Consider the following 72089-nt stretch of genomic DNA (forward strand, 5'->3'; position numbering starts at 1 on the left):
TTGTTTTTTATTTCCTCCTTGTAGAATATTCTGCCAAGAATTTTCTATAGTGCAGGCTTTCTTGGTGTAAATTCTTTTAGCTTTTGTTTATCATGGAAAGTTTCTATTTTGTCATCAAATATGAAGCTTAATTTTGCTGGCTATAAGATTCTTGATTGGCATCCATTATCTTTTAGAACTTGGTATGTGTGTTGTTCCAGGATCTCCGCCCACTCCAGCGCTCTGTGGCCCAGCAACCTGGAGAGAGAGAGGCACCCCATGCTAGGTTTCTTTTTTACCAAAGTGTGGCTCCACAGCCCTACATCAGGGTACATATAGGCTTGAGGGTGCCATCACCATGAAACTGGAATATCACTGCTTCTATCAAGGGACAACAATAAGGACCTGGTAAGATATCACCAAGGTCCCTGTGGTCCTGGTTGCACCAGAGTTATCTCTACTAGGGTTGGTAGCAGTTATCCTGTTGCTGAGGTGACAGGGAGTCTTGCATGGGTTTACCTATCTCTTGTTTCTCCTTCTAACAACAAACTTCTTATGATTACCCTCTCATTAGTCATATAATCTAATACCTCCATACTCTCACATCCTACCTCATAAACATCTCAGCCAAACCCCCAGGCCCCCCTTCTACAATTAGAAACTGCAAACCATTACATAAACCTATTGACTCTATGGTATAAGATAACCAAACTCATTTATGATTATAGTGACAAAAGTGTAAATGTAAAAATGGAAGCTAACTGATCTATGGCTGCATGTTGGGTACAGTGAATGCTGTGATATTGATCTCCCCCTCAAAGGTGAGGTATTGGTAACCTATAGAGACATTATAAGACAATAGGGCAGAAACTGTAATACATCGGATCTACGCTGCAAGAGAGGAAGTCACATAGACATCATGAAAACACAAGGGAGGAAAGTGCCCCAACAAACCAAGATACTACAATAATAGAATCCATAGATAGCACCATAGATGATGTATCAGAGAAGGAGTTTGGAATATACATAACTAAAATGATCTGGGAATTAAAGAACAACTTAAGTGAGCAGTTACAGGCAAAAATTGATCACTCCAACAAAGAGATAAGAGAGAAAATACATGCAACCATCAATCACACCAACAAAGAGATAAGAGAGCAAATACAGGTAGCAAGAGATTACTTCAAGAAAGAGATAGAGATTCTGAAAAACAAACAAACAAACAGAAAGTTTTGAAATGAAAGCAACAATAAGCCAAATAAAAAACACAATAGAGAGCATCAACAACAGACTAGATCACTTGGAAGACAGAACCTCAGAAAATAAAGAAAAAATATACAATCTTGAAAATTGGCCTCACAGTGAAGATGGTAAAAAAAAACCATGAACAGAATACTCAAGAATTATGAGATACCATCAAAAGACCAAATTTAAGATTTATTGAGAGAGAGGAAGGTTCAGAGATTCAAATCAAAGGAATGCACAATCTCTTCAAAGAAATAATAGCAGAAAATTTCCCAAGCATAAAAATGAATTAGAAAATCAAATACAAGAGGCCAAATGTACAAAAATTACAATATATCTACACCAAGAAACATTACAATGAAAATGCCCAGCCTACAGAACAAGGATAGAATTTTAGAGGCCACAAGAGAAAAAAAATGAAATTACATATAAGGAAGACCAATTCAGATCACAGCAGATTTTTCAACCCAGATCCTCAAAGGCAGGATATCCTGGAACAACATATTATCAGTTTTTAACTTGATTTAGTTTCTCCTTTGATTGGCATTTTCTTTAGTGTATTTCTGCCCTATGCTGGTTTTCACTTTTTTTTATTTCATCCTCATGGTATATTTTGCTGAGAATATTCTGTAGTGCAGGCTTTCTAGTTGTGTATTATTTTAACTTTTGTTTATCATGGGCAGTTTTTATTTTATCTTCACATCTGAAGCTTAATTGTTTTGGATATAAGATTCTTGCTGGCATCCATTTTCTTTTGGAGTTGGTATATGTTGTTCCAGGAGCTCCTAGCATTGAGGGTGTGGGTTGAGAAATTAAATGAGATCCAAAATAGTTTCCCCATAGGTAATCTCATAATTTTCTCTTGCGGCTATTAAAATTTTATCCTAATTCTCTGTGTTAGGCATTTGTGCATTCATGTAGGTCTGTTGTAATTTTGTTCGTTTGGGGATCCTGAAAGACTCTTGTATTTTACTTTCCATTTCATTTCTCAGTTTGAGGAAATTTTCTGTATTATTTCACTGAAAAGATCATGCATTCCTTTGACTTGTATATCTGTGCCTTCTTCTATACTGATAAATCTTACATTTTGTTTTTTCATATTGTCCCATAATTCTTGGAATTTTGGTTTGTGGTTTCTTACCATCATCTCTTTGTGGTCAACTTTATTTTCAAGTGCCGCAGTCTGGCTGGGCACAAAATAACCGAGCCGCCATGAGGCACTTGTAGGTTCAAAACAGGAACTCCTTTATTGCCCAAACGCCCATGAATGCCACCCACAGGGCCCTTCCAGGAACACCACCAACCAGAAATCCCTCCTAAGGAACTTCTCCAACCAATGTGAACTCCCCAGACATCCCTGCAAGAACTCCAAAGTAGCGGGTGCCAGAGGCAAACATCAGGGGTCTAATATACAATTGAATACACAGCTTAACATAACCATCATCATCTCAATGGCTCGCTGGCATCACCTCTCAACCACTCCCTTCTGGCAAAAATGCCATGCATCCTTCCAACTCGGCTGTGGCTCTCAGCATTCAAGATTATAGAATTTTCTTTTTTTTTTTTTTTTGAATTTTTTAACATATTTTTTTTAGTTTTCGGCAGACACAACATCTTTGTTTGTATGTGGTGCTGAGGATCGAACCCGGGCCACATGCATGCCAGGCGAGCACGCTACCACTTGAGCCACATCCCCAGCCCAAGAGATTATAGAATTTCTGTTTGATTTCATTTCATAATCTGTCTTTATTGAAGTTATATTTTACCTCCTAAAATTTGCCTCTGATTTCACTCTTTCCATCATACTTTATGTGACAGATCAGCTTAACTACACACATTCTGAACTTCTCTGATATTTCTTCCACTGTTTCGTCAGTGGATTCTATTGTTCTAGCATCTTTCTTTCTCTGGGGCACTTTGTTCCCTTGTTTTTTCATGTTGTTCATGTGGCTTCTCATACTGTGGATCTGAGGCAGCACAGTTTCTACCCTATAGACTTATATTGTCCCCTAAAGTCTTCAATATCTCACCTTTAAGAAGAAGATCAATATTAACAGCACCCAATGCAAACAATATATAGCCTTAAACTTAATAGCTCTTACTAAACATCCACAGTTTTGTCACAATAAACAGAAATGGTGTGATCAATTGTAGTTTAACATATAAATAGTATGTTTGCAAAAGGGTTTACACCTCTTTTGCAGAGAGATTCTGTTTAGGAGACTGTGTGCATGTCATTAATAAGCTTCCTTTTTGATTCAAATCCTCCACTATTTGCTTTTCCTTGGGCTCACCCACTTTCCCAGCTGTCTCAGCCAAGCGTCCTGTACCTCTTGGTTCCTCAGGGTGTAGATGAGAGGGTTCAACAAGGGTGTGACCACAGTGTAGAAGAAGGTGAAAAACTTGCCATTCTTTGAAGCAAAGTTGCTCTTAGGGTCAGTGTACACCATGGCCACTGTCCCATAAAACATGAAGACCATGAGGAGGTGAGAGGAGCAGGTGGAAATGGCTTTCTTCCTTCCTTCCTCTGACTTTATGCTTCTCACAGCCTGAGCTATGCAGCCATAGGAAGCCAGGATCAACCCCACAGGGACCATGGTGAAGATGACAGCTGTGATGATCATCTGCCACTCATTGGCAGTGGTGTCTCCACAGGCAAGGCGCATGAGGACAGGCACCTCACACAGAAAGCCATCCAGGAGGTGATGGGGGCAGAAGGGCAACTGGAAGGTGGTGAAAGATTGGAACAGAGACACTATCAGACCAGACAGCCAGGCTAGGAAAACCAGCTTCCAACAGAGTGGACGGTGCATGAGGACAGTGTAGCGCAGGGGCTGGCAGACAGCAATGTAGCGGTCAAAGGCCATCTCCACCAGCAGCACGCCTTCTGTCGCTCCAACACAGAGGAACACACTCAGCTGGATGACACACCCTGTGTAGGTGATGCTCTTGTCTGCCCCCCACAGGTGGGACAACATCTGGGGCACAGAGGCTGTGGTTAAGCAGAGATCCAAGAAGGAAAGATTGCCAAGAAAGAAGTACATGGGGGTGTGGAGATGGGGGTCCATGCAGGACAGCAGGACGATGCTGGAGTTGCCGAGGATGGTCATGGAGAACAAGAGGATCACAACCCAGAAGAGCATCCTTTCCAGCTGGGGCCACTCAGAGATCCCGAGCAGGACGAAGCCCACAGGGAAGCTCTGGTTGATCCTCCCTGTGGTTTTTGGCATCGGGGCTCGAACATAATGGTAAGCAAAATTTTGTGTATGAAATTTGGAGAAAGACTCTACTGCCATTTATTTGGAGAGGATAATTGGATGCAATGACTTTCTTATAAATGTCTGTTTAAAGGTGGTTTTGCAACACTTCTTGTAACTGTTCTGTAAAATCTGCAGGCCCTGCATTCCCAGATGAAAACCTTACATGGTTACCTTAGAATACTTACACACTCCTTCCAGATTATACACTCAGCCATGCTTATACATGGAATTAAAAGTGGAAAAAGCTTAACTTTCATTTATCTATGTTTTCCTCCAAAAGAAGCAGATATTATTTAGCATTATTTGGTGATATTAATAGAAATGCATGGGCTATAGATTATCCCAGAACCAATAGTCCTGTGCCCCCAGTGTAATCTTCAATACCGTTCTCTGAGTGATTGAAGCAGTACCTGGGCATAGAAGAGATACCAATGTTTAAGGAGTGTAAAGTGGGTTGGGCACCACTTCCTTGGCCTTAAGCAACTTAAATTAAAGAACCAAGCATAGCAACCCCATTACTGTTCTTACCTGATGAATGGCTACAACAACCATTGCCATAGAGGATTCTGTTCCAGAAGAAAGGGGGCGACAGGTTCCTTCCAGAAACAAGTGCTGACATTCCCAGAACTGGTGAAACTGAAATCACTATAACTGCTGTTTGATTCTACCCTATACATGTCCATCATTGTAATCCTCAAAAACCAACTAGGAATAACGTATAAATATCAAGAAATTACCATTCCTGAAAAATAGAGATAGACCGGGTGCAGGGAGCTCAGGTGACTTCAAATCCAGCCTTGGCTATTTCTTGAGGGTTAAGCAACTCAGTGAGTCCCTGTCTCCAAACAAAAAATAAAAAAGAGCTGGGTATGTGGTTCAGTGGTTAAGTGCTCTTGGGTCCAATCCCCAGTACCAAAACAGAGAGAGAGAGAGAGAGAGAGAGAGAGAGAGAGAGAGAGAGAGAGAGAAATTTTTCTACTTGGCAAGGTGGAAAAGGTTTGGCAGAGGCATTGGTTAAATAAACTAACTAGGTCACAGAACTTAGCACCAGAATACTGATTTTTTTTTTTGTCTTCCCAGAAATGTAGAAATCTTCCAAAGAAATCAGGAACGTGAGAGGCAGAGGACATAAAACTTGTGTTAGGTGAAAGGGAATTGTAGTTGTTCATTTGGAATTTAGCCTTTGAATGTGGCCAAATAGTGTAAAATCTTATGGAACATTCTAGAAACCTATCACTGTTCTTCAGTAATTGATTTTCATGAGCCAGGTGCTTTGCTCTGATCGGTGGACATACTGCGAACAAGAGATGAAATTCTTGCTTTGGTGCAGCTCAGAAGTCCATGGAGAAAGTAAGTACATTGATGAACAAATCCCATTTTTTGAAACAATGTGTTCTACAAAAGCAAACAAGGCAGGCTGTCATAACTGCAGATGGTGGTGAAGGGGGCTAGAAGTGGAGATGGCTGCGCCATAAGGACTGGAAGCCAAGCACTGAACAGGGCACAGCCTGAGATCCCAGCAGGGAGGGCAAGGGGGCAGGAGCAGAGGCCGCAGGCCCGCAGCTGAACTTGCCCCTCTCCTGGGGCGCCCACCATGTCTCAGAACTGACCTGCACTGTGTTGTGTTAGGAATTCCCCCTCCTCTGGGTGCCCTATCCCCCGAGTCTCACGTGACCACTTACTTATGCTGACTCTGGCACTCGACTCTGGCACTGGACTAGAGCTTGCAGGTTATGCGCTGGGATTTGACTTTTGAAACGACTCCAACAGGTTCTGGTTCTTCATACAAAAGGAAAAAGTAAGTTGAGGTCAGTGATATTATGTGTTTACTTTTAAAAAAATTGTATTGAATTATATTTGTAAAAGATTATATGCTTTCTTTATAAATGAATTTTGTGAATACTACAAATAAAGATACATTAAAAAGAAGCAATAAAATCAACTGTAATCCCACTGTAACTTCAATAAAATATTTACTATAGAGGTTTGATTTCTTATTTTCATAATACATTTTATTAGGTGTGATGTGTAAATATACATCACTGTTTTTCATAAAGGATGCCAGATATGGATTAGAATCCCAAGTCCAGGAGCATTACAGTTGTACATGCAGCCTCACGTCTTTAAACTCCTTCATATGTGTCAATCCTTGAGTGTGATTCAGAGCTTCATACTACTTGATCTTAGTGCCAGACTTTGTGTAATGATTTTAATCATATTTTGGATGTATTTTCTATTCATGTTTTTCTTATCTAAACACTGAGAAAAATGTTGGTGTAAATAATTCCTCCATTCTTGCCATGAGTGCATTTTTTGTGAGAGCAACCCATCTCTTTCCAAAATCTATAATGACAGAGCTTCCAAGCAGGGATGGGAGATGCCCTCCCCCTGCCCCACGTGCAGGGCTGATTTTTACCTAACTCATCACACCACCAATAAATAACCTCTGTATCTCCTCTCTGTAATTCAGAACTAAGATGGTAAGGCCCTAGTGGGCATGTGATTTACATTTTCATTACAAATCTATTTTGTATTCAGGATCATCTGGGAATTCTTCCTCACTAAAATAAAATATTTATGATTCTATTTAAATTTATGTAGTTTATTTTTCTAAAGTTAATAGTGCTCATTCCCTGATAATAGGAATTAACCTTTGAGCTTATACCTATATTTAAATATGTTTTAGCTTATTTGATATTTTAGCCTTCATGCTTAGCCTTGGATTATTATATAAACAACACAAATCCCCAATTAAAAGCATTTAATATTGTTTACCATCCTTTCTTCTTCTATGTGATTTTTTTTCTTTCTTCATTTTTATTGGTATTTCATTCATTGCCTTTTTTATAGTTTAGGTAAATTTTTACCAAGGCATTTGTGTCCTTGTTTTCTAATATCACTTTCTGCACCTAAAGTTTAAATCAATTGGATTTTGAAATGTTGAAAATGAAATGCAAATGCAATTCCTAACTTATTAAATATTCAGAGTACTTCACTGAGACCCCTCTTTCATCTCACTGAAACAATGGCCATTTTGCACTGGTATTTTCCAAAAGCCACCATTGTCCAGGTTAAGGCCCCAAACTACCTCATCTGCTGAGGGAGAATCTGCCCTGCTCCTGCCTCCCTCTGGAATTGTCAGATTTGGGCTCAAGAACACCTCAGCTGTTACATCAAGTTATCTTTCATAAAGAAACGTGTGCATTTCAATTCTAACTAGGTATAGTTTTACTATGACTGATTGTGATTCTTACAAGCACGTGTAAAGTGAAGAAATGTGTGATAATTAATCACTAGGCTTGCTTGACAGTGATGCTTCACTTAATAATCCTCCACCTCGCTTCACACCTCTCAATATGAGGTGTTTTAAGTTCATTGCTGTGGTGTGGAAATGAAAATGTGCTAAGAGATTTCTGCAACAGTAGTGAAAACAGGTGTGTGTGAGAGTGTGTGTGTGTGTGTGTGTGCGCCTGTGTGTGGGTGTGTGTGTGTGCTGTAGCATGAAAAATCTACAACACAAACATGATATTCTTGAGGTTGATAATTTGTGTGTTTTTAATATATTCTGCTCCACAGTTGCACATAGCTTCAATCCCCTTCAAGTCTGAGACCTGTTATGACTTCTGAGCCTTTTCTAGTTTTATTTATTCTATTGTCATATCTACTTTCTATCTCACAAAATCAGCAGCTTACCAGTGAGGAAGCCAGTCAGCAACAGAGCTGGGCAAAGCAGGGTCCAGACCAGGCATCACCTGCAGACCTACCTGTCTTGAGACTTCTCTCAGCACTGAATATCTCTGTGTTTAAATACAAGGAGGGCACAGACAGTAGCAGTTGGGAAGTAAAAGGGCAACAACTTTTTTTTTCCATAAAGAAAGAAAGTGATTAGAAGAAACTGTCTCTAGGGCATTGTTCCTCACAGTAATTAGTGGCCAGTCCCAAGATGTGGCAAGTTGAAAGAATGAAAATAAAATAAAATGAATTAAATGTTTCCCTTGTCTTCAGTGAATAAATTCCCTACTTCTTCAACTGTTATCACTTGACTGTTTAAATTCATTGCCATGAACACTGATCAATTGGTTTAGTGATTATATCTTCTAAAGGTTGCAAGAGGGCATGGTTTATTACTAATGACATCAGGTTCACTGAGTGCCTGCTGCAACCCATCCTGCAACAGCTGTGAAGACAGAACAGAGACAGGAGAAAGCCAAAAAAGGCCAAACAGCTCTGTTGCCTGTCTGACCTTAATTGCAAGTATTATTCCAAAACTAAAAACAGAGATATTGGACAATTCAAAGAAAAGTTACATCAGACAGAATCACATTTTAATATGAGGGTTGGGATGCTTAATGACAAAGTAGAAGATGAAGACAAAGAGGTTCATCCCAGACAACCTAAGCAGACAATTAAATTTATTTTTAGATATCTTTTGAAACCATTAAAATATATTGACTTCTTGATTTGTTTTGTAGCAATTTTGCTATTACTCTGTAGAGATGATACTTGTTTTGTGTATTTATTTTGTATCCTTATTTCTTCTTGAATTTGTTTATTATTTCTAACAGTTTTTGGTGGAGTTCATCAATTATCCTGGGAATCATCCATAACATAGCAGGTGTAGGAGGTACAAACTCATCTCAAAAAAATATTCTGAATATAGACCTTGATGGCTTGGAATAAAAATATTCTTCTTTTAAGTTTAAGATACTTCAGTGTAGGAAACATCATAATCAAATGTAAAAAAGTTGAAGGAAATGTGAGAAGAAAGTCAACAACAGCATGATTGTGGGAGACCAACCTTGTATGTGACTGAGTCACTTTCTGGCTGAGTGATTGAGGCGTTTGGCAGCAGCCATGCCAGACTGCCCTGCCCTTTGTGGGTTCCAGGGACATTGTCTTGCTACAGCCCCATGGGTGGAGCTATGCTCACCTGTTCCTTTGTAATATAACCCCTTGCCCTGTTTAGGATAGAGTGTTCCATGGAAATGCCTTTGTGTGTCCTCTTATCTTACTGTGCCCTTGGGTGTGGCCTACCAGGTGTCAGTCAACCTGCTGACAGTGGGCATCATGAAGCTAGACTCAGCCCTCTGAAACCTGACCCCTTGCCTCATTTGAATAGCTTCTTCTCAATAAAAGTGCTCAGAGCATTCTCTCTCTCTCTCTCTCTCTCTCTCTCTCTCTCTCTCTCTCTCTCTCTCTCCTTCTAAGGACCCTTAAAGTCAGAGGAGCTGTCACAGTGACCCCAATGAAAAAGGTATTTGTATCTCTTGTGTGGTTATTTTGAACAGCCCAGTTAGCCCAGTTCCCCTGGAGTGACCCATGAGTGTTTTGGTCATGAACAAAACCCAGCAATTGGAGTCCCTGGGTGGACAAAAAGATCTAAGTGCTTAAGCACCTGGGGAAAAAGCCTCACATGATAGAAAATTAGAATCAGAATTGATGATAAAAGTAATTTTCTTTAAAGAAAAATGTAATATTTGGTGATGCTATTGTGAAAGAGAACTCAAATATTATGTATGAGGTATCCAAGGAGAAATATAAAACAAAAATTGAAGCTAACATTGTAAGTCAGCAAACTTGGAGTTTCAAATAAAAGAGAAAAAATAAAATTATGTCAAGAATAACTTAAAATGTAGAAACTGCTGCAGATGTTTAATAATTTGAAAAAGACTACTTAAAATCTTGAGTTAAATAAGACAAAATTCAAAATATTAAAAGAGAAATAATTAATTTGGAAGACAAAAAAATTAAGATAAAATATAATTAATAAATTTGAAAATATAAATGAATAGAAAGAGAAATTCAAACAAAAGTATAATTCAAAATTCTAAACCATATTGCTTGCCTCAGGATACACCAACAGGCCACAGTTTGTGTGCTCACATTAGAATTCTTTGTAGTAAACCATGCCAAACTGAATGAAATTCTTACTGAATCTTGGTTTGGATTTCATTGAGATTTGGGACATTTAGAAGATGTCTATCACTCTTTGGCTTTGGATCCTGCCAGAGGTCCTGGGGCACAAGAACAGCTCCCCTAGGTGCTATGGACATACTGCCACTGGTATTCTTGAGACAGGGTCTTGCTAAGTTGCTCAGGTCCATGCTTAGTTACCCAGGTTTTCCATGAACTTGTGATCCTCCTGCCTCAGCCTCACACTGAAATTACAGGTACGTGCCAACCTGCCCAGCCTTTCCCCCATTTTCAAGTGGAACAGTCTCAGGAACAAGCAGGTAAAGGAAGCTGTGGAAACACAAATGCAAAGAGAGTAGTTCTCAGGGAAATTATAAAGCTGCCTGTCAGCATTTGCCTAACTTTACTGTTAAGATATATGATTAGATGAAGGTCTTCAAATCTGGGCTTTACAAGTTACACTGCCTACCCTGGTATCACTTAATTAAGACCCATGAAAGTTTTAATATAATAATTTTGTGATTTACACTATTATTTCTATTCAACCTTCATAAAATGACATTAGGTTGAACTGTAGAAAAAGAGAAAGCAGTAACATATTTAAGACTTACTCCACATATGAGACTACCTGCTGAGCTATGAAACAGCATCCACATTTTAGCAGTAATACATTTTATCTCAGGCACAAATATAAATAATAAAGACCATTCTGAGTAAAAGGTATTTTTCTCTGTGTCCCTCTGCATGTGAGAGGGTACAAATGTATAAATTCAAAAGGAAACTCTTGGGAGAGCAGCCAGGAGGTCTCTTGAGGACTCAGAAACTTGACACAGAAACCACTGACCATACCTGGGGTGCATGGTGGACATGACTCTGAGCATGCTCAGGGATATGCATGGAGCAGATGGGCTGCTGTTGGCTGCCAGGATCAGTATGGCTCCAGCCTTTGCTGAGAAAACCCTGTTTTCACACTGTGCTTGCTGTAGATTAGAGACTTAATGCATCCCTCTAAAGAAAAAGCCCACAGGACAACTGGATTTGCTCCAGCCCTGAGCACAGGCCTCCCACCTCCACAGAGGCCATTGTGCCTAGGAGGGGCAGGCCCCAAACTCACTTGCCCCTCACTCTGGAGAATGTTTGATGAGTGTTGTGTTCATGAGAAATCTGCAGCTGGCTCTGCCCTGAGCAATGCTGCTGGCCTCTCTGAGGTCCTGAGGATGGGAGGAAAAACAATTCCAATAGTCCAGGGACAGTCCAAGGCCAAGAAGGACAGGATTCCATGGAAGGTCATAGAGCTCCTCTCCCTCCATGGTGAGCACTATGACTCCCGGACCCCTCTGGGGATCCAAGAAGCAGATTCCTCTTCTTCATTATTCTTAACTTTCTTTCCTGATTTCCTAATCATTCCTTCTCATAAATATAAAAACAGAGGAGTCCTTTTTACCTGGGATACCTCACTTGTGGAACACTGCTGATGGATTGAAGAGAAGGTATCTATCTACATCATTCTTTCTCCATTAAACTTCTTTCTAGGCATCTGACTTAGTATTCTTTTATAATGCTTTTTGCATTTTGTACTTTCTTCCTAGACATAGGGAAGGTTATACTAGAAATGATAGATAACCTGTGAAAGCTAGACCGATCATCAGTACACCTGAGATTGTTCTTATTTTAGAAACTACATTGCTCTGATGACCAATGCCAGGTCCTGCTCACTATGTCTCACATGAAATGTCCATAAAGGAGTGGAGGCTGCTGGCCTTGGCCCAGGGTCTGCTGAAGATCATGAATGAGACAAGGAGACGATGCTCACGGGTCATTCTGTGACAATCCTTCATTAGCTTTCCCTCTGTGGCTCATCATAATCAGAGTTCCTTCCCTGTGCTGGGCTCTGGACCTTAGTTTGGTCTGTACCAATACAAGTACAAAAGGTTAAAGATTCCTTTGTAACTTTTGAATTTTCAGGAATGTAGGATCACCCTTTAGCTATACAATGGTGACCAAGTCAAATACTGAATCCTGTTCCTGGACATTTCCCTTCTTTTCATTGTCCATGGGACTCAAAGTCAAATAAGGTGTATAGACATAATAAGTAATGTTGTCTCTACTGCAGATGAAGTCACTTACATTGTATTCTTTTTCTAGCCTCGGAGTCCCCTGGGACCGTACAGTAACATGCCTGCTTATTGGGTCTTTCAATCTCACAGACCTAGTGGCCTAAAGACCAAGGTTGCCATCATTCCTATGGCTATAGATACATGGTCTTTGTTCTCTCTTTTTCTGGATAAACACAGATTTATTTTCTTCCTTATTTTTTCTTTAGGACAGGCACAAGGTTGGGGATGAGTAGTTAAAGACAATATGGAAAATGGCAGCACAATGTGGGGTCAAATGAATGGAGTTCTGCATACAAGGCATATGTTAAGGGCATCTGAGTGGCAAACCATCCCCCATGCAAGGTGTGTGAACGGCAAACCTCTTAACCCATAGGCACAGACCTGGGCATAAGGCATGAGGCCCTGTGTTGCAGTCCCTGTTCTTACTCCAAGGCCTGCTCCTCAATTGGTCACTGCAAAGACAGTTGGCCAAAAATTGTATTGGTGGTGGCATGTAATCTGCTTGGCTACTGCCTGAGTATATATACATGGTAACTGCAAATAAAATCAGACCTGTTTCCTGATTGGTCTCTGGAGGTCTTCAATAGTGACTCCACAGCCACATTCTCCTCTACCCTGTTCTGTGGACCTCCTCACTGGAGAAGAGAGCGACCACAAAGTACAAGAAAAGAAGATTACATAATAATTGCTTTAATCAGAATATAGACTAACATTCTCAATAAAACCTAGCAAAAAAGTCCAGCAACACATCAGATGGATTATAGACCACATTCATGTGTACTTTCTCCCAGGATGCAAAGAAGCCCCTATAGAAGATCACCATCAAATCCCACATTGTGTTAAAAGAGTGAAGGGAAAAACATCTATCAGTGGACATGGATTTTTTAAATTCTGGTGTAAATATATAATGGACTCTTATCCATTGACTTAAAGAAATAAAATAGTGGTAAATGCTACAATGTGGACTAATTTTGAAAACACCAGGAATAGTTAAGACATAAAAGCAACACATATTGAATTATTCTAGTCAAACAAAAAGTCTAGGACATATAAATTAAAAACTGGAGATTATACACAGTGGTTTCCAGTGACTGTAATTAATGATAAGCAGATATAGTGTGTGTAATATATTAGATGGTTCATTTGAAGAAATAGAAATATTTGGTAACAAGATATAGTTGGATGTTGTGCAATTTTGAAATATAGTATATAACACTGAATTGATAACCATAGACTGTTACCAATGTTAACTTTATATCATGTGGATTTCATCTCAAGGATAAGAAATGATGCTGCTGACCTGGAGATACTGTTAGAGGTTTCCCACTTACAGGTGGGTGGGTGAGAGAGAGTTACCCACCACCCTTAATGTTAACTGATCCCTTGTAAACACCCCTCACTCCCACTAAGGGCAGAGACTAAAACTCACAGTGAGCACCATCAGTCTCTCCTCAGTGTTACTTGATTTCCAATAATGACTTAGGGCTATGCTCAGCAGAGGAGTTCCACTGTGATATCCACTGTCCACCCTGGCACATGGCCAGGACCTCTCTCTTGGGCTCAGGAGGGCTGCTGCCTGGTGGTGTGCTCAGGCCTCCTGCTGTCTCTGTAGGCTGAGCTCTGGGCTCCCCGGGGCCCTGCTCCCACTGGCCAGGCATCAGGTTCACATAAAGCAGAGATGACTGAGCTCCCCAAATCCCACATGGTACAGAGCTGGCTGGACTGACCCATCTGGCTGCAGACACAGTGGATGGGAGATGCCAAGGAGAGACAGAGCTCTGCTCCCAGGTCAAAAACGGGCAAAACTCAGGAGTGAGTACTTGGCAATTAGAGTTCAAACTCATCTGAGCCTCATTTTGATGCTGCTCAGCAAATTTTCATCTCATTCATATTGTGAGGTATCCCAGGAAATGCTTGGTTAATTGTGCAAGAATAACAGGCACAGAGAAGTCTTGTAAACAGTGTAGTATTTGCTATATTTTCTACTGCTATATCTATAGAATATAGAATATAAGCTGTCCCCACTTACAAAGGGAAGCACTTGGAGCAGTCTCTCTACATACTTCCGCCGTTAAACATTTTCTAACATTTCCTTATACTTATTTTTTGAACCCTCAAAATATCTGGTCATGGTTTTTTTCTTTTATTTATGTTTTTTGTGTTTTCAAAGGGATTTTCAATAAGAATTTTTCACCCATTAAAGGAGAATGTAGTTCTGAACACTCTAAAAATATGGAGGTCAAACTATAAAAATTAAAGCCTATTTTTTATTTCTCAAAATCTAGGTTCATAAAGTAATAATATTTTGGAGATCTTCAGAATACTCTGAGGACCTATGAAAGTTAGGTGGTGATTCATATATTTACTCTATTACATCCATAGTCTGAAGTTTTCTAGGAGACTCACCCATGAGAAAATTAAGTTAAATTTAGAGAAGTTTTCAAGTTGTAGTTAAACCACATAAGCAAAGAAGGACATAAAATAAGTTGATATAATGCAAAATACTTACTAGAGAAATTACTAAATTCTGTTGCAAAAACAAAAACAGTAAATGGATTAGTATAAAAAAGGTGAAACAAAGAAAATGTCTCAAGTGGTTCTATGTCAGCTTCCAAATCCTAAAAGATAGTTGATTTTCCAACTAATATTTGTCACAAATGGCTGGGGTTGGTCAGCAATCATCCATGAAGTGCCTAGAAGTCAGTATAGAAGTGGGGAAAGCTGTTGGGTTTTTAACATGGAATTATCTCATCACTCATCACATTCTCAATTTGTCATATATATTTACACCTTAGATATTGTATTATTATATTTGTCCTCCAATGGTAACCAATTTATTTTAAAATACCAATATTTTTTATCTTTTCAAATACTCAATGTCTGAAATACCTGTCACCATATTTATGTCCTTAGTAATATTTGTTGGGCGAGTACTGCTTTAAAGACATCCGATTTGCAAGTGCACTTGACCTCACACCACCCTGCACTGTGTGTGCTACAGCACTGCAGACTGGGCAGAGCCTGCTTGGGAGCTTTTCAGCTGTAAATCAGGGGCATAAAGAAAACCAATCTAAATGAGTAGTCTGAACAATGCCACCAGGTGCTAGGTTATTAACCATTGCACAGGAAGTCATGCACTGCTACTGAAAGGTAAAATGATGGATAATACAAGGTCCCAAATCAAGGAATTTGTACCAATGACTTGGGGTGATGAATATATATTGATTGGCTGAAAGGTTGTATACCATGTTGATTTCTAATACTTAACAAAATTGGAAGAAAAATTAGAGATTATGAAGGTTTCAGAGGAAAGATTCCAGTGGAGTCTCCTTTAAAGCCCAATACCTACTAAAGGGAAAAGGAAATTAATACATCACAGTAAAAAAGTCAGCAGTGAACAAGAGGGTCCCTCAGGATGAATGTCAGGTGTGTGTCAGGAGGAACAGATTCCAGGTAGACTGACCGCTTGAACTTCACACTCACCACCAAATTAACAGCAACCTACCTGAATCTGACCACCCCACCTATTGCCCTGGAAGACACACAGACTTCCAGAAGAGCTCAGGCAGAATGAGAAGGAAGGTCTTTTTTCTAAGAACATGTGTGGTTAACCTGGCAAGGCACTGAGGAGGACCATGGTTTTCAGAGGGCTGAAAAGATGAAGATGCAGGTAACTCAGGAGTGAACTGATCTGAACTGCTGAAGAAGTGTTGAAACTATGAGCAAAACCTTCCTTTTAGGGTTTACAGCCAGTTTCAGTTTGTGGGATTGTGATGTGGATAAGAAATCAATATAATAGAAGGTGTCACCAAGACTAAGGCAAATTATGTGTTGGACAAAAGAAGCTTCAACTTCATGGTGCTGAACATGAAATAAAAATAGAACAAGGTAAAGGTAGAAGTTAGGTCAATGTCAGCTGGGCTGGTACCAGGAGGTTGAAAAGACCTAACCCTGATCAGTTGGGAGAGGAAAGAGCCTCAGTGGGGGCTGGGACTGGTCTGGCTGAGGTCCTGTGGCCATAAGACAGCACCATGCATGTTCTGGGGGAGCAGCAGGGAGAGTGGGGGACTGCAGGCAAGTCTAAGTGCAGTCAGGTCACCTCAGTTTTCACAACACTGGACCTGTGAGCCTGGGTGGGAAAGTGAATTCTTGAGACGCTTTCCAAATGAGACCAATTTTTTCGTGTTCATGGAGATATATTCTCCACCATTATGAATAGTTTCCTATATATTAAAAAAGTAGAAAGTAATTATTATATGCATTATTAAGGGTGAATACAATGGCACAATAATGTGGAAATTATATTCATGGAATAAATTAAAGGTAAATACATCTGAGAATATTAAAGAATGCACTGTCAGACAGGTGGTCATGCAGAAGAGGGGAAAACCCCTGGAAATGCTCCACATGGGTGTCTCATTAGGTCAGGAAGGTCTGATGGGGAGCTTAGGACAAGCCCTGTAGGTCACACCCAGACCCTGTTCTTTTTTTCTTCCTTTCTCTTCTCTCTTTATCTTCCCAGACAACCAGAATTTCCAGCAAATGGCCAATGTCACCATGGTAACTGAATTTCTCCTCCTGGGCTCTCCTGATGGCTGGGATCTGAGTTTCCTCTATTTCACAGTATTCCCAATGACCTACCTGGGCACCTTATTAGGAAACCTTCTCATTGTCACTGTCACCACTGCTGACAAGCACCTGCACACACCCATGTACTTCTTCCTCAGGAACCTGTCCATCTTGGACATGTGTTACATTTCTATCACTGTCCCCAATGCCTGTGTCTACTCTCTCACTGGCAACAGGGCCATTTCAGTGGCTGGCTGTGCAACACAGATCTTCTTGGTCATTTTCTGTGCATTTGTTGAACTTCTGTTTCTCTCCATCATGGCCTGGGACCGCTATGTGGCCATCTGCCAGCCCCTGCAGTACCCCCTCATCATGAACCCTCAGATTTGTGTCCGCATGACCTTGGCTTCCCTGCTAAGTGGTCTGCTGTATGCAGGTGTGCACACAGGGAACACATTCCGGCTGTCCTACTGCCAGTCAAACGTGGTCCACCAGTTCTTCTGTGATGTCCCCTCTCTGCTGAGGCTCTCCTGCTCTGACACCACCAGCAACATGGTCCTCCTTCTTGTCTCTGCTGTGGCAGTTGGTGGGGGATCCTTTGGTATAATAATCATGTCATATTTTCACATATTTTCTACTGTGCTGAAATTTCCCACCAGAGCCCCAGGGAAGGCCTTCTCTACCTGGACCCCTCACATCCTCGTGTTTTCCCTATTCCTTAGTTCTGGCTCAGGTGTGTACCTGAGGTCCTCAGCAACCTCTGACACCCTCCAGGACATGGTTCTCTCTGCCTTCTATACAATGGTTCCTCCCTTCCTGAATCCCCTCATCTACAGTCTCAGGAACAAACAGGTAAAGGATGCTGTGGGGAGAGTAATGGGACACAGTTGTTCTCAGGGAAATGATAAAGATGTGTTATCATAATATTACTGAGTGGAGTCAATGAGATTAAGGGATCTTCCTATGTGGGCTTTACAGGTTACACTGCCTACCCTAAAGTCACCTTATTATAAGCTAGGTTATTTCATAAATTCATTTTTTATGATTTAACATATCATTTCCATGGATCCTTCATGAAATGTGTAATTTTATTAATGCATTTAAAATATAAATATAATTCAGTGTGTTTTCTGAAATCATTTGTAAATATATACATTACAGTTTCATTATATATAAACAGTACCTGTTTCAGTTGCTGTCACAGAGGAAAGCTTTACAAATAAAACATGGAGATAACACATAGTCAAATAGTCTGCTCTTGCAGAGAGAAATGGAAAGTGTATTTTAAGCACTGTGATACATAATTGTGTCAGTTTAATATGAAAGTCAAATCCTAAAGAAGATTTTACCAAATACTTAGAGATCATCACAATAATATTTCTCTCCATCTGGAATATGAAAAAGGAAGACACTCTTTGTCCATGAAGTAAACAGAGAGTGATGGTTACCACCCCCTTTGTCCCTCTGTCAAATATGTCCTCTGGGGAAGAGCACCTGCCTTCCTCAGGCACTTTGGCTGCCAGGATTTTAGTATGTCCACGAGTGACCCAGTGTCAGGGAGCTAATTTGGGGGTTGAGTTGAGGTCAGCCTTCTGATCATTCCTCCCCCAATGTTTACTTCTGTAATGTCTATGGGGATGTGTCCTGCCTGAAATGACCAAAGATGGAATGTAAGTGTCTGACCAAAGAGTGTGTCTTCCGTCGACTCCAAAATTCCCCCCAGTTTCCTGGAATTTGGAAAGCAACCCTGTCTCTGTCTTGTGGCTATCTTTATGTTGTTTCTGCTGTTGTTTTCAGCAGGGTTGAACCCAAGGGGCCAGCCCCAGGCCTTTTTCTGTTTAATCACAGAAAACAGGGTCTGGCTAAGTTGTTCAGGTACATTCTAAGTTGCTGAGGCTGGCTTAGAAATTAAAATTCTCATTCCTCAGAATCCTGAGCCACTGGGATTGCAGGTGTACACCCCTGAGCCCACTTATGGCAACACGTCATCTCACACAGATATTCCTCTCCAAACATTTTAGTGTCCTCCCTGGCATATGTTTTGCTAATCATTAATTATAACTGACATAGGCTCAAAGTCAAGTTACCTAGGAATGCTTATATAACAAAATGAGCCAAATTGCTTATGCAATATCACAATCATTATATTAAATTCCAAATTTTAAAAAACAATTTTGTTCACCAGTACACTATTAGGATAAAAGTGGAGAAAAGCATAAGTGTATTTATTACCAAGGAAAATAAAAAATCTTCAATATGTGTGATTAATTATCTAAGGCATTACTTAAAGTCTGCCAACAAGGGAATACTTGTAATAGGAACCAGAGAAATACCCAGCACTGGCTGATGCAGGTAATCTTGATCTGCTGTAATATATCCAACCAGAACACAAGCTCCACCCACACACTGTGTCCAAGAGCTTCTGGTTCTCACTGCTACAATGTTCTCTTCTAGAACAGAAGGACCTTCAGGGAACCCAAGATGAATTCTGCCAACTCCATCTTTACATGCATTTTCTCTGCAACAAAACTAACTGAATCACAACCACCAGTTCTATTGAGAGGTGTCCATTTGATACACACCTTTGGGCATTTAATTATGTTTTATATTGAAAGGCTGATGGTAAAGGAGATGAAAAAAGGAAATATTGATATAAGGATTTCATGATATCTCACATATTACATCAAATAATGCAAAACCCTCTAAGTGTGTGGATGTGGTATAGAAATTCTGCAGAATTTGGCAAAAGCATTTACTTTGGGTACTAGTTGTGAATCCAGGGAACAATTTTTTATAGTAATATTAATTATGTCAAAGATATATTTTGGTAAGCCAGGTTTTCTGAAATATCATGTCTCCCCTTATAAGGACACTATATTTAGGAGTCCTTGGTAGAGCCTTTTTTTGTGTTTCTGTTTGTCAGTGCTTTATAGAATCAAAACTATGGAAGACAAAGACTTAGCACAGCCAATAGTTAGAAATCTTTTGAGAGTTTAGCTACCAAAAAGACACAGTAACTTAATTTAAAGAGTGTTTTAAGGTAGTATCCAAGACTGAGAATATTTTGCCAGAAGCAATAGACTTTTCCAAGTTTTATAAAGGCTTTAGAATGTTTATATCAATACTATAGACATATAGCATTTTAAGAAAGAATTTGTTTATATTAATAAAGTTAGATACCAGATTTGATCAGAATTTTAAAGTGGTCATTTAAAACTAATGCCAAGGAAGGTGTAGTTGTAAAGAGATGGCAGTCCCTTACAGATGGTAAATATTTCACAAAGAGACTAGGAAAGAAACTGAAGGAATGTAAGGAATATGCAAGACCACACACCTTGCAGACTCAAAGATATATAAGGGAAAATTCCCTTGAGAAGTGTCTTAGGGGCACCCTGCTTGCACAGGGGGCCCAGGAAATTATCTTTCCATGCTCATCAAGGAAGATATCAGAGACCACCATGGTAGTAATTCCAGGGACCCAACAATGGTGTGATCTGGCAGTAGGCTTTATCATCATTTGTGTGGTGCTTGCTCTGCAGGAATGCAGGGTGCTCAAGGTAAAAGGTTCTGGAGGCTTCCACCATCATTTCAAAAAAGTGTCTGAGAAGCCAGGCAAACTATAACAGGGCATGAGGTCCTACACGCTGCCCCTAACAGGGTAATAAGTGAAGTTGTGAAGGTGAAGCCAAAGTTGGAATAATACCCAGAAATTAACAGATGCAATACAAAGAACTCTTAGCCAGGAAAAACTGCTATCTGAAAAGATGGTCAAAGCAAAGGAGAGCCCTTGGGCTCTGCAACTGGGAATTTTAAAAAGGCAGGAATTTGCAAGTGAAAAGCCAGCCTCTACCTGAGAGCAAAGCCTGTCCAAGGAAGGGGGCACAACCTTGGAAAGATCTGCAGAGCACTCCTAGGCCAATACCCACCCTGCTGATTTTTTATCTACAAATAACAGGAGAGATCTGCTGTGCCAGGTTTCTGATTCAGTCAGGCTAGGTGGGAACCCCTAGCAACCCCCTAGCAGCCACCAATCAGCATGAGACAGGGAAATACCTAGGATGCCAGATGACCCCCAGTAGTTTATGGTGGGGTGTTGGGAAACCATGTAGTTCAGCACATACTCTGGGCTTGGGGCCTCTCAGTGACACCAGTTGCTGTGTGCACAAGCTAGTTTTCAATAAACACCTCTTTGCTGCTTACATCGATCTTGATCTCTGGTGGTCTTTTGGGGGTCCCGAATTCGAGCATAACATAAGCCCTTTGAATTTGCCTTCAGTTTCAGGTGAGAATGTGGACTTGGAATTTTTGGCAGCACTGTAACTGACCCTTGGAGATGGACTAAGTTGATTTTGTGTTGTGGAATGGACATGAGATTAAAGGACCAGCAGTGAATGTTATGGGTGGAATGTGAGGGTGTTTCACAAAAGTTCCGGAGTTGAGGCAGGAAATTTCAAAGGTCAAATAATGGGTGGTGAGAGCTACAAGCTATTTAGTCTATTCTGGTTTGCATAATGTGACTGTGTAGTAGCTTCAGATATGTGGGAACATTGCTGGAGGAGATGGGACACAGAGTTAGCCCTGGAACTATTCATCTTCCTGCATCACCTTTCCCTTTCCCTGTCTTTGCTTCCATGGAGCCATAAATTGAGCAGCTTTCATCTGCTGTGTCCTTCCCCAATGTGCCTTCACCATGGGCACAAAGCCATGGAATTGGCCAATTATGGAATAAAACTCTGAACCCATGAGCTGAAATATGCTTTGGCTCATCATACGTAGTATTTGTTTATTGTGGGTTTTTTGTTTCTTTGTTTTTTTGTTATGAAGGCATTTTGGTCACCACAATGCAAAGCTGATTGACACAATTATTCAACATCATCATAGAGAATGCAGAATGTGAACCAGAAATATCAAGGATAGCAAAACATATAAGAACCAATAAATCAGTCACATTATGTTAAGAGAAAGAAGAAGGATATGTCCACAAATGGATATGCTGATTAAAATATTTCTGCCATATACATATAATAATGTTACCACTGTTGACAGGTGATGAGTTCTTGCTTCCCCAATGTTGAAGAATAACACCAGAGAAGCACACTGAGGCAAGGTCAGAGTGGAAAGTAGAAGTTTATTAAAGGACAGCATAAAAGTCTTATCCCAGAGGAAGAAGGGGACCCAAGAGATGGAATACGTTGAAGGGAAATGTGCTCCACTTATTATAGTTTTCAGTGATGGAATGTAGGTGGGAAGGCCCCAGGTGGGCCAAAGAAGTGATCTGGGCAGGAAGGACTTCTGTGTCAGCATCTTCAAGTTTGCTGGGGGCTGTTCATTAACACTTCTTTGGCATGGGCTCTGGTCTTGAGCTTTTCCAGGACTTCATTAACATTCCAAGAGTTGTTTAACTTTTCCCAGAATTCATTCTCAACATGGCCTCCATTTTAGATCTTACTCGATATTAGACCTGATTTACCTAACTACACTGACTACCTAACTTTAAATCTGACTTCAAGAACAACAAGTCATTCATCCTAAAGGAATAATCAAATGATACATGCTACGCGGTAAATCAATTTTGAAAATATTAGGCTAAGTTAAACCAGAAAAAAATAGCATATATTGAATGAGTCTATTTATATGAAGTTTCAGAAATATATAAATTCAAAGATACAGTATATACCTAGTATTTTCCATTGACAGCAAGCAGGAATAAGGACAGTGTGTGTAATGGATTCTGTGGGTCATCTGAACTAATAACAGGACTACAGGACAAGATAGTGTCAAAAGTTGTGCAATTGTGAAGTGTGGTAAATAACACTGAATAGTAACTGTGAACTGTTACAAACGTTAATTTTATGTCATGTGGATTTCATCTCAGAGTAAGAGACTTTGCTGCTGAACTTCAGAGAGTGTTAGATGTTTCCCACTTACATGTTGGGGAGTGTGAGAGTTGCCCACCACCCTCAGTGTTAATTGATCCCCATAAACACCCCTAACTCACACTGAGGTGGAGGAGGGCAGAGATGAAAACACAAAGAGAAACATGAGTCTCTCCTCAGTTTTACTCAATTTTCAATAATGACTTAGGGTGATGCCCAGCAGAGGAGTTCCACTGTGTCATCCACTGTCCATGCTGGCATGTGTCCATGTCCTCTCTCCTGGGCTCTGGAGGTGTTGCTGCGTGGTGATGTGCTCAGGCCTCCTGCTGTCGCTGCAGGCTGAGCTCTGGGCTCCCTGGGACCCTGCTCTCACTGGCCAGGCACCAGGTTCACACAAAGCAGAGATGATTGAGGTTCCCACATCACTCATGGCACTGTGCTGGCTGGACAGATCCATGCTGGCTGCAGACACAGTTGATGGGAGACACCAAGGAGAGACATAGTTTGCTCCCATGTAGAGAACTCAGGAGTGAGTATTTGGCAGAGTTCAAATGCATCTGAACCTCATTTTTATTTTGCTCAGCAATTGCAATATCATCCAGAGAATCATCTAGCCCAGGGAATGAATTAAGAGTTAAATCTGTGTTGAATAGCAGGCACAGACAGGTCTTGTAAACATTGTAGTGTCTGCTAGGATTTCAGGTACTTGAGTAGTAATACCTCTCGAGTGTGATGAGTGCACAGTGTTTGCACACGTCATGCTGCCTCTTATGGATTGAAATTCTTCTTTTCAAATTTCTTTTACTTACCAGAAACTTAGAAAATATACAGAATTATCTGCACAGATTAGAGAGGTGACAAAGAAATATATTCTGATTAAGGAAACATGGGGTCAGAATGCCAAATATTTTGCAGGTGACAGGTAGATAGATGAAAATTCATTGATGCAAATGACATACATTCATAATTTTCAGTAGCTGTGGGAAATAAAAACATGCAACATTCTATGCAGTTTTTATTGAAGCTTTTAAAATTCATCAATCTCAACCTTTTTGAATTCATCAATCTCAGCTTTTACTGATCAGTTATGTCCTCCTTTTTAATAATTTTTTTACATTTTATACTAAAGGTATATCAGGTGTGATGAGGATATGTGTCCAGTGGTAAATATATTAAAAAAGAGTGGTGTAGTCTTTGGAAGCACATTGTGAAGGCCAGGATGTGATAAGTGCCTCTCAGCATTCCTCAGTGACTGATCAACAGTGCTAAACCATAATTGCTAATACAAAAAACTATGATTTAGAAAATGATTAATTCCTGTCACTTACAACCCAAGCAATGCTTTGCATTTTTACTTGTAATCTGTTTCCCATATACTTCCTTATTTTAAGCACTATCAAAAGAAATACCCAAAGGGAAAAATCTTTCAGAGGTGGTCATGCAGGAGAGGAGGTGGGCAACCCTGGAAATGCTCTGCATGGAGTCTCAGGAGGTCAGGGGAGGACTTATGGGTGTAGCTGAGGACAAGCCCTGCAGGTCACACCCAGACCCTGGGCTGCAGACCTCCACACCTGCACTGGGAGGTACACTCTGTTCAGAAATAAGTAAACATATCAGAAAACCAAGAGTGACCTTTCTTATATTTCAAAATATAAGAAAACATTTTGGAAATGAATATGTAAAGTAATTGTATTAATTATTCTTTGCTTCCTCTCTATTATCTCCTTATCTTCTCAGGAAAATGAGAATTTTCAGTAAATGGCCAATTTCACCAGGGTAACTGAATTTGTCCTTTTCTGTCCTCCTTATGGTTGGAATCTGAGTTTCCTCTATTTTACAGTATTCCCAATGACATACCTGGGTACCTTGTTAGGAAAACTTCTCATAACCACTCTCACCACTGCTTACCAGAACCTACAAATGCCTATGTAAGGATAGTATAAGGAGTTAAATCAAAGGACACATACAGGAGGTAAAAGATCACTTCAATAAAAACTTAGAGATTGTGAAAAAAGCAAAAATCCTTGAAATGAAGTAATCAATAGACCTAATTATAATCTCAATTGAAAGCATCACCAACAGACTAGACCATTTGGAAGACAGAACCTTGGACAATGAAGACAAAATATATAATCTTGAGTGTAGAGTTGACCATGCAGAGAAGATGGTAAGAAACCATCAACAGGACATCCAGGAATTATGGGATAACATGAAAAGACCAAATGTAAGAGTTATCAGAATAGATGAAGAAGCAGTAATACAAACCAAAGGAATGCACACTCTTTTCAATTATATAGTAGCAGAAATTTTCCCAAACCTAAAGAATGAAATGGAAAATCAAATACAAAAAGCTCACAAGACCCCAAATACACAAAATTACAGCAGATCCTCACCAAGACACATTATAATGAGAATGACTAACACATAGAATAAAGATAAAATCTTAAAGTCCATGAGAGGAAAAAAAAACAAATTATATATAGGGGGAAACCAATTCAAATCTCAACTGATTTCTCAACCCAGACCCTCAAAGCTAAGACATCCTGTAATATAATATATTTCAAGCTCTGAAAATTATTAGGTACCAATCAAGAATTTTATTTCCAACAAAATTTGGGTTTCAGATTTAAAGATGAAATTAAAACCTTCCATGACAAATAAAAATTAAAAGAATTCACAACTAGAAAGCATAAACTATAGAATATTCTCAACAAAATATTCCATGAGGATGAAGTGAAAATAAAAGTGAAAACCAGTAAAGGGAGGATCTACACTAAAGGAATATTTAACCAAAGGAGAAACTAAGTCAAATTAAAAACCAGAAGTAAGTCAAAATGACAGGGAAAACAAATCATCTCAATAATAACCTTGAATCTTAACAGTCTAAACTCAGCAATCAAAAGACATAGAGTGGCAGATTGGATTAAAAAGCAAGAACCAACAATATGCTGTCTTCAAGAGAGTCACCCCATGGGCAAAGACATCCACAGGCTGAAAGTGAAAGGATGGGAAAAACTTATCATCATATGGATTTCAACAAACACCTAGGAGTTTCCATTCTCATCTCAGAAAAAGTAGACTTCAAACCAAAGCTAGTCAGAAGAGACAAAGAAGGATAGTCCATACTTGTCAAGGGAACTTATATTTATAAGTTTTATGTATTCAGAAAGACATAAAACTTATAAATATTTATGCCCCAAACAATGGAGCATCTACATACATCAAACAAACCCTTCTCAATTTCAAGAATCAAATAGACCATAACACAATAACACTGGGTGACCTCTCTCACTATTGGACAGATCTTCCAAACAAAAACTAAATAAAGAAACTATAAAACTATATAATACAATCAATAATTTAGACTTAACAGACATATATAGAATATTCCATCCATCAACAGGCAAATATACTTTCTTCTCAGCAACACATGGCTCCTTCTCTAAAATAGACCATATCTTATGCCACAAAGCAACTCTTAGTAAATACAAAACAACAACAATAAGAATAGCAGAGATAATACCCTAAATTCTATCAGATAACAATGGAATTAAATGAGAAATAAATGAAAAAGTAAAAAATTAAAGTTTCTTTAACAAATGGAGACTAAGTAATACAAAATTGAATGATGAATGGATACTAGAAGAAATCAAGGATGAAATAAAAAATTCTTAGAGGTAAATGAGAACACTGACATAACATAACAAAATCTCTGGGACACTATGAAGGCAGTATTAAGAGAAAATTTATTGCATTGAGCTCATTCATTAAAAGAATAAAAAGTCAACAAATAAATGACCTAACATTACACCTCAAATCCCTAGAAAAATAAGAACTAATCAACACCAAAAGCAAAGGAAGACAGGAAATAATTAAAATTATAGTTGAAATCAATGAAATCGAAACAAAAGAAACAATTGAAAAATTGACAAAACAAAAAGTTGGTGGTTCCTTGAAAAAAAAATAGATAAAACCCTAGCCATGCTAATGAAGAGAAAAGGAGAGAAAATTCAAATTACTAAAATACAAGATGAAGAAGGAAATATCACAACAGACATGTCTGAAATACAGAAGAGAATTAGAAACTATTTTGAAAATTTATAATCCAATAAAATATAAAATATAGAAGAAATTAACAAATTTCTAGAGACATATGACCTACCCAAACTGAAGGAGGAGGTCACACACAATATAAAGAGATCAGTTTCAAGTAATGAAATAGAAAATGTCATCAAAAACCTACCAACTTAGAAAAGCCCAGGACTAGAGAGATTCTTAGCTGAATTCTACAAGACCTTCAAAGAAGAATTAATACCAATACTCCTCAAATTATTTTATGAAATAGAAATAGAGGGAACACTTCCAAACTCATTCTATGAGGCCAATATCACCCTGATTCCAAAATCAGACAAAAACACACCAAGGAAAGAAAACTTTAGAACAATATCTCTAATAACATATATGTAAAAATTCTCAATAAAATTCTGGCAAATCAAATAAAAAATATATTAAAAAGATAGTGCACCATGATGAAATGGGGTTCGTCCCAGGAATACAAAATTGGTTCAACATTTGGGAATCAATAAATGTAATCCATCACATCAATATGATCATCTCAATAGATGTAGAAAAAGAATTTGATAAACGATAGCACCCCTTCATGTTCAAAACTCAAGAGATTTCTAACTATTGCCTGTGCTAAGTCTTTGTCTTCCATAGTTTTGATTCTATAAAACAGTGACAAACAGAAACACACACACAAAAAGGCTCTACCAAGGACTCCTAAATATAGTGTCCTTATAAGGGGAGACCTGATATTTCAGAAAATCTGGCTAACCAAAATATAACTTTGACATAATTAATATTACTATAAAACATTGTTTCCTGGATTCACAACTAGTACCCAAAGTAAATGCTTTTGCCAAATTCTGCAGAATTTCCATACCACATCCACACACTTAGAGGGTTTTGCATTATTTGATGTAATATGTGAGATATCATGGTATCCTTATATCAATATTTCCTTTTTTCGTCTCCTTTACCATCAGCCTTTCAATATAAAACATAATTAAATGTCTAAAAGTGTGTTTCAAATGGACAACTCTCAATAGGACTGGTGGTTGCAATTCAATATCTTTCCAATTTTATCCATTAAATTTAAACTTCATTTACATGGCCACCTCAACTCATGAAAAACTCATGAATTAAGATTCAGTAAGCTTTTGTTGTAGAGGAAATGTGTGTAAAGGTGGAGTTCGCATATATAATTGTGTGTAGAATTCATCTGGGGTACTCCTTTTACTCTAGCAGGGAACATTGGAGCATTGAGGACCTGAAGATATGGACACAGTGTGTGGACGGAGCTTGTGTGGATCATGTTACAGCAGATCAAGGCTTTCTGCATCAGCCAGTGCTGGGGTGCTCACTGGTTCCCATTACAAGTACTCCCTTGTCTGCACAAATTAAGAAATGCTTTAGATAATTAATTGCACTTATTTAAGCTTTTTATTTTATTTAGGAATAAATGCATTAACACTTTTCTCCATTTTTTTCCTACTAGTGTACTTGTAAACAAAATTGTTTTTTTTTAAATTTGGAATTTAATATAATGATTGTGATATTGCATAAGAAATTTGGCGCATTTTGAATATAAGCATTCCTAGGTAACTTGACATTGATCCTATGTCAGTTATAATTAATGGTTAGCAAAGCATATGCCAGGGAAGACACTAAAATGATTGGAGAGGAATATCTGTGTGAGATGATGTGTTGCCACAAGCGGGCTCAGGGGTGTACATCTGCAATCCCAGTGGCTCAGGACTCTGAGGAATGAGAATCTCAGGTTCTAAGCCAGCCTCAGCAACTTAGAATGTACCTGAACAACTTAGCCAGACCCTGTTTTCTGTGATTAAATAGAAAAAAAGGGCTGGGGCTGGGCCCTTGGGTTCAACCCTGCTGAAAACAATAGCAATATCAACTTAAAGACGGCCACAAGACAGATACAGGGTTGCTTTCCAAATTCCAGGAAACTGGGGGGAATTTTGGAGTCCACAGAAGACACACTCTAGGTCAGACACTTAAACATTCCGTCTTTGGTCATTATCAGGCATGACACATCACCATAGACATTACAGAATAAACCCTGGGGAAGGAACAATCAGAAGGCTGACCTCAACTCAATCCCCAAATTAGCTCCCTGCCACTGGGTCACTCGTGGACATACTAAAATCCTGGCAGCCGATGTACCTGAGGAAGGCAGGTGCTCTTCCCTAGTGGACATATTTGACTGTGGGATAAAGTGGGTGGTAACTATCACTCTGTTTACTTCATGGACAAAGAGTGTCTTCCTTTTTCATATTCCAGATGGAGAAAAATATTATTGTGATTATCTCTAAGTATTTGGTAAAAAGTTCTTTAGGATTTGACTTTCATATGTTTTCAAATTAAACTGACACAATTATGTATTGTTATGGTTAAAGCTTCATCCCAGGATTTCATAAACTGACTTCCAGACCACTCACTTATAATTGATCAAGCCTTTATTGAAGCACACCGGTGGCAGCTGACCAGAACATAAAGCTGTTCCCCTGATCAGCCCAGAACAATTGCAAGGGCACTCCTTATAATCCTGAAAACTGCAAAAGGGATGTTCAGGGGGTCTAGCCAATGCAAGCAAGCCAGGTTACAGAAGCGGGACAGTGCAGTCAAGCAGAGGGAAGCCTAACCAATCACAGTTAGCCCAGTCACACCAGTTACAGAAACAGAGCCCCGTTACCCAAGTGGTTAAAATCTGCTTTACATTTCTCTGTGCAAGAACAGGCTATTTGACTATATGTTATCTCCATGTTTTATTTGTAAATCTTTCCTCTGTGACAGCATCTGAAACAGGTACTTTTCATATATAATGAAAATTTATATATTTACAAATGATTTCAGAAAACACAGTGAATTATATTTATACTTTAAATACATTAATAAAGTTACACATTTTATGAAGGATCCATGGAAATGATATGGTAAATTACAAAAATATACCTTATAAAATAACTCAGCTTCTAATGATGTAATAGAACGGTAGACAGTGTAACTTGTAAAGCTCAAATATAAAGAGTATTGTATCTAATTAAGAACCATGATCAATGAAATTAAGATGATTCTGAAATGCAATCTTTATCATTTCCCAGAGAACAACTGTCTTTGCATTACTCTCCTCACAGCTTCCTTTACCTGTTTGTTCCTGAGACTGTAGATGAGAGGATTCAAGAAGGGAGGTACCATGGTATAAAAGGCAGAGAGAAGTAGGTCCTGGAGTGTGTCAGAGGTTGCTGAAGGCTTCAGGTACACACCTGCACCAGAACTGAGGAACAGGGAAAACACGAGGATGTGAGGGGTGCAGGTAGAGAAGGCCTTCCCTGGGGCTCTGGTGGGAAATTTCAGCACAGCAGCAAATATGCGAATATATGACATGGCAATAAAAGTAAAGCAACCACCACCAACTGCCACAGCCAAAACAAAAAGAATGACCATGTTGCTGGTGGTGTCAGAGCAGGAGAGCCTCAGCAGAGAGGGGACGTCACAGAAGAACTGGTGGACCACATTTGACTGGCAGAAGGACAGCCAGAATGTGTTCCCAGTGTGCACACCTGCATACAGCAGACCACTGAGCAGGGAAGCCAGGGTCATGCGGACACAAATCTGAGGGTTCATGATGACGGGGTACTGGAGGGGCTGGCAGATGGCCACATAGCGGTCCCAGGCCATGATGGAGAGAAACAGAAGTTCAACACATGCACAGAAAATGACCAGGAAAATCTGTGTTGCACAGCCAGCCACTGAAATGGCCCTGTTGCCAGTGAGAGAGTTGACACAGGCATTGGGGACAGTGATGGAAATGTAGCACATGTCCAAGATGGACAGGTTCCTGAGGAAGAAGTACATGGGTGTGTGTAGGTGCTGGTCAGCAGTGGTGACAGTGACAATGAGAAGGTTTCCTAACAAGGTACCCAGGTAGGTCATTGGGAATACTGTGAAATAGAGGAAACTCAGATCCCAGCCATCAGGAGAGGCCAGGAGGAGAAATTCAGTTACCATGGTGGAATTGGCCATTTGCTGGAAATTCTAGTTGTCTGGGAAGATAAATAGATGAGAGATAGAAAGGAAAAAATAAAAACATGATTAATACAATTGCTTGGGGCTGGGGTTGTTGCTCAGTCATACAGCACTTGTCTAGCATATGTTAAAAAACATCCATTGACAATGACAATTATTTGAAAAAATACAATTATTTTATATATTCTTGTTCAAAGTATTTCTTCTATTTCTGTTGCTTTCCTGCAGAGGAAAGTCACTCTTGGTTTTCTGATATGTTTACTCATTTCTGAGCAAAGTGCACCTCCCAGGGCAGGTGTGAAGGTCTGCAGCCCAGAGTCTGGGCGTGACCTGTAGGGCATGTCCTCAGCTCTCCATCAGGCCTCCCCTGACACCTGAGACTCACATGTGGATCATTTTCAGGGGTTTTCCCCTCTTCTCCTGCATGGCCACCTGTCTGACAGTGCATTCTTTAATATTCTCAGATTTATTTACCTTTAATTTATTCCTTGGATATAATTTCCACATTATTTTGCCATTATATCCACAATTAATAATTGAATAATTACTTTTTTACTTTTTTAATATAAAGGAAAATATTCATAATGGTGGAGAACAGATCTCCATAAACACACACACACACCAAAAAAAAAAAAAAACTGGGCTCTTTTGGAAAGTGTCTCAAGAATTCACTTTCCCACCCAGGCTCACAGGTTCAGTGTTGTGAAAACTGAGGTGACCTGACTGCACTTGGGCTTGCCTGCAGTCCCCCACTCTCACTGCTGCTCCCCAGGACAACCATGATGCTGTCTTATGGCCACAGGACTTCAGCCAGACCAGTCCCAGCCCCCACTGAGGCTTTTTCCTCTCCAACTGAGCAGCATAAGGTCTTTTCAACCTCCTGGTCCCAGCCCAGCTGACACTGACCTAACTTCTACTTTTACCTTGTTCTATTTTTTTTTTCCATGTTCAGCACCATGAAGTTGAAGCTTCTTTTGTCTAACACATAATTTGCCTTAGTCTTGGTGACACCTTCTATTATATTGCTTTCTTATCCATGTTACAATCCCACAAACTGAAACTAGCTGTAAACCCTAAAAGGAAGGTTTGTTTGAACACTTCTGTAGCAGTTCAGACCCGTTCACTCCAAGTCACCTGCATCTTCATCTCCTCAGCCCTCTGCAACTGGGGTCCTCCTCAGCCCCTTGCCAGGTTAACCACACATGCTCTTAGAAAAAAAGACCTTCCTTCTCATCCTGCCTGGGCTCCTCTGGAAGTGTGTGTGTCTCCCAGAGAAATAGGTGGGTGGTCAGACTCAGCTAGGTTGCTGCTAATTTGGTGGTGAGTGTGAAGTTCAAGGGGTCAGTCTAGCTGCAATCTGTTCCTCCTGGCACACACATGACATTCAGCCTGAGGGACCCTCTTGTTCACTGCTGACTTTTTACTGTGATGTATTAATTTCCTTTTCCCTTTAGTAGGTATTGGGCTTTAAAGGAGACTCCACTGGAATTCTTTCCTCTGAAACCTTCTTTATAATCTCTAATTTTTCTTCCAATTTTGTTGAGTGTTAATAATCAACGTGGTATACCACTTTTCAGCCAATCAATATATATTCATCACCCCAAGTCACTGGTGCAAATTCCTTGATTTGGGATCTTGATTATCCATCATTTTACCTTTCAGTAGCAGTGCATGACTTCCTGTGCAGTGGTTAATAACCTAGCGCCTGGTTCATTGTTCAGACCACTCACTTAGACTGGAAGACAAACCATTAGAAAGCTGACATCAATTCATGAACATAATCAAAGACTGGCCCCTCTCATGGCCAAAGAAGCAAAAAGCTGCTGTTCCCTGTGGAAAGTTGTGAATGTTGGGACACAGGGTGCATTAACAATTGCCCTCTCTTTAATTCACAGAAAGGAGTCTATTCTTCTTGCCTGGTCCAGATGGAGAAAAATATTACTGTTAAATTCTCTACATTTTGACTATAATTTCTTTAGGATTTGGTTTTTATATATATTTTAAAAGTAAGTAAATTGACACAATTATGGATTACAGTGATTACAAGTAGGTTCTACACTGTTCTGAATAAGAGCAAATTATGTAAGAATAAGCTATCTCCAGATTTGATAGCTAGAGTTTTCTTTGGTGTCAGTATTTGATATAGGGAATTGATATATGGGATGATTCTTTAAAATATATAACCACAACTGATTTCAGCAAATACATTGAATTATATTTAATCATTAAAAGATGCATTGATGAAATTACACATTCTATTATGGGTCCATGGAAATGATATGGTAAGTCACAGAAATATACCTTATGAAATAACTCAGCTTCTAACAATGTAATACAAAGGTAGACACTATAACTTGTAAAGTTCAAACATGAAGAGTATTGTATCTAAATAAGAACCATGATCCATGAAATTAGGATGAAGCTGAAAGGCATCTTCATAATTTCCCTGAGAACAACTCTCTTCCCATTACTCTCCTCACAGCTTCCTTTACCTGTTTGTTCCTGAGAATGTATATGAGAGGATTCAGGAAGGGAGGAACCATGGTGTAAAAGGCAGAGAGATTCAGGATCTGTAGTGTGTCAGAGGTTGCTGAGGACCTCAGGTACACACCTGTGCAAGAACTGAGGAAGACGGACACCACGAGGATGTGAGGGGTGCAGGTGGATAAGGCCTTCCCTGGGGCTCTGGTGGGAAATTTCAGCACAGCAGAAAATATGGAAATATATGACATGGTGATAAAAGGAAGCAACCACCACAAATGTCCACAGAAGGAACAAGAATATGGACTTTGTTGCTGGTGGTATCAGAGCAGGAGAGCCTCAGCAGATAGGGGACATCACAGAAGAACTGAGGGACCACGTTTGACTGGTAGATGGACAGCCAGAATGTGTTCCCTTGTCACACCTCCATACAGCAGACCACTGAACAGGGAAGCCAGGGTCATGCAGACACAAATCTGAGGGTTCATGATGAGGGGGTACTGGAGGCGCTGGCAGATGGTCACATTGCGGTCCCAGGCCATGACAGAGAGAATCAAATCTCTACCTATGCACAAAGAGACCAAGAAGATCTGTGTTGCACAGCCATTCACTGAAATGACCCAGTTGAGAGTGAAAGAGTTGACACAGGCACTGAGGATAGTGATGGAAATGAAGCACATGTCCAAGATGGACAGGTTCCTGTGGAAGAAGTACATGGGCGAATGCAGATTCTGGTCAGCAGTGGTGACAATGATGATGAGAAGGTTGCCTAACAAGGTACCCAGGTAGGTAATTGGGAATACTGTGAAATAAAGGAAATTCAGATCCCGGGCATCAGGAGAGCCCAGGAGGAGAAATTCAGTTACCATGGTGGCATTGGCCATTTGCTGCGTACCCTAAAAAGAATGTTTTGCTCATAGTTATAGCACTCCTGCAGCACCTCAGACTGGTTCAATCCTTTGTCACCAAAATTATTATCTCCTTAGCCCTCTGCAACCTGGGTCCGCCTCAGCACCTTGCCAAGTTAACCATACTCACCCTTGGAAAAGAAACCTACCTGATGAGCCTGCTTGGGCTCCTCTGAAAATGTGAATGTCCCCCAAGGTCATTATTGGGTCGCCAGACTCGTGAACATTGCTGTTAATTTTACAGTGTAGGTGACGTTCAAGGGGTCCTACTTAGTCTACCTGCAATCTTTTGCTAGTCCCATCCACCATTCCTCCCTGACACAAACCCAAACTCACATTTCAGTGACCTCCTTGTTCACACCATATCCTGGATCTTGTTGACAGAGCCCCTTTTCTACCAAGACATAATTGATTTAATTTTCACCATTAGTATATACTGCTCTTTAAAGAGACTGAAATGCAACTTTTTCTCTGAGACCCTTTTTTAGCCTCTAATTTTTCTTATACATTTCTGTTAGTGTTAGAAGTTGACATGTTATTTTACCTTTTAGTAAATCTATATGTACTAATCACCAAAATCACTGGTATAGAAATTCCTTGATTTTGGACCTTGTATCATTCATCTTTTTATTCTCTTAGTAGAAAGTAAGTGACTTCATGCATAGTAGTTAATGAAAAATGCAATGTAACACAATTGTCTAACTGCTAACATGATCTAAGTTTCTTTATTCCACTAATTTATAAGTGAATACATTCTAAATCAGTGATGTCCTTTCTTCACTTCTGTAAGAAATACAGTGTGTTCATTTGAAATAACATACCCCACAACTGTGCAGAAAGAAAGGTTGTTTCAAAGCAGGCAATCTTGACAAATATTTACTAATGATTTATAATATGGGAAAATCTGCTGCAGATACTGAGTTTTAGTAAAAGATTGTTTTTTAAAAGAACGTGATTTGAGTACTGTGAAGCAAAAAATAAAATGGTACATATATAAAATTCAAATTAATATGAATAATTCTGAATGTGATATATGATGATACTAACTAATAAGGAAATCTGCCAGATGTTTTACCCTTTAATCTGGGTTCCAGGAGTTACAGGAGCTCATGTTGATCACCCCAGGACATCCTGTCACAAACAGATGGGATGTCAACATGGGTTCAAATCCAGAAGGTGTATAGGACTACAGAGACATTTTCTTTCTTTATTATTGTTTTCTAAAGTAAGCCAAATACTGCCTTTCCTTCTCCAATAGAACTTAGCACATTCTCCACAAACCAGCTTGAATTACATTAACTTAATTGATGTCCTCCTTTGTGTGATTTAGCTATGGTTTGATAAATTCTTCTGAATTTGACTTTCTTTTTTCATGTATCAGTCTTCAAAAACTTCCATTTATGGAGCACAAATCCAAAGTCATGTGTATAGATACAATAAAATAAATATACAAAGCACCATCTATTTTTTACAGAAGGCCTCAAATAATTTCAGTTAATTCTAAACATAGGATGTCTTTCTAAACCTGCATTTTAAAAATAAAAGTATGGCTTAGGTTGCATAGATTGACCTTAATATTTTGGTGTGATTCAATACTACATTCTTACTTAAGGGGCAAAAATGCCTATAGAGAATTCTCTCATAAAGACAATAAGATGAAGGTGTAAATAACAGAAAGGGTTGGTAGAAGTGAGAGTCAGCAAAATGTGTGTGAGGAGAACTAGCATGTTTTAACTCCAGGAACATGAAGAGGAACTACCCAAGTTCTTTCTCTGTAAGTGGTAAAAGCTGAGAGTTTTCTCTTTTTAATTTCTCTTGATAGTGTTTCAAATAATGATTTGTATAATAAATAGAGCACTTCAAAACTGCAAATATTATTTGGTTGGAAGACACAAAATAAAGTATTTTCTAAATTATATTTTCCATATTAGGAATTATTGATTAGTGTCTCTGATAAGCCATTAAAATGCTAAGTCACATATATTCTGAAAATAAAAATATGCTTCCAAATGTTGCACAACATTATTTTTATATTTATACCACTGAACACACACATCCTCTTAGTCATACATAATATATATTTACTATAAAAACTTAAGGATATAATTGAAAACTTGGGCATGGTGGTATATGTCTGTAATCCCAGCAGCTTAAGAGGCTGAGACAGAGAGATTTCAAGTTCAAAGCTAGCCTCAGCAACTTTTCAAGATCCTATCTCAGAATAAATAATCAAAAGTGGTGGAATGTTGCCCAATAATTGAGCAGCGCTGGGATTAATCCTTGACACCAAACAAACAAGCAATGGAATAATTGAAAAATGTATTTTTGAACAAAACAAAGGAAGGAGATTAATATTCAAAATATTTCAATGAATCTTTCCTACATGATTAAATATATTTCCTACAGTAATTGACTTATGTGCATGTGTATCAGCTATATAATATCATTCCTATCTACCTACATATCCTATTCCATGTTTTGCATTTTATTCTTGTTGTCTTAATGTGAATTTATTTGTTAGTATTCTATGGAATTTCTGTGCAAACTACTTTGGGTGTTATCTAAGTAAAAGTTAAAGTAATCTGAAAAAAAGAACTTTAAACCAACAAGAAGCAACACAAAGAACTATTACACACTTTACTTTCATACACCATGCAGATGTCCCCAAGGTCCCTGTGTTCCTATTGCAGCAGTCGCAATCACAGCAAATATCATAATGCAGTTATAAGGACTCCATGTGCTTCCTGTGTTCTTCTCAGAATTCACCAAACTCTTCCTGGGCTAGCTGACTCTTTGGATGAAATTGCAATTGACAGAGCAGAATAATTATGAATCTTAGATGCATTTGGACTCTAAATGCCAAGTACTCACTCCAGAGTGTCACCTGTTCTCCATGATAGGTGCAGTACTGCATCTCTCCTTGGCTTCTCCCATCCACTGTGTGTGCAGCCAGGGTGGATCTTTCCAGTCAACCCAATGCCATGTGGGATGTGGAGAGTTCAGTCACCATTGTTTTATGTGAGCATGGTGCCTAGCCAGTGGGAGTAGGGCCCCAGGGAGCTCAGAGCTCAGCCTGCAGAGACAGCAGGAGGCCTGAGCCCACCACCAGGCAGTGTAATCTGCAGAGCCCAGGAGAGAGGACCTGGCCATGTGGCAGCATGGACAGTGGATGACACATGGGAACTCCTCTGCTGGGCATTGACTTTAGTCGTTATTGATAAACTAATGACACTGAGGAGAGACTGATGGTGCTCACTATGTGTTTTCATCTCTGCCCTCCTTCACCTCAGTGTGAGTTAGCTGTAGGTGTTTGTATGGATTAGTTAACATTAAGAGTGGTGGACAACTCTAACTCATTCACCAACCTGTAAGAGGGAAACATCTAAAACTACCTCCAGTTCAGCAGCAAAAGTTTCTTATCATTAAGATGAAATCCACATGATTTAAAATTAACCTTTGTAACAGTTTATGGTTCTCAAGTCAGTGTGAGTTACCACATTGAATAATTGTACAATTTCCAGCTACAACTTTCTCCAAAATACTTTTTACTTCAAATTGGCCACTTAACCCATTACACACATTGTCCCTGATTTCAGTCACTGGAGAACACTAAATGTATTCTGTATCTTTGAATTTAAATATTTGTGAAATTGCATATAAATAAGTCACTCAGTGTATGATGTTTATTCTGGCTGAAGTGAGTATAACATCATTGAAATTAGTCCACCTTGTAGCTTGTATCATTTGTTCATTTCTGAAAGATGAATGAAAAACCATTATTTGCATATGCCAGAAATATTTTAATCAACATATCTAATTGTGGATATTTTTTTCATTCTCTAGTATAATTTGACTGAATGTTTGATTATGTTATATTTTGCTATATTTGACTTCTCTAGTAAACACTCTACACTCTGTAAGATTATGTTTAGAACCTGTTTCGGTGAGCTTTGCATTGCTGTGACAAAAATACCTGAACAAAAACAAAAAACAGCCAGGCACTGTGGTACATGCATATCACCCCAACAGCTCCTGAGGCTGAGGCAGGAGAATTGCGAGTTCAAAGTCAGTCTCAGAACAGCAAAGTACTAAGCAGCTCAGTGAGACCCTGTCTCTAACTAAAATTAAAAATAGGGCTGGGGATATGCCTCAGTGGTTGAATGATCCTCAGTTCAATCCCCAGTACCTCAAAAAGAATAATAAAATTCCTTAGATGCTCTCAGCCACTTTCCTGATGTCTCTGTGTGAAATGCTTAGCATCTCTTTAGGTGCTAGTATCTACTACAATTACACCTTTCTTGTCCCTAGTTTCTTAAACAATCCCTTTAAAACTCTGATCCAATTAGTTTTTTAACTCTACTAATATAACAACTGCTTTTTTACAATGCAATATATCTCTGGTATTAATTTAAATATTCTAAAGTCTTAATAAAACTTAGAAAAGTCTGAGTATTCTGGCATAATAGTCTCAGTCATGAATATTACCATAAAACACATAGAATAAGTTACTACATTTTCTTGTTGGTTGCTAAACTCTCATCAAATTTCTAACTATGTGTTGTTCTAAGTCTTTTGTCTTCTGAAGTTTTGATTCTACAAAGCACTGAAAAACATAATCACAATAAAGTCTCTAACAATTACTCTTAAATATTGTTTCCTTAAAGGGTAGGGTTGATATTTCAGAAGAGCTCACTTTCCAATAGATATCTTTCACATAATTTATATTCCTATAAAAATATATTTCTTTGTTCATGACTAATACACAAAGAAAATGTTTTTGTAAATTCTTCAGAAATTTTGTAACATTCTCATGCACCTCCAGGGTTTTGTGTTATTTTACAAAAGATTTGAGATGTCCCAAAGTTCTTACACCAATGTTTCCATTTTTCATATCTTTTGGTACCAGATCTTATGATACAAAACATCTTAAAACAGGTGTTAAATATCCAACAGATTTTATCAAGAGGGACACCTTTCAATACAACAGGTGTTTGCTTCTTAGTTTGAGTCCATGCCACTTGTTCAGTCTTGATTTTTTTTTTATGAGTCTTGTTAAGGAAGTCCAGTGCTAAGCTGACATGATAAAAATTTGGGCCAACGTTTAGAATGGAGTCAAACTAAAAAGCTTTTTCTCAGAAAAGAAAAAACCTATAACATAAAGAGACATCCTATATAATGAGAGATAATCTTTACCACATGCAAGTCAGGTAGAGAACTAATCTCCAGGATATATAAAGAACTCAAAAAACTTAACTCAAAAAAAGAGAGGAAAAAAAAAAACCCACAATAATCCAATCAACAAATAGGTTAATTTTCTGAACAGACACTGTACAGAAGAAGAAACACAATTGATCAACAAATATATGAAAAATGATCAACCTCTGTAGCCATTAGGGAAATGTAAATTAAAATTATTCTAAGATTTTATCTCACTCCAATCAGAATGGAAATTATCATAATACAAATAAGCATTGGTGAGGAGGTGAGTAAAAAGGTACACTCATTCAATGCAGGTGGGACTGAAAATTGGTGCAATACTCTGAGCAGTATGGATATTCTGCAGAAAATTTAGAATGGAACCACTGTAAATAATCTCAAAGAAAGGAGACAACAAGGTGCAGAGCAGGAAAGGAGGCAGAGTGGCTCCTTGTGCAAGCGGCCACATTTATTTATAACAATAGGTTAAAATTAGATCATTAGTACCATAACCAGATTATTGTTTAGAGTATCAAGAATGTTGCTTATTCTGCAGTTACATTTCACAGTTACAATATGCCATGTCAGGAGCTTTGTGCAGTTCTCAAGAAAGTCCGTTGTCTGAAGTTACTATTAGGTGGGCAGCTCCAGGAGCACTGGAGCTTGATGAAACATGGTAGTTATCTAGCCAACAAATTCTTCTATTCCCAGGATTTATGTGCCTAAGATCAAGATGGAAACCCTTGGGAAGAGCATTGCTACAGTGGCCAGACATCCCTTGGCTTTAACATGCAAGTTTTCTAGCAGCCAGGCATTCTGCGCCTTTGCACAGAAACTTCCTAGCCACCAAAGTGCCACAGTCATGAAGTTTATCAGAAACCCAATCTCAAACACAGAATTTCTACAAATCGCCACTTGACCCAGCTATCCCACTCTTTGGTTTATATCCAAAGGACAATGTCAGAAAACTATTGTGACACAGCCACATCAATATTTATGGCAGCTCAATTCACAATTGCTAAACTATGGAACAAACCTAGGTGCCCTTCAACAAAATGGATAAAGGAAATGTGATATATATAAATGGAATATTACTGAGCATTAAAGAAGAATGAAATAATGGCATTTGCATGTAAATGGACAAAGCTGCAGAATATCATGCTGATGGAAATAAGCCAATTCCTAAAAACCAAAAGCCCAATGTTTTTTTTCTGATAGATGCTGATCTGTAATGGTGGGAGGGCTAGGGAAGAATGGAGAAACTATAAATTGGACAGAGGGGAGTGAGTGTTGGGGAGTTGGGGTGGGAAGACAGTGGAATGAGGATATTATTATTCTATATACATGTGTGATTGCTCCATACATGACTCTGCCTCATGTACAGCCAAAGAATGAGAAGTTGTGCTCCAATTATGTATAATGTGTCAAAATGCCTTCTGCTGCCATGTAAAATGAATTAATTAGAACAAATTAAAAAATTACCATCTATACAAAAAAGAATTGGTGTATATAATTTAATTTCTTTTTAATTTTTTACATTCATTTAAAATTAATTTAACTAGCCTTCTCATCTATATAAAATGTCCAATGCCACTCACTAGGATTTAGTAAGTTATATTTGTACAGGAAATGCATATAAATGTAGAGTGTACAGAATTTTTCTGGGGTTCTTTGAAGGTCTTTTTTTCTGGCAGAAGCCATGGGACACAGTGTGGGGATGTTTGGATCCTGTTAAGCAATTCAAGGCTTCCTGCAGCAGTCAGTGTTGGGGTGCTCATCTGCTCCTACCACAAGAATTTCCTTGCCTAAAAACTTTAATAAGTGTATTCATCAATTAGTCATATATGTTTATTATTTTGTATTTCCTTAGGTAATAAGTATATTTATGTTTTTCTCCATATTTTTATATTAGTGTAATGGTGAACAAATTGGTTTTCAGAATTTGTAATTTAAAATCTTGAATGTGATATTATATAAATATTTTTTTTCATTGTGTTATATAAGTAATCCTAGATAAACTTGTTCTTAAGAATATGTCAGTTATTATTGATAATTATCAAAGTATATACCTGTGAGGACATTAGAATACTTGGGGAGAAATAACTTGTGGGAGGTGATGAAAGACTGCCCCAAGACAGGTGTGGTGGTGCAAGCCTGCAATCACAGTGCCTCAGGAGGCTAAGGCAGGAGAATCAGAGGTTCCAAGACAGCATTAGCAATGGAGCAAGGCCTGAAGCCACTTAGCAAAACCCCATTCTAAGTAAAACACACAAAAAAGGGGCTGGGGATGAGGCCTTAAGTTCAATATTTGGTTAAAAAAAGAATAATGATAATAATAATAATAATAATAATAATAATAATAATAATAATAATAATAAACAGAGCACATACATTGCCATAAGGTTTTAGGGAACAAGTACAGACAGATGTACTTTAAGGAGTACAGTAAACTGGGGGAGATTTAAGAGTTGACCCAGGTCAGACATTTAGGCCAAAGAATAATGGTCCATCATGTCATAATTTTCAGGCATGACACGTTAGCATAGATGTCACAAAAGTAAGATGTGTGGGAGGTAAACTATCAGAGCTGACCTGCAAGTCATGCTGCAGGCTTTGTCCCCCACACTGAGTCACTCATGGACATAATAACAGACTGGCAGCAGCCACTGCCAAGAAAGCACTGGGTGCTCTTCCTTGTGGATGGATTTGACTGTTGGGACACAGGGTGTGGTACACATGGCCCTGTTTATTCATAGACAAGAAATTACTCTTCTCATATTCCAAATAGATTGGTTATAACTTCTTTAGGATTTAATTATTGCATATATTCAAAGTAGTTAAATTGATACAGTTAGGTACCACAGTGCCTAGAAATTTGCTTGACACTTCTCTGAATAATAGCAGATTATGAGTGTAAGTTTTCTTCAGATTTGATTGGTAATGTTTTCTTTGTGACAGTACTTGATACAGGTACTCTAATGTATTTGATAAATCTTTAATGCATGGCTCCACAAATGATTTCAATAAATATATTAAATTATATTTAGTAATTAAAAGACTCATTGATTAAATTACACATTTTATAAAGGATTCATGAATTAATAAGGTAAATGAAAATATAAATTAATAAAAAAATTCATATTCAAACAAAGTGACCTCAGAGTAGGCAGTTTAACTTGTGTCACCCCAATATGAAGAGCATTCGACCTAATCTTGAACCTTTACTCACAGAAATTAGGATGATGCTGAAACACATCTTTATCATTTCCCTGAGAACAACTGTCTTTGCATTATTCTCCTCATAGCTTCCTTTACCTGTTTGTTCCTGAGACAGTAGATGAGAGGATTCAGGAAGGGAGGAACCATGGTGTAAAAGGTAGAGAGAACCATGTCCTGGAGTGTGTGAGACTCTTCTGAAGGCCTCAGGTACACACCTGCACCAGAACTGAGGAACATGGAAAAAACAAGGATATGAGGGGTGCAGGTGGAGAAGGCCTTCGATGAGTTCCCAGTGGGAAATTTTAGCACAGCAGAAAGTATGCAAATATATGACATCACAATAAAAAGGAAGCAACCACCACAAATCAACACAGCAGAGACAAGAAGGAGGACCAGGTTACTGGTGGTGTCAGAGCAGGAGAGCTTCAGCAGAGAGGGGACATCACAGAAGAACTGGTGCACCACGTTTGACTGGCAGAAGGACAGCCGGAATGTGTTCCCCGTGTGCACAACTGCATACAGCAGACCACTGAGCAGGGAAGCCAGGGTCACGTGGACACAAAACTGGGGGTTCATGATGAGCGGGTACTGGAGGGGCTGGCAGATGGCCACATAGCGGTCCCAGGCCATGATGGTGAGAAATAGCATCTCCACATATGCACAGAAAATGACCAAGAAGATCTGCGTTGCACAGCCAGCCACTGAAATGGCCCTGTTGCCAGTGAGAGAGTTGACACAGGCATTGGGGACAGTGATGGAAATGTAGCACATGTCCAAGATGGACAGGTTCCTGAGGAAGAAGTACATGGGTGTGTGCAGGTTCTGGTCAGCAGTGGTGACAGTGACAATGAGAAGGTTCCCCAACAAGGTACCCAGGTAGGTAATTGGGAATACTGTGAAATAGAGGAAACTCAGATCCCAGCCATCAGGAGAGGCCAGGAGGAGAAATTCAGTTGCCATGGTGGCATTGGCCATTTGCTGGAAATTCTGGTTTTCTGAGAAGATGAAGAGATAAGAGGGAGGAAGAAAAAAAAGAACGCAATGAATACAATTACTTGGGGCTGGGATTGTTGCTCAGTCATAGAGCACTTGTCTAACATGTGTTAAAAAACATCCATTGACAATAATGATCATTTGAAAAAATGCAATTACTTTACATATTCTTATTCAAAGTATTTTTCTTATATTTGGCAGTTGCTTTCCCTGCAGAGGAAGGTCACTCTTGGTTTTCTGATATGTTTACTCATTTCTGAGCAGAGTGCACCTCCCAGTGCAGATGTGGAGTTCTGTTGCCCAGGGTCTGGGTGTTACCTGCAGGGCTTGTCCTCAGCTCCCCATCAGGCCTTTGCTGACCTCCTGAGACTCCCATGTGGATCATTTCCAGGGGTTTTCCCCTCCTCCTTCATGGCCACCTGCCTGACAGTGCATTCTTTAATATTCTCCAATTTATTTACCTTCATTTTAGTGCATGAATATAATTTCCACATTAATTTGCTATTGTATTCACACTTAATAATGTAAATAATAATTAATTTCTACTTTTTTTAATATATAGGAAACTATTCATAATGGTGGAGAATATATCTCCATGAACACGAAAAAATTGGGCTTATTTGGAAAGCATTTCAAGAATTCACTTTCCCACCCAGGCTCACAGGTCCAGTGTTGTGAAAACTGAGGTGACCTGACTGCACTTGGACTTGCCTGCAGTCCCCCACTCTCCCTGCTGCTCCCCAGGACATGTATGGTGCTGTCTTATGACCACATGAGCACAGCCAGACCAGTTCCAGCCCCCACTGAGGCTTTTTCCTCTCCAACTGAGCAGCATAATGTCTTTTCAACCTCTAGGTTCCAGCACAACTGACATTGACCTAAGCTTCTACCTTTACCTTGTTATATTTTTATATCATGTTCAGCACCATGAAGTTGAAGCTTCTTTTGTCCAAAACATAATTTGCCTTAGTCTTGGTGACACCTTCTATTATATTGCTTCTTAGCAATGTCACAATCCCACAAACTGAAACTGGCTGTAAACCCTAGAAGGAAGGTTTTGCTCATAGTTTCAACACTTCTGATAGCAGTTCAGTCCAGTTCACTCCTGAGTCACCTGCATCTTCATCTCCTCAACCCTCTGCAAACTGGGGTCCTCCTCAGCACCTTGTCAGGTTAACCACACATGCTCTTAGAAAAAAGACATTCCTTCTAATCCTGCCTGAGCTCCTCTGGAAGTCTGTGTGTCTCCCAGGGTAATAGGTGGGTGGTCAGACTCAGCTAGGTTGCTATTAATTTGTGGTGAGTGTGAAGTTCAAGCGGTCAGTCTACCTGCAATCTGTTCCTCCTGACACACACCTGACATTCATCCTGAGGGACTCTCTTGTTCACTGCTGACTTTTTTTACTATGATGTATTAATTTCCTATTTCCCTTTAGTAGGTAGTGGGCTTTAAAGGAGACTCCACTGGAATCTTTACTCTGAAACCTTCTTTATAATCTCTAATTATTCTTCCAATTTTGTTGAGTTTTAGAAATCAACATGGTATACAACCTTTCAGCCAATCAATATATATTCATCACCCCAAGTAAACTGGTGCAAATTCCTTGATTTGGGACCTTGTATTATCCATCATTTTACCTTTCAGTAGCAGTGCATGACTTCCTGCAGTGGTTAATAACCTATCACCTGGTGGCATTGTTCAGACCACTCACTTAGGTTGACTTTCTTTATGCCACAGATTTACAGGTGAAGAGCTCCCAAGCAGGCTCTGCCCCTTCTGCACTGCTGTAGCACACACAGTGCAAGGTGGTGTGAGGTCAAGTGCACTTGCAAATCGAGATGTCTTTAAAGCAGTACTACCCATCAAATATTACTAAGGACATAAATATGGTGACAGGTATTTCAGACCTTGAGGATTTGAAAAGAAGAAAAATTATTGTTATTTTAAAATGAATTGATTACCATTAGAGGACAAATATAGTAACACAATATATAAGGTGTAAATATATATGACAAATTGAGAATGTGATGAGTGATGAGATAATTCCATATTAAAAACCAGCAGCTTTTTCCCCTTCTATACTGACTTCTGGGCACTTCATGGGTGATTGCTGACCAACCCCAGGCATTAGTGACAAATATTAGTTGGAAAATCAACTATCTGTTAGGATTTGGAAGCTGGTGTAGAATCACTTGAGACATTTTCTTTGTTTCACTTTTTTAATACTAACCCATTCACTGTCTTTGTTTTTGCAACAGAATTTAGTAATTTCTCTAGTAAGTAGTTTGAATTATATCAACTTAATTGATGTCCTTCTTTGCTTATGTGGCTTAACTACAACGTGAAAACTTCTCTAAATTTAACTTAATTTTCTCATGGATGAGTCTCCTAGAAAACTTCAGACTATGGATGTGATACAGTAAATACATGAATCATCACCTAACTTTCATAGGTCCTCAGAGTATTCCTTCAGATCTTGAAAATATGAATACTTTATGAGCCTATATTTTGAGAAATAACAAATAGGCATTAATTTTTGTAGTTTGACCTCCATAATTTTAGAGTGTTTAGGACTACATTCTCCTTTTTGGGTGAAAAATGCTTGTTGAAACTTCCCTTAGAAAACCCAAAAGGTGGGAGCATAAAGAAAACCAAGATCAAATATCTTGAGGGTCTGAAAAATAAGTAAAGGTAATATTAGCATATGTTTAATGCCAGAAGTATGTAGAGAGACTGCTCCAAGTGCTTCCCTCTGTAAGTGGGGACAGCTGACATTTTTCACTTTGGGTATTTCTCTTGATAGTGCTTAAAATAAAGAAGTGTATGGGAAATGGATTGCAAGTAAAAATGCAAAGCATTGTTTGGGTTGTAAGAGATAGGAATTGATCATTTTCTAAATTACATTTTTCTGTATTAGCAATTATGAATTAATGCTGTTGATCAGTCATTGGGGAATGCTAAGAAGCACTTATCACATCCTGAGCTTGAAAATGTGCTTTCAAAGGCTGCACCACTGTATTTTTATATTTTTACCACTAACACACAATCCTCATCACACCTGATATACCTTTAGTATAAAATGAGAAAAATTATTGAAAAGGAATCATAATTGTCATTATGACAGAAAGGTGAAGTTGGTGAATTCAAAATGCTTCAATGACAATTTTATAGGATATTAGAAGTTTTATTTTCAATGCTACTGAAAAATAAGAATATCATTTGCTAAATGAATTCAACTATTTGGCAATTTTCTTTCTGTCATGATATGAATGTATTCCTGGCCACCTCTCTTATCTGTGCAGATATTTCTGTGCATTTTCTAAGTGTGAGGTCAATAAAATAATTTGAAAAGCATAACTTTAAACCAAAAAGAGGCATCATGAAGAGAGATCACATTATATACTTGAAAACAATGTTCATACATCTACAGCATTCCAGTTACACTAATAGGAAAGCACTAGAAAACACAGCAAATACTACACTGTTTACAAGACTTCTCTGTGCCTGTTCTTCCAGAATTGACGAAGCACTTCCTGGGATACCTCACAATATGAATGAGATGGCAATTTGCTGAGTAGAATCAAAATGAGGCTCAGAAGAGTTTGGACTCTAACTGCCAAGTACTCACTCCTGAGTGTCGCCCGTTTTCGAACTGGGAGCAGAACTCTGTCTCTCCTTGGCATCTCCCATCCACTGTGTCTGCAACCAGATGGGTCAGTCCAGCCAGCTCCGTACCATGTGGGATGTGGGAACCTCAGTCATCTCTGCTTTATGTGAACCTGGTGCCTGGCCAGTGGGAGCAGGGCCCCTGGGAGCCCAGAGCTCAGCCTGCAGAGACAGCAGGAGGCCTGAGCACACCACCAGGCAGCAGCACCTCCAGAGCCCAAGAGAGAGGACCTGGTCATGTGCCAGGGTGGACAGTAAATGGCATAGTGGAACTCCTCTGCTGGGCATCACCGTAAGTCATTACTGAGAATCAAGTAACACTGAGGAGAGACTGATGGTGCTTATTGTGTGTGTTTTTATCTATGCCCTCCTTAACCTCAGTGTGCGTGAGAGGTGTTCACGGGGATCAGTTAACATTAAGAGTGGTAGGCAACTCTCACTCACTCACCAACCTGTAAGTGGGAAACCTCTAACAGTATCTGCAGGTCAGCAGCAACATTTCTTATCCTTGAGATGAAATCCACATGACATAAAGTTAACATTGGTAACTTCCATAGTTATCAATTCAGTGTTATATACTATATTTCAAAATTGCACAGCATCCAACTACATCTTGTTACCAAATATTTGTATTTCTTCAAATGAACCATCTAATCCATTAAAAACACTATCTCTGCTTATCATTAATTACAGTCACTGGAAACCACTGTGTATAATCTCCATTTTTTAAATTTATAGGTCCCAAGCATTTTGTTTGACTAGAATAAATCAATGTGTGTTGTTTTTATCACATGATTCAGCCTGATGTTTTCAAAATTATTTCACATTGTAGCATTTACCACTATATCATTTTTAAGGGATGAATAACTGTCCATTATATGTATACACCAGCACTTTAAAAATCCATGCGTCCACTGATGGATGTTTTGCCCTTTGCTGTGTTAAAATGACATGGGATTTGTTGGTGATCTTCTGTAGGGGCTTCTTTGTATCCTGGGAGAGATTCCACACGAATGTGTTCTATAATCCATCGGAAGAGCTGCTGGATTTGCTTTGCTAGATTTTATAGAGAATGTTGGCCTATATTCTGATCAGAGCTATTATCCTGTGGTCTTCATTTCAATATGGACTTTTCCAAGTTGTCTTTAGCTAGTCATCCCCCAACTTGTGCCTGTCCTAAAGGAAAAATAAGGAAGAAAATAAATCTGTGTTTATCCAGAAAAAGAGAGAACAAACAAAGACCCTGTATCTACAGCCATCAGTAATGATGGGCACCTTGGTCTTTAGGCCACTAGGTCTGTGAGATTGAAAGACCCAATAAGCAGGCATGTTACTTTATGGTCCCAGGGGGCTCCGAGGCTAGGAAAAGAGTACAATGTAAGTGACTTCATCTGCAGTAGAGATAACATTACTTATTATGTCTATACACCCTATTTGACTTTAAGTCCCACGGACAATGAAAAGAAGGGAAATGTCCAGGAACAGGATTGAGTATTTGACTTGGTCACCATTGTGCAGCTAGAGAATGATCCTAAATTCCTCAAAATTCAAAAGTTACAAAGGGATCTTTTACCTTTTGTATTCATATTGGTACAGACCAAACTAAGGTCCAGAGCCCAGCACAGGGAAGGAACACTGATTATGATAAGCCACAGAGGAAAGCCTAATGAAGGACGGTCTAGAATGACCCATGAGCATCATCCCCCTGTCTCACTCATGATCTTCAGCAGACCCTGGCCAAGGCCAGCAGCCTCCACTCCACTATGTACATTTCACCTGAGATGTACTGAGCAGGACTTGGCGTTGGTCATCAGAACAATGTAGCTTCTAAAATAAGACCAATCTCAGATGTACTGGTGATCAGTCTAGTTTTCACAGGTTAACTGTCATTTCTAGTATAACCTTCCCTATGTCTAGGAAGAAAGTACAGAATATAAAAAGTATTATGAAAGAATACCAAGTCAGATGCCTAGAAACAAATTTAATGGAGAAAGAATGTTGTGGATGGACACCTTCTCTTCAATCCATCAGCAGTGTTCCACAGGCGAGGGATCCCAGATGAAAAGGACTCCTCTGTTTTTATATTTATGAAGGAATGATTAAGAAATCAGGAAAGAAATTTAAGAATAATGAGGAAGAGGAATCTGCTTCTTGGAGCCCCAGAGGGGTCCAGGGGTCACAGTGCTGACCTCCATGCAGGCCATGGAGGGAGAGGAGCACTATCACCTGCCATGGAATCCTGTCCTTCTTGGCCTTGGACTGTCCATGGACTCTTGGAATTGTTTTTCCTCCCATCCCTCAGGACCTCAGAGAGGCCAGCAGCATCATTCAGGGCAGAGCCAGCCGCAGACTCCTCATGAACACAACATTCATCCAGCACTCTCCAGAGTGGGGCAAGTGAGGTGGGGGCCTGCCCCTCCTAGTCATGATGGCTTCTGTGGAGGTGGGAGGCCTGTGCTCAGGGCTGGAGCAAATCCAGTTGTCCAGTGGGCTTTTTCCTTGGAGGGATGCATTGAGATTCTTGGCTACAGCAAGCACAGTGTGAAAACAGGGTTTTCTACAGCAGAGGCTGGAGCCATACTGATCCTGGCAGCCAACAGCAGCCTGTCTGCTCCAGAGCATGCTCAGAGTCTTCTCCACCATGCACTGCAGGCATGGTCAGTGGTTTCTGTATCAAGTGTCTTCAATACAAACCTCAAGAGACCTCCTGGCTGCTCTCCCTAGAGTGTCCATTTGAATTTATACATTTGTACCCTCTCTCATGCAGAGGGACACAGAGAAAAAACACCTTTTATTCAGAATGGTCTTTATTATTTATATTTGTGCCTGGAATAAAATGTATTATTGCCAAAATGTGGGTGTTGTTTTCATAGCTCAGCAGGTAGTCTCATATCTGAAGTAAGTCTTAAATATGTCACTGCTTTCTCTTTTTCTACAGTTCAACCTAATGTCATTTTATAAAGGATGAATAGAAATAATAGTGTAAATCACAAAATTATTATACTATAATATTCTATACATGGGTCTTAATTTCTGTCCTCCTGTTTAAAACTTTGGTTGCATTAATGTGTTTTTACCAATTGGAGCTCTTCTTTCCTGTCACTCTTACCATCTTGTTCTTAATGTTCCTACTTTCTCCATGAAAAAGACACATGTGGTTTGATTTGACTCAGGATCTGTCTAAAACTGTCAAGCCAATGTTGTGCTTGTCCATATTTCTGTTTGAGTTCCATCAAGATCCATTTGTTACCAGGACCTTGGGGGAAATTATTTATTTCCCTCAATAACTCCATTCAAACATGAAACAGCATTTTAGATGAAAATGCCCCGGGTGGAAGTGACCACAATTCTGTAAGGCCCAGTAAGTAAAAGCCAGAATGGAGTGTGACGGCTGAAATAACACGTGGGCCTTTTGTAGAGTTTAGCCACTTCTCCAGATTTTCACAATAATGGGGCTTAGGGAAGGACTCTGGATGTCAGTGTACAAAATTCAAATCTTCCATCTGGGAACCTCACAGTAAACTCCTTAGTTGGAGTTTCCTGCTTATCTGTAGTTCAGTTTGTTGATCTTTCTACTTGAAGTCTCTCCTTCTAGTAAAACACCAGCCCCGAGAAGTGAGGCCCACACTGTGCTATTAGACAATTCCAAAGAGGTATTTTTCCAAAAATGAATTACTTGCATTTCCACATGGACTGGTATGTGTTCCCAGCCACTGAGCAAATGTTGCTTCCTGCTCCTAGGCCAGGCAGGGGTAGTTCCCAGAGATTGCTTCTTACATTCACATCAACCCTTAAAACATCCAGGACTGATACTGGCCTTGCATTTTCCATTCTCATCATAAAAGAAGTGACTCTGGGAGGAGAAAAGTCACTCCCAGGTTAAACACCACCAAAAGTTTAATTTCTGAAAGGAAGTTTTGCACCCCATCTTATACCCTAGATCGTATTCAATTCCAATGTAAATAAGGCATGCTACATTAAGAAAAAGTGCTACATGCCATGATTTAGAGTTCTGATGTCCCAAGACTATAAGACTTACACCCTGATGAGTAGACAGAGCTGGACACAGGCTCACCTGACAGACCAAACTCTGGACATGATGCCTGACTCCTAGAGTGGAAGAGCATCTTGTCTTGGGGGAATCTTCTACAGAAGTCTGTGGTCTTTCATGCTATTACACTGGACCAAACAGTGTGTGTCTCCATTTTTTTAAAATGTTGAACAACTGTATCATCATCCATAGAATCACAAAAATTATAAGAAAATTTTTGAATTGACCTTCATGTAAATATCGATATGCACACATGATTCAGCGAGCAGTGGTGCACATCTAATTGGGATGCTTCTATCCCTGGGCATATTCTATACATCACTAGCTGCACTAACAAATCGTGAGGTCCTGTAAGTTCTTACTCAGAAAGCAGAACCAAAAAACTAGAGTAACTTGACCATTGGCTCAGGAAACTCATTTGATCCAGTAAGTCGGGGCCCATGGTGAGGTCACCTGCTGTCAGCCTGCTCCTAGGAACTGGCTCATCAAGCCATGCTGTCGAGACTTGTCCCTTGCACCCAAGAGTACAAACTCAGAAGCTGTGCCTCCACATAGTCACAATGACATTAATGTTTTAAAACATTTAACTGTAGGTCCCCCAAATTCATATTCTTAGTAAAATCTTCCATATCCTTGTCTGTGAAGGAGATATTGTCCCTTGAGACAGAGAATTTATATGTGAAAAAATCTTTTTTTTTTTTTTTGATACCAAGGATTGAACTCAAAGGCACTAGTCCACTCAGCCATATCTCCAACCCTATTTTTTTTATTTTATTTAGAGACAAGGTCTCAGTGAGTTGAAGAGCTCCTTACTGTTGCTAAGACTGGCTTTGAACTCAGTGTCCTCCTGCCTCCCAAGCCCTTGGGATTACAGGTGTGCATTACCACACCTGGCTAGCAATATCTTAATATTTGCTGCTCTATTCTGTTTTTAACTGAAGGTCACTTTCTTTGTCTAGAGGGCCATTGCATCACCAGCCTTGTCATGGGAACAACTTCTGAGCTCCTACCTCCTGGTAAAGAGTTACTAGTTCCTATCATCTTAATGATATTCATGATCATGTTCCAGATGCTGCAACATTTATTTTGTACCAATCTCATTCCAATTCTCATGTGTTCTTGTTTCTCTCATAGAAGCACCCACCCCCAGATGGTTTTATAACCTGTTCCCTCTGAACCAAAAATTATCCACAGACCCTTTGACTATCCCATGGCTTCTGGTTCTCACTGCTCCAATGTTCCCTGCTAGATCAAAGGACACTCAGAGGACCCCAGATGAATTCTGCAAACTCCACCTTCACATGCATTTACTCCCCAGCTATAGCTCACTGAATACTAATGGATGGTATTGAAGTTTTACATGATGCAGGTGGCTAGATAACTTAATTTTAAATTTAATGTAAAAAGCTGGAAAGTAATTAAATAATAAACAACATTTTTGTATATATTGTATTTTTTATTTGTTCTAATTAGTTATACATGACAACTCAATGCATCTTGACACATTTTACACAAATGGAGCACAACTTCTCATTGCTCTGGCTATACAAGATGCAGAGTCACACCAGTCATGCAATCATACATGTATCTAGAATAATAATGTTTATATCATTCCATCACCCTTCACATTCCACATCCCCTCTCCTCCTTTTACTCCTTTCTGTGCAATTCAAAGTTCCTCCATTCTTCCCTAGCCCTACCACCATTATGGATCAGGATCTGCATATCAGAGAAAATATTTGAGTTATTTTGATTAGAATGATATTCTGCAGCTCCATCTATTTACCTGCATATACCAAAATTTCATTCTTCTTTAAGGCTGAGTGATATTCCATTGTGTATATATGTTATATTTTCTTTATCCATTCATCTGTTTAAGGGCATTTATGTTGGTTCCATAGTTTAGCTATTGTGAATTGAGCTGCTATAAATATTGATGTGGCTGTGTCACTGTAGTATGCTGATTTTAAGTCCTTTGGGTATAAACCAAGGAGTGGAACAGCTGGGTCAAATGATGATTCTATTCCAAGTTTTCTGAAGTATCTCCATACTGCTTTCCAGAGTGGTTACACCAGTTTGCAGTCGCACTAGCAATGTATGAGTATATCATTTTACCCACATCCTTGCCAAAACTTATCGTTTCTTGTATTCTTTATAATTTACATTCTTACTAGAGTGAGATAAAATCTTAGAGTAGTTTTGATTTGCATTTCTCTAATTGCTAGAGATGTTGAAAATTTTTTCATATATTTGTTGATTAGTTCTATTTCTTCTTCTGTGAAGTATCTGTTCAGTTCCTTAGTCCCTTTACTGATTAGATTATTATTATGATGATGATTGGTGTTAAGTTTTTTGAGTTCTTTATATATCCTAGAGATCAGTGCTCTATCTGAGGTGCATGTGGCAAAGATTTTCTCCCATTATGAAGGCTGCCACTACATTTTTTGTTTGTTTCTTTTACAAAGAAGAAGTTTTTAGTTCGACTCCATCCAAAAAGCAGGCCCAAATCTTTATCCTGTTGGCTTGGGACCTGATCTCCTTAACAAGAATCCTAAAGTGCAAAAAGTAAAATCAAGAATCAACGAGTGGAATGGATTCAAACCTAAAGCAAACACCAGTTCTACTGAGGGGGTGTCCTTCTTGATGAAAGCTTTGTATTTTAAATGTGTGTTTTAAGAGGTTTTATGTCAAGAAAACAGGTGGCAAAGGATATGAAAACAGGAAACATTGATATAAGGACTTTATGATATGTCAAATCTTGTGTCAAATAATGCAAAACCCTGCAGATGTGAGGGTGGTAGAGTATTTCTGCAGAATTTAGCAAAAAACATTTTCTTTGTGTATTAATCATGAACAAATATTAATACACAAAGAAAATGTGTATAGATTTTTATACTAATATAAATTAGAAAGATATTTATTGGGAAATGAGCTCTTCTGAAATATTAGGTCTACCCTTTTATGGAAACTATATTTAAGAGTACTTGTTAGAGCCTTTTGGTGATTATGTTTTTTCAGTGTGTTGTAGAACTGAAACTGCAGAAGACAAAATACTTAGGACACCCCATAGTTAGAAATTTGATAAGAATTTAGCAGCCAACAAAAAGTGTAGTAACTCCTTCTTTTTTATTCATTTTATTTGTATATGACAAAATACATTTTTATGCCCAATATAGTGAGTTTTGCAACTAGTTTCATCCTGAAACAAGGCCTGCTCAATACTACCAATAAAATCAATATAGCACAGTAGCTGTTCAATTTTAGATACAAAGAATAAATAACCTAAACATAAAACACTAAAATATTAGAAATATGTATTTAACCATTCTTCACAGGCATCCAACTTCACAAATATAAACCACAGCATGCCTAACTGTTGTGCAACCAGAGCATGTTGCAGTCTCTCAAACTCATCAACTACTGTATATTTTACCTCCACATTAGACCATGACCATGAAAATTCTCTGTATTCAGACCCACCATTCATACAGTTCAAATATAACCAAAAATAAAATTGCACAATTATCCTTGTACCTTCAAAATCAAGAATTTATTTCCTATATGAATACTTTAAAGTCAGTTGAGATCAGGTCTTTTAAGTCCAATTTTCTGCCTTCATTGGTCACTTTTTGTTTTTGTTTTTTATCGTAGTATGTTAGATTCTGTAACCTCCACATTCATTTTGGCAGGTAATGAGTGATGCTGAAAATATAAATAAGTGTATTGTTTTTATTTTTAGAACACCACATGGGCTGCTTGACTATTTTCTTATTTCAGATGTCTGTTAATACAAACTAGGCTACTCCATGATAGTGTTAAAAACAAAATGTACTAACAACCTGATATAAAGACTTTAAAAGTTAGGCATTATGTGGAGCCCTATCTTTACAGAAGTTTTCTACTGTTAAGTGCTTTTACTTTTATTTTCAGTTTTCGTTTTCTAGTATTCCACCATAATTAAAATTGCATAAGATAATCGCTTCACATTTCACATACATATATTTACCTGTAGTAACTTCTTCTATAGCATGTTTTAAGATACTATTCTTGACAGAGAATATTATGCCAGGACATTCAGACTTTTCCAAGTTTTGTAAAGTTTTAGAATATTTGTATCAATGCCAGAGATACATAGCATTCTAAGAAAGCAGATATTTATATTATTAAAGTCAAAAAACAGATTGGATCAGAGTTTTAAAGGGATTTTTTAAAAAACCAGGGTCTAGGAAGGTGTGGTTGTAAGAGATAGCAGCACCTAAAGAGACATTAAGCATTTCACCCAGAGACATTTGAAAATGAGCTGAGGGCATTGAAGAAATTTGCAAGACCACAGCCATGGCATGTTTAAGAATGTAGAAGGGAAAATTACCTTGAGAAGGCTTATGGGGCACCCTGCTTGCAAACAGGGCCCAGGAAGTTGCTTTACCACACTCAGCCAGAAAGACATTCAGAAACCACCAGGGCAGTAATTTCAGGGACCCAGCTTCGGTGTGAGTTGGCAGCAGATTTTGGCATCATGTCTGTGGCTCTTTAGGAATGTAAGGTGCTCATGTTAGGGGTCACAGAAGTTTCCACTGTCATTGTTAGAAAGACCTGGGAGGTCAGGCAAACTGTCCCTGCAGGCTGCCCCTGACAGGGTGATGTGTGAAGCTGTGAAGGTGAAGCCAAAGTTGGAATGGAATCCCCAGAATTTAATGGATGCAAGTAGCATAAACTCCACCAAGGAATCCTGCTGGCTGCAGAGAAAGCCAAAGGAAAAGAGAGCCCTGTGCTCTGCCTCCAGCAAGGGGGAAAAGGCAGGCATTGTCAATCCCTCTGGAAATAGCATCTTGCAGTCAAAGGTCCTAGATGTTCTACGTGAAATTACATGTGGAGTTATGGTTGCTCAGCTGGGTTTGCATTTCCTCTGGTCCATCCATTCTTTCCATAGCCTTGTTATTTACTTTTTGAATGGGGAGATTTACATTCTACCAGTGGATATTGGATGTATATAATTTGCTTTTGACTTTTACAACCCAAGAGTTTTACCTTCAGTTTCAGGTGATATTTTGGACTTGGACTTCAGGGCAAAGATTATGGGACCCTTGGAGATGGACTAAATTCGTTTTGTATTGTGAAATGGACGTGAGTTTTGGAGGTCTGGGGTTGAAATGTTATGGATGGGATGTGAAGTGTCTCCCAAAAGTTCCTGAGTTGAGGCCGGAATTTGCAAATGTAAAATGATTGGATTGTGAGACCTTCAACTTAACTAGTCTCTCCTAGTTTGAATGAATTGATTGGGTGGTAGCTTTAGGTTTTGGGCCTATTGCTGGAGGAGGTGAGCCATGGAATTAAGCCCTGGAAACAGTCATCTTCCTCAGATTTCCTTTCCCCTTCCCAGTCTTTGCTTCCTGGCGGCCACATCCTGAGCAGCTTCCCTCTGCAGTATCGTTCCTCAATGTGCCCACACCACGGGCACAAAGCCATGGAATTGGCCAATGATTAAACTGAAACTCTGAACCTAGGATCCAAAAATGTGCTTTCCCTCATCCGAGTTGTTTTTTGGGTTTTTTGTTTGTTTGTTTTGGTTTGGTTTGTTTTTTTTTGTACCAGAGATTGAACTTGGGCACTCAACCACTGAGCCACATCCCCAGCCATATTTTGTATTTCATTTAGAGACAGAGTCTCACTGAGTGTCTCGCTGTTGCTGAGGCTGGCTTTGAACTCACAATCCTCCTGCCTCAGCCTCATGAGCTCTAGGATTATTGGCATGCACTACTGTGCCTGGCTGGCTTTTGGTTTTGATCAGGTATTTTTGTCACCACAATACAAAGCTCACTGACACAATTACTCAGCACATTCATAGAGAGTTTAAAGTGTTTACAAGAGATGTCAAATACGGGAAAACATACGATAATAAATAAATCAGTCACATTATATTAGCAGAATGAAAAATACATGTCTACAAATGGAGGTGTTGATTAAATATTTCTGGCATATACATATAATGGTATGTCATTCATCCTTAAAGATGAACAAATGATACATGTAACAAGGTAGCTTAATTTCAATGATGTTTGGGTAACTTAAGCCAGAACACAGATCATATACTGAATGATTACATCTATTTGAAATTTCACAGATATGTAAATTCAAAGATACAGAATAAATTTAGTGTTTTCCAGTGACTGCAGTTAGGCATAATATGCAAAATGTGTGTAATGGATTAGATGGTTCTTTTGAAGTAAAACAAGTATTTGGGAACAAGATGTAGCGGGAAGTTGTGCAATGGGGCAGTGTGGTAAATAAGACTAAGCCAATAACCATGAACTGTTGCAAAGCTTAACTTTATGTCACGTAGACTTCATCTCATTGATAAGAAATTTTGGTGCTGAACTGCAGACAGCCTTAGATGTTTCCCACTTACAGGTTGGGGAATGAGTGAGAATTGCCCACCACCCTCAGTGTTCACTGATCCCCATAAACACCCCTAACACACTGTGGTGAAGGGGGGCACAGATGGAAATACACAGTGAGCACCATCAGTCTCTCTTCAGTGTTACCCGATTCTCAATAACGACTCAGGGAGATGCCCAGCAGATGAGTTCCTCTGTGCCATCCACTGTCCACATTGGCACATGCCCAGAAGTGGGGTAAGGCTGCAGTAGTTATGGAGGAGCTGAAGACAACAATGAATCTTCATGGTGCCGACAACTCCATAATGAATCACTATGGCTCTCCTTTATTTTTAATTCATGTTAGATCAAGCAGCTAGCTCCTTGTATGCTTATTAATTAACCCAAATCATATAATCTTGGAAATACAAAGATAAATAGGTTCTACATCCTAAGTAGAACCCCTTTGCACATTGTTCTCCAAAGTGGCAAACAGATAAACAAAGCACTTGTTAAAAAACAAGAGAACAAGAAAAAAAAAAAAAAAACATAAACTCCCCCATGACACCAACAATGCGACCACAAGTGCAGTGACACCAAGGTCCCGGTGATGTTGGGATGATGCAAAGTGCTGCCACTCACTTGAGCAGCTTTGCTCCTTTTATTACTTAGTTTAATCACATCAATCTCTAACTTACATTCTAACCACCTCTAAATAAGCCCCTCTTTCTACACAGATGACCCTTTTTTCCTCAATTCAGGCAAATTCCCCTGATACCCTGCAGGAGTGATGGTCAGTCAGAAGCACGGTGTGGCTTCCAGCCCTGGTGATGTGCCCCTGGCCTGGGAGACCCGGCTTCCCTTCCTTGATGGTAAATAAAGTGAGGCCAGTGTGCCACCTGGCATGACAGATGACTTCAGAACTCCTGACACCTTCTTGCCTGTTGGCCACAGATGATGTATGTCTTACCACCTCCTTGCATTCCAGAAGCACTGGACATGTAGATTGTATCAGTTTTGAAAGTAATCATGATCTTGTGCTGGTAGACACACAGATATGTCCTTGACAGCCTGACACCTGGCAGGGGACACACAGCCTAGTTGTAAGTCCAAAATCATCTTATTGGCTTCCCCAATTTCAAAGAAAAAAGCTTGGTTTGGGAGGCTGAGGCCAAAGAGTCGGATCATAGGTTTGTGGCCAGTCTCAGCACCTTAGCAAGGCTCTACACACTTAGTGAAACCCTCCCTCAAAATTTAAAATAAAAAGGGCTGGGAAGTGGCTCGGTGTTTAAGCACCCCTGTGTTCAGTCCCTGGCATAAAAGAAAGAAAGAAAAAAAGAAAGAAAGAAAGAAAGAAAGAAAGAAAGAAAGAAAGAAAGAAAGAAAGAAAGAAAGAAAGAAGGAAGGAAGGAAGGAAGGAAGGAAGGAAGGAAGGAAAGAAAATTGCCAAGAAGTGTAAATTTCCCAAATTCCGTCCTCCTCCGAGACACTTTTTATATTCAATGTAAATACAGTACACATTTTCTACAGTAGTATAAATTCCAAAGAATTATAGAATCATATGTGGAAGCACTTTTATTTACATCCTGTAAAATTAGAAGAACCTATGATCTCCCTGGACTTCAATATTAATGACATTTTGTCTCAGTAGTTTAAAACCACTGTTTTTACACTATCAAGCTCACTTATTTTTTAATTTGTTCTTTTTAGGTACACATGACAGTAGAGTGCATTTTGACATATTATACATACACAGAGTATAACTTTTCCTCTAATTAGGACCCCATTCTTGCAGTCGTACATGATGTGGAGAATCACAGCTCACTTTTAACATTGTGAAAATTGTGCTCCCCTGTCCTTACTGAGGCACTGTATCAGGCTGCTGGGCACCTGTGGCTGTCTCAGGTCAAAGGTGGCTTACAAGGCAGAGAGAGTGAGGGAGCTGCCAGTGTCCCTTCCAGGGCTCTACAAGGTCTGAAGTCTGCACAGTGAGTCTCTGCTAGGCTTAAGGCTGGCCCCTAGGTCACAGGACATGCCCCGTGAACCCAGGATGGAGAGAGGTGAGTAAAAGCCACTAGGTCAGCTACTGAGACACAGTTAAATGATGTCAAGAAGTGAAATGCACTGAGAAAACAGGATGAATAGCAGCATAGAGGAGAAGCTCCAGACAGGAGTGGGACTATGGGAGGGCTCCTTGTTGGCTCTGGATCCTGAGGACAGCTGAGAGGAGAGATGGGGGAGGAGGAGGGAGGGGAAGAGGCAGGCTCACTCCCAGGTACTCCCTCTCAGAACCCTCGGGAGGGGCCTCCTTGACTGCAGCAGGCTCCTTAGAGCTGCAGTGACATCTCTGTTGTGCAGGCTGTAGATGAGGGGGTTCAGTACAGGGGTGAGGATGGTATAGAAAGCCGACACCATCACATCCTGCTGCGCTGTGTGGTAGGAGCCGGGGAGCATGTAAGTGTAGATGGCTGCACCAAAGAAGAGTAGCACCACTGTCATGTGGGAAGAGCAGGTGGCCAGTGCCTTCCTGCGGCCCTCAGCTGAGCTGGTCCTGTGGATGAGGAGCAGGATGAGGGTGTAGGAGCTGGAGATGACCACGGTGGGCACGAGGAGCATGAGGACACAGCACAGGTACATGAGCATCTTGTAGAGGGAGACATCCGAGCAGGAGAGCCTCAGCAGGGCAGGGGCCTCACAGAAGAAGCTCAGGATCTTCCTGGACTTGCAGAAGGGGAAGCTCATGGTGATGGGCATGAGCAGCAAGCCGTCCAGTGCTCCCAGGAGCCAGCAGCTGGACACCAGCAGCCGGCAGACCCTCTGGTTCATCAGCAGTGGGTAATGCAGAGGTCTGCAAATGGCGACATACCCGTCATAGGCCATGGCCGACAGAAGGAAAAACTCAGCCCCTGCCAGGGTCAGGTAGAAGAACATCTGGATCCCACAGCCTGCAGGGGAGATTGTATGGTCTCCCGTGACCTGGCCCACCAGCATATTGGGCACAGTCACAGAGATGTACAGGAGATCCATGAGAGAGAGCTGGCTGATGAAGGAGTACATGGGGGTCCAGAGGCAGGGCTCTGAGTAGATGAGAAGAATGAGGAGGGCGATCCCAGCTAGGGCCATCAAGAAAATGATGAAGGTCAAAGTGTAGAGGAGGGTAGTGTGGGTGGTGTTCCCAAAGAGTCCCATGAGGAGAAAACTGGTGCTTAAGTTTGATTCCATCAAGTTTCCTTCCCCACATGCATATCTAGCAGGTAGTTTCACCTATGAAGAGTGAGGGTTGTCACTCTCCCTCCATCACACCTGCGTGACTGTCCCAGTCTGCTTGGGTAAGACATGCACATCGAGCTATTTCCCCACACACTGGGTAAAATCGAGGTGTAATCCTAAATTCAAATCTCAGGGAAGTGAAGCTGTGCGCGGCCCCAGGAGCAGATTAAGCTGCTCCTGAATCTCGGGACCTGCGGGCTCATCAGGGTCTCACTGCTGGAAGTCAGAGTGAGGCAGCTGTGGAGGGTGATAATGTCAGTGGAGCTAAAAATCACACCTCACATCCTCTGAAAACCACAGTCTCCTCCAGAATCCTCTCCTCCTATATCTCCATCATGTGGACCCCGTGCAGGGAAAGGAGCAGCAGTGGCTGGCCACCCCTACAAGGGATTTAATCCACTAACCATCCTGCAGGAACATGATATGTACAAGAAATGGCAGAAATAAAAGTTGGAGATGCTCTAAATATCAACTATTTCATTTAAAAACAAATTAAGCACTTATTTCTCCTTCTGAGGATGCTGTTTCTCCCCTAAAACAGTGCCTGGGAGTGCAACATTCCATGTGCAGTGATAGGGGGAATGGAGTTGAAGGGCCAGGAGAGCAGTTGTGTAAAGACTCGGTGCTGCAGCCCCTGACAATCCTTGGATCCTTCCAGCCCTGAAGTCCACTTAGAAAACCAGTAGAGTCATCCCCTGGGATGACATCCCACAGCTTTGCTCAGGAACAGCTCCACCTGAGATGCACCTGCAGGTTTTCAGCCGACTGGTGTGAGTCACACTGGGCATGAAGAAAATCGTCCTGCACTCAAAGTTAAGGAGATGTCAGGCTGCAGACTACTGAGGGGTGGGAGTTCTGTGGCTGTCAGGCTGGTTGTCCTGGGGCTGCTGCACCCAGGGTAGAACAGCATGCAGAGGAAAAGTCACATAGCAGCTGAGTCCCAGGTACACACAAAGCAAAGCGCAGTGAACCTTGGGCAGGCAGAAAAGGCGAGTCTTCAGGAAAGCTGAAGTGTGACTCATGCAGGAGACAGCAGCAAGGATCAGCGGCTAGTGTTTCCTGGCCTCCTTCCTGGTGCAGAGTCCATCAGACCTGGCAGAGCAAAGCCTTGTGCTTTGCTTCTCTGCTCCCCAGTGAGTGAATCTGCACCACAGCAGCCCAGCGAAGTCATCCCCGTCCTAAAGATGGGCGATGGGTACACTGGGGAGGCAAGTAGGGAGTTTCATCAGCAGGTTCTTGACCTGAGGGAGCTAGACACACACCTGCTGTGTGACTTCCACGCTGCTGAGGAAGCCTGGACCAGCTCCCCAGGGGAACCTAGGAACTGCAGCGACCACTTGTCATCTATCCATCTTCCCCACGCTTGGCCTGCGCTCAGGATGGGACACCTGCTGTCCTCAGCCTCTCCAGAGGACCACCTTTCTGGTTTCTGTTGCTGTCCTGCTCTTGATGTTTTTCCCATTTGGTTTTCCAAGTATATTGTAACTTTCCACTTACAACAAACATGGCAGTTGTACATATTTGCCAATTTGATGGGGTAAAGCTATAAAAATCTCCATCTTTTTCAGTAGGACAGGCATATTGTTTTTTAAATTATTTTCCCAGCTTAAAATCATGTTTTCATATTTGGTATTCATTGTCTCACTCTATGAAATAAATCTGAATTTCAGAAAGGCAGGATTGTGCAGAACACACATAGTCAGACTATGAACCCAGACAGGATTGAAGGTCCCAGCTCTCTTCTCCTCAGTCTGTAATTGCTCTGTGCACCACCCAATGACCGCTTCAAGTCCTCTTCAACACAACCAAGCATTGCCCTTCAGTACCCTAATCAAGCAAGGGTAGGGGCCACGTAGACACTCTCCTGGCAGACTTGTAAGCCCATAGTAGGTCCACAAGAAACCTATTCACAGTTTAGCTATCTCCTAGTTGTGTCCAAGTTCACTCCATAGCCCCAAAGTTCAAGTGATAACATGCCTGACATGTTATCACCACAGCTTCCCACTGTCCCTTCTGTTTCTGTGGGAATGCCTGGCCCCACAGACTCGGGGCTGTGTGGAGGCCACAGGGGAAGGCAAAGACTACAACTGAAATGGGCATCGGCTAAAGCTGCAGTCCAGCTGCCCTGCTGGCTTCAGACTGCGTGATCTCAGTGGAGACCCTAAAATCCCTGTGGTTTCTCAGAATCCAGTCAAGCAGCACATGTACTCTTGTGTCTCTGAATCATAAGACACATTCGATTCCAACACCCAACTTGGTCTAAGCCTTCTTTGGGGAAGGGTAAGCCTCCTTTCTCATTGCCCTCTGCCTCCAGGCCCAAAGACCTCCCCTGAAGGTCTGTCTCTTTGTTACCTAACTTGAAATGGAGAAGTATGGGACGCCAATCTCTGGCACCCTTGCGCACTTCCCAGCACAGGGAGGCATAGGCATTGACTGGGCTTGTGTCTGTTCAGGCCAACTGACTCCGGGTCTGAGACCCTGCCCATCTCCACCTTGACTCTGAGGCCTGTTCTGCTTCCCCCAGGCTCCAGCTACCTCCAAACTCCACACCTCCGCCTTTGCACCTCTGTGCCTTTACATCTTTGTGCCTTTGCATTTTGAGACTCCCCTAGGCTGTTTCATGCCTGGCCTTACTCAATCAAGCTGTCTGAATTCCAGCACCCTACCCACTCAACTGCACTTCCAGTTCCTGCAAGGGTCTTCTGTACCCTAAAGGAGCTGACACCTCTGAGGGGACCCAGAGCTTTGACAGTGTCATTCCCAGAGGCCTCTATCACCTACTGCTGATTTCATTGCTTCTTTTCAAATTCCAACAAAAATTCTGCATGAATGACATGTATATCTATAATTAAAATGAAAGGTATTTTAAAAGGGTACCTGTTGTATAAGTATGAAAGTTAAAAATATGATTTTTTAAATAATTATAGGTGGAGGATGAATGTATTTGAATACTTAAAACCACAAAATTCTCCCTACATAAATTTTAACTAGTGTAAAAGCATCCATGATCTGTACACTGATAATATGAATGTTTTACTCATGTATATCACACTTCAGCTAATAATTTATAAAGGGGCTGGGGATATAGCTCAGTTGGTAGAGTGCTTACCTCACATGCACAAGGACCTGGGTTCGATCCCTAGCACCATCAAAAAGGAAAAAAAAAATAGTTTTATAAGGTTGATCTAGAAAACACATAAACAGATTCAAGAGTACAAAGAGAAATTAATAATGAAGCTCTCCATCGCCCTTGATCCTAGAGACTGAACCAGGGGATGCCCAGTGCCACCAACAGACTCCAGGTGCTCACGGCAACACAGGGTGCACTTGGCATCACCTCAAGCAGTCGCAGGGGTCCTGCCTCTCAACCCTGCCTACTCCGAGGGACCCAGGTCTGAACCTAGAGCAGCACTCCTTCCTCGCCTCCTGTTCATGTGGCGTGAGGAGGTCACATGTTCTAACCATTCACTGTTTGTTTGTGCTAGGAGGTACTGTGCTTGTTTCCTTCCCCATGTCCCCCAGCAATAACATCATGCCTGGCACATAGGAAAAATTAATTAGCATCTGTTAAGTGAATAAATAACTGGAGAAGGCAAATTTATGTTCCAAAATTAAATTAGTACCACCCCTTTGGGAGTGAATTAGTAATGGCTTTTAACTCACAGAAGTTCTTCCCCTGCACCTTAGGCATTCCAAGGAAATGTACAAAGATATGAACCTTGAAAGAAAGTGGGAAACCTAAATACTTCTCTATGGAAAAATGCATGCATAAATAACAACATTAATGTCAATTCATTGAAACTCTTCAAAAAAACAGGGCTGAAAGAAAAGAGGTCACAAAATGATCAGTGTGATACCATTTAACAAAACACCATCCTGCAAAATCTTAACATATTAACGTTTTAAATATGAACACACATATTTGCTGTAGTCATTAAAAACTGATAAGCAAGATACACACCCACTGCAAGGGAAGTACTTTCTCTGAGAACAGTGAAGCAGGGACCCAAAGGGACACAGGTAGGGCTCCAATGTGTCTATAACATATTTTAAGAGTTGATATTTCTTTCAAATTTTTGGAGTGGAATTTGAGCAAGGTGAACACTACATTAATTTAAATGTATGTGTGTGTGTGTGTGTGTGTGTGTGTGTGTGTGTGTGTATGCATACTCAGCTATGAAATATTTTAAATAAATTATACTAAATAAGTTATTTCCATTCAAAAGCCAAAACACACTATTTCTTAGTGGTATAGGTTATTAACTGTCATTAGCCTTTGCCCTTATTAGAGGACAATGATCACAGTAGACAATACTATATGTAAATCATTAGATTTGGTAAATGTGCACATGTCAGTCTCAAAAACAAAATGAAAAGATAGAATACATCAGTAGCTATTCCCTCCTGTAGGAAACCATTCATAAGCCATCAGAGAAATAATGTGTCAGTTAAATTTCAAAGCTCTGTGTCATGCAAAAATGTTTCAATCCTGTTTTCATACCTGTGACAGTGGCTTTATGCTGATGCTCCACCTATTCTGGGTAAACATCATAGGACTTACAAGTTAATGTTTAATGGTAGTTTATTTCTAATGGAAAGTTTTCATTGCCATTGCAATTTGAATTATTCTAAAAATGAAATCACAAGCCAGATATGTTGACTTGCACAGTTTCAATTACATATCACCTAAATACACCTGGTTCTGTGGAAAGTTTTCCGTTAGCTTGAAGCCATTTGCATGTCTTCTTGCAGATCTCTTATAATTCTTTTATGAAATTATGTTCAGTAAGCATAAGAGTAGGATTCTCTCTGCACATAGCTGGTGATCTGTGTCACATGGCTTCTTATGTCGGTGCCCACACTGCCCTGACTGCTGAGCACTGTGTCAGGTGAGGGAAGGACAGCCAGGCTGCACCCTGAGTCAGGATGGAGAACCGTGATCTGTGGGACTTCCAATATGCTGCAGCAGAGACTTGTCAGCATTCTTTTTTTTTTTTTTTCAGGGATTGAACTCAGGAAGATCACAAAGATAAAAACATTATTCATAGAATTGGAAAGAATAAAGACATGTAATTTTGATTTCTTCTTCTGGTTCATTCTGATCAGACACAAAACATCTTTTTTTTTAGAGAGAGAGAGAGAGAGAGAGAGAGAGAGAGAGAGAGAGAGAGAGAATTTTAATATTTATTTTTTAGTTTTCGGAGGACACAACATCTTTGTTTATATGTGGTGCTGAGGATCGAACCCGGGCCTCACGCATGCCAGGCAAGCGCGCTACCACTTAAGCCACATCCCCAGCCCCCCAGACACCAAACATCTTTAGCAACATTATAATATCATCTATGCTCAGATTTACACTTCTGCAATCTTTGTAATGTTTTGAATAACCAATAAAAAAAAAGATTTACACTTCTCACTAAATCAAAAATTTGAGATATTTATTCATATGTTTAATAGTTATCTTCAAAATAGAGAATTCACTGAGAAATCAAACTTTTTCCATGCACATTTACATTTAATTTACATTTAGTTGCTGCTATAAATTAGATATTAGTGGTTTCTCCAGCTTCAGTCTGATCATGTAACTTATAGCAACAAGGTTCAGATTCCTACAGATTTCCTAATTAGCTGAAAGACCCTCTATGAGCCGCTCTAGGTCTCTGCCTCCGCTCACACCAAACAGGGATAATAACACTACAACCTTGTATATGTGCCTTCTAGGCAAGCAGACTAAAGACCATGTGAAAGTATTTGCTGAAGTCACCTAATATGTGTCAGGAAACATACATAATGTTTTATCTACAAAAATGTGCCAAGTCTATCCTCACCAGTTAATCCCTTCTTAGTTTTAGGGTGGATTCTATTTATTTTCGCTCTCCACACAAATTCAGTCTTATGGCAATGGCATATTATTCGTGATTTTGAGTTGTTTCCCCATTTGATCATTGTGAGAAGTAAAGGAATTTTCAAAACTGACTTCAAATGTGAGTATTGTCATTTGATTTTCTATTTCCACTCAAAGATAGACATAATTGAAAACTTAAAAACAATAAAAAACAGAAAAGTCAATAAAGCAAACACTTGATTTCTATAGTTGGGGTCAGAAGTGTCCCCCAAAGACCAGGGTTGAAGGATGGTCCCGAGGGTGGTCTACTGGAAGGTGTCACTTTCAGGAGGTGGGGCCTAGTGGGAGGCAGGTAGGTTGTTCAGGGTGTGAACAACCTACCTTCCCATCTTTCCTTGCTTCCTGGCCACCGTGAGTGACAGCTTTGCTGCACCAGGTGTACACCATGATATTCTGCCTTGCCACAGGCCGAAGTGATGGAACCAGGCAACCACAGGGAGGAACCTCGGAAGCTATGAGCCAGAATGATCTTTCCTCCTTGTAAGTTTTTTATCTCGGGTATTTTGTTACAGTCATGGAAACCCGACAGTGATTCTTAAAAAAGATCAAACAAATGGATAGATTAGTAGCCATATACAGAGACAGAAGAATCAATCATCCCCACATACGTATACATTCCACTTGCAATGGAATTGGTCTTATGGTGATTACAGAAGATAAAACAATTCAAATAGAGAATACAAGAAGCAAGTAAGAGTAGATTGGTTCAAAATTTTTTTGAGATATTAGTTTTATTATTATGCAGGTATTGTGAGGCCAAGATCAGGAGAAGGCAAGGAATGAATGAGGTTTAAATGCTGTACTCACAGATCTCAAGAGAAAAGGGAAAGCTGTGCCATGTGGAGAGTGGGGGAATGAGGGCACATAAGGGGGATGAGGGAGCCAGGAGAAAGAGCAGACAGCACACAGCTCAAACCTATGAAAACCTCCTAAGGTGAGGTGTTGGGCCAGGAGGGTTTCATTACAGCAGGACCTCACAGGAGTGGCCGGTCTCCCAGAACCTGCCATGGTGAAATGTGAAGCCATCTAATGATCCCAGGAACCAGCAGCCAGATGCCAGGAGGAATCTCAGTCCATGGCTCATGTGGACAGAGGAACAGGGAAGATGGCAGACAGCCACATAGCATCATGGGCCAGGCAGCTAGAAAGTAGTACTCTGCACCTCCCACATCAGGTGAAAGCTCATCCAGGTTTCAGAGCCGAGGACTGAGATGCCCTTGTTTTGGCTGATTGGTTCACCAGCATTTGGGGCACAATGACAGAAGTATGTATCAGTCCATGAGTTGAAAAGTCACTGATGCAGAAGCAGATGGGGACATGCAGAGAGGAGTCCCTGTGGCTCAGAAGTATCAATGCAATGTTCCCAGACTCGGCCATCAGGAATGTTCTGAGAATGAGTAGAGGTGGCCAGGGGCTTGAAGGACTGGCCAAGATCCCCAACAGGAAAAGGTGAGTACCAGGGCCTTCCTGCCAGCCACATAATGACCAAATGGTCAAAGTGACTTTAACCAGAGGACAAAGCAAATCTTTTGTTATTTATAAGCATACAGTTATCATTCCTGGCAAAGTTTCCTTTAATGTATTTTATAGTCTCAACTTGAAAAAAATTTCAGAGTCTCCAAGATCAGATGTGAATTTGCACAAAAAAAAGAGACATCATTTTAGATTATGATAGATTCTCTACCTGGAGTGGAAATGTACCCTTTATATTTAAAACAAGGTATACAGCAGAAATCACAATGTCATTTTTATGAAAAAGGAAATTGAAATCAGAAAACACAATTCCCCATGAGAAAGATTTGGTGATATCAGTGGGCTGCCATGGATGGACAGTAGGGGATGGCCCCTGGGATCTGTTGGCTCTCTGTCTGATACTGTGTGTCACACACCTCAGTTGTGGCCACCAAATTGCAACAAGGAGATCAGAAACTTCTCCCTGTGTGGGCTGAGTCACTGGCTAAGAACTGAGAACCGGATCATGGCGACAGTCGTGTCTTTTGCATGTTGGTGTTTAGCAATCTGTGGTTTCAGCCCTGCCCACTGTTACCTGCTCTGTCACTCATTCAGTTGCTCACTCAGAGAGCAGCTGGCTGCCATGTTGGGGCTGACCTATGGAAAGGCCCAAGTGGCCCTGGCCAGCAGCCAGCCATCTAGTACCTAGATTCTGTCCATGGTCATGGGAGGGAGCTTGCAAGGGGGCCATTCTCATTTGGGCCCACAGTGGATAGCTGTCCCAGCCAATGTCTTCACTGGTTTTGTGAGAGACCCCAGACCTGAGACACCTGCTGAGCAGTACCCAGATCTGGCTCAGAAAACTTTAAACAATGTTTGTTGTTTTAAGTGGCTAAGTTTTAGAATAGTCTATTACACAATCATTGGTAATGAACATATCATCTATTGTATTTTTAAAATCAAAACAATCACAGCCTATTTGAATCAAAACTATACAAGAAATGGGTAATGTCCATAGAAAAGTATAAAAGAATGAAGATAAATATTGAGTTATATTTGCACAAACATTTGTAATAGCAGTGAAAGATAAACATTAAACAGCATCAGGAAATATATTAATGTGAAAATGTATGAAATAGAAATTGAAGTTTGTTTATTTAAGAAAATTGTAACAAGCACAGGGAAATGGAAATCAAGCCTGTGAAGCATTAGAAAGAAGAAGTTACAGAAATCTTCACAAAGATGAATAGCACTTACCGATCTTAGCTCACCTTTGAAAGAAAAAAACTCAAAGGAAAGTCAAAGGTGTTCTTTAAATCTAAAGGTAGCCAAGGACATGATAAATATGAGGTTACATGTCCTCTCAGTGAAAAGAACAGGACAGTAAACATGCACTAGGAAGATGAAAACCAAGCCTGAGCATGAGTTGCAGGAAACAGCAGGTGCCCAACAGCACAGAGAAGCAGCAGAGCAGCAGTGGTGTGGGGTAGTGAGCTTGCTGAACTGCAGAGACCTTGATGCCAAAGGCTTGGCTGGGAGAAAAGACAGACTTCTTAATAAATGGCACAGGAAAAAATGGAGAATGCATTGGGGAAGAATGAAGCTAGATCTCTGTCTCTCACCCTGCCCAAAAATCAACTCAAAGTGGATCAAAGACCTAGAAATTAGACCAGAAACTCCACAACTGCCAGGAGACAACATGACAGAAACACTCCAACATTCTGACTCGGACACAACTTCCTCCAAAGGACCCTTAGCGCTCAAGAAACAGTGCCAGGAGTTCATAAACGAGATCACATCCAATTAGAAAAGCTTTGCACTGCAAAGGAAACAAGAGAGAAGAGAGAACCTACGGAGGGGAAGAAATATTTGGTAGCACATATAGGGGACTAATATCCAAATATATAAAGAACTCAAACAATTTAACAACCAAAATACGAATAACCCAATCAATAAAGGGGCAAAATAACTAAACAGACACTTCTAAAAAGAAGAAATACAAATGTCGAGCAAATATATAAAGAAATAGTCAAGGGCTGGGGATGTGGCTCAAGCGATAGTGCTCTTGCCTGGCATGCATGCGGCCCGGGTTTGATCCTCAGCACCACATACAAAGATGTTGTATCCGCCAGAAACTAAAAAATAAATATTAAAAAACATTCTCTCTCTCTCTCTCTCTCTCTCTCTCTCTTTCTCCCCCTCCTCTCTCTCTCTCTAAAAAAAAATAAAGAAAGAAATCGTCAACATTTCTAGCAGTCAGAGAAATGCAAATCAAAACTACATTGATATTTCATCTCCTTTCAGTTAGAATGGCAGTCATCAAGAATACAAACAATAATCAATGCTGGTGAGGATGTGGGGGGAAAGGATCACTTATACGCTGTTAATATGATTGTATATTAGTACAACCACTATCAAATAAGCATGGAGTTTCCTCAAAAGCAATGATATGACCCAGCTATACCACTCCTTGGTATTTATTCTAAAAAATTAAAGTTGGCATGCTACAACAATATATGCATACTCCTGTTCATAGCAACACAATTCACAATAAGTTATGGAACCAGCTCAGATGCCTGTTAACAGATAAACAGATAAAGAAAATGGGGTCTGTAAACACATGGGGTTCTACTCAGCAATAAGGAAGTAGATGGAACAGGACAACATCCTGATAAGGGAAACAGCCAGACTCCGACAGTCAGGGTTTGTGTATTTTCTCTCATTTGTGGAAATTAAAGAGAAAAAGTGGGGGAAATGGTAGTAGAAGGGAGACCAGTACCATAGAGGATGAGGGTTGGAGAAGGGAGGGAGGGGAGGGGGAAGTATGGGGAATGAATGTAATCATAATTCATCAATACGTACATTCTTAAAATTAAGAAACAGGTCCGGGGCTGTGGCTCAGTGCTATAGCACTCACCTAGAATGTGTGAGGCCCTGAGTTCAATTCTGAGCACCGCATATGAATACATAAAAATAAAGTGCTTCAACAACTTAAATAAATAAATAAATAAAATTAAGAAACATCCATAAGCATGCTACTTTATAGAACACACAAAATTAATAGAAAAAAAAATGTATGTAACTTAAACTATGGGCAAACATACAAAAAAACACAAAAAAATATTTTTAAAAAATTAGAAGTGGGATGATTTCACATGAGTAAAATTCTACTAACTAAAATAATAGGGGTGATTTCATATTCAAAAATGCCCAAATAGAGGTCCTCTCCCTCCCTCCCTCTGCAAGGAATCTATGACCTGCTCAGTTTCTGAATGGAACTATCGTTTCCTGCCCTCAACTTGCCCTCTCATGTTTCCTTAACTACTGCCTAGTGGATTTCCTGACTTGGATGTGTCCATCAATGGGAATAATAGAAAAATTAAATTAAAATACCTAAGTAAAGTTAAGATACATGCTTCCGAATTTAAAATAGATTATAATTCAATTTTGGGTGTATGAAGAAAATCGTTTTAAAAGACAGCACTATTTGTACATGATTTTTGTG

General features: G+C 39.9%; 5 protein-coding genes across 5 annotated transcripts; 1 reads left to right on the plus strand and 4 right to left on the minus strand.

Annotated features, from left to right (window-relative positions):
- Positions 1–3494: 3494 nt before the first annotated feature.
- LOC143388354 (olfactory receptor 2H1-like) lies at positions 3495–4454 on the minus strand. The gene has a single exon (XM_076842172.1). The coding sequence runs from the start codon at positions 4452–4454 to the stop codon at positions 3495–3497; it is 960 nt and encodes a 319-aa protein (XP_076698287.1).
- Positions 4455–17071: 12617 nt separating this feature from the next.
- LOC143388353 (olfactory receptor 14C36-like) lies at positions 17072–18007 on the plus strand. The gene has a single exon (XM_076842171.2). The coding sequence runs from the start codon at positions 17072–17074 to the stop codon at positions 18005–18007; it is 936 nt and encodes a 311-aa protein (XP_076698286.2).
- A 12125-nt stretch (positions 18008–30132) lies between these two features.
- LOC143388352 (olfactory receptor 14C36-like) lies at positions 30133–31065 on the minus strand. Its single transcript, XM_077108014.1, has one exon. It carries the CDS (start codon positions 31063–31065, stop codon positions 30133–30135), a length of 933 nt encoding a protein of 310 aa, XP_076964129.1.
- An 11849-nt stretch (positions 31066–42914) lies between these two features.
- Positions 42915–43847, minus strand: LOC143388357 (olfactory receptor 14C36-like). The gene has a single exon (XM_077108015.1). The coding sequence runs from the start codon at positions 43845–43847 to the stop codon at positions 42915–42917; it is 933 nt and encodes a 310-aa protein (XP_076964130.1).
- A 16375-nt stretch (positions 43848–60222) lies between these two features.
- Positions 60223–61179, minus strand: LOC143400312 (olfactory receptor 2T3-like). Its single transcript, XM_076857590.2, has one exon. The coding sequence runs from the start codon at positions 61177–61179 to the stop codon at positions 60223–60225; it is 957 nt and encodes a 318-aa protein (XP_076713705.2).
- Positions 61180–72089: the final 10910 nt, after the last annotated feature.

Source organism: Callospermophilus lateralis, unplaced genomic scaffold (assembly GCF_048772815.1).
Source record: "Callospermophilus lateralis isolate mCalLat2 unplaced genomic scaffold, mCalLat2.hap1 Scaffold_1105, whole genome shotgun sequence".
Classification (NCBI taxonomy): Eukaryota; Metazoa; Chordata; class Mammalia; order Rodentia; family Sciuridae; genus Callospermophilus; species Callospermophilus lateralis.

Excerpts from the sequence above, each read along its gene's own strand:
- LOC143388354 (XM_076842172.1), bottom strand. The coding sequence starts at position 4,454 with ATGCCAAAAACCACAGGGAGGATCAACCAGAGCTTCCCTGTGGGCTTC.
- LOC143388353 (XM_076842171.2), top strand. The coding sequence starts at position 17,072 with ATGGTAACTGAATTTCTCCTCCTGGGCTCTCCTGATGGCTGGGATCTG.
- LOC143388352 (XM_077108014.1), bottom strand. The coding sequence starts at position 31,065 with ATGGCCAATTCCACCATGGTAACTGAATTTCTCCTCCTGGCCTCTCCT.
- LOC143388357 (XM_077108015.1), bottom strand. The coding sequence starts at position 43,847 with ATGGCCAATGCCACCATGGCAACTGAATTTCTCCTCCTGGCCTCTCCT.
- LOC143400312 (XM_076857590.2), bottom strand. The coding sequence starts at position 61,179 with ATGGAATCAAACTTAAGCACCAGTTTTCTCCTCATGGGACTCTTTGGG.